Genomic DNA, 72,089 nt, shown 5'->3' on the forward strand with positions numbered 1-72,089 from the left:
CTTCACAGTAAAAACACACAATTTCATTTTTTTTTTTAAAGAAAAAGGAAGATACAGCAATTTAATTACATTTAACTTTAAAAGTCTTAATTTTCAGATAAAAGAAGCATATCATAAATGATTAATTAAAAAAGAATTAAACATTCTCTTTAAGCCTTTTGCTTCTAATACACCAGGCCCATGATAAAAATTTAGAAAGGGCACAGACATACAGTGGGCGAGAGTCCGACATTAGAATGCTTAGTGCCTCAATGTGGTGCCTAGTCCCTAACAAGCGGCACAATTGCTTAAGCCATCTTCTTCTTGGCCAGGCATACTCCTGGCACTCAAACAGAAAATGTGCCACTGACTCTTGTCTAGATATACAAGTGGGGCAAAACTCTGTGGTCTGTGCTGGCGGTTTCCACCGAGATGTAAAAGCATGCAGAGGAAGAGTCCCAGTCCTGAATTTAAAGTAAAGGGTTCTATCAAATGGTCTCTCAATGATATCTAAGTAGAGTTCCCGAATTGGCAAGTCCTTGAATTTCAAAATGTCCTCCGTAAGTCTACCCAATGTACGGTTAGTACTCCGCTGAGTCAAAATCCAATTCCAGTACAGACTCTTGAGTGTTGCCTTGAGTGTTGCCTGTTTGCCCAGGCTTCACTTAGGCCCAAGTTACACAGGAGGGCTTTCATATCTCTCAGCCAGTTTATTCTGTGCCACCCTGGTAATGACATTATTTCAGAGAGCCCTTTCGCATATTTGGCAAGTTCCGGGACTCGCCACAGCCGGGCCAATAAAAGTAAGGGCCGGAACTTTGCCAAATCTCCAATAGGTCGGCAACCTAAATCAAGTATTAATGGGGCCATAGGAGTACCTTGGGGAAGTGACATAATGGCCCTACAAAACTTCCTCTCAGATCTTGACAATTCACTGGTATTACATGAGCCCCATAGCTCTGCCCCATAAAGAGCAGAGCTAACTCCCCTTGCTGTATAAATTTCAATAACAGGGGCTATAGGTCTAATAGCACCGGAGCGCTGCTCCTTCAGGAGAGCCCCTGTTACCCTCTTGTGGGCTAGCAGCATTTTGTCTAAGTGAGGAGCCCACTGCATATTGTGCGACAAACGGATGCCTAGGTAATCAAATACATCTACCCTCCCCAAAGGTACAGCGTTCAACTTTGGGGGACGCACAGATTTTTTAGGGGGATTCATCACAAGATATTTCGTTTTGTCGGTATTGATTACCAGGCCCTGTTCTGCACAAAAAGACTGGAAGTTGTTGAGGAGTTTTTGAAGACCCATTGGGGATTTAGATAGCAAGAGCGTATCGTCCGCAAAGAGGAGGGTGGGGATGCGCTCCCCCGCCAGGGATGGTTCATCTGAGGGATCTTTCAGCAGATGCTCGACCACTCCATTGATATACAGAGAGAAAAGGGTGGGAGCTAAAACACATCCCTGGCGAACCCCTCTCTCTACCGGGATACTGCTGGTTTTCTCTCCCTCTGTAGCCCATCTTATCTGGGCAAAGCTATTCTCATGAAGCCTTACAAGTAACAATAGAATATAATGTGGTATCCCCATGTCGGTAAGGGCTCTCCAGAGAGTCTCCCTAGGTACAAGGTCAAAGGGCAGTCTTTAAATCGATAAATGCGAGATAAAGACTGCCTTTGCCTATGACCACCACCTTCCAGTACACTAACATCAATCTAAAAGCTTGTTCAATTGTGCCGGTACCTACTCTAAATCCTGCCTGGTGGTCAGAAAGGATGTTGTTTTTCTTAATCCATTCCAATATTCTAACCAGCAATACCTTGCCGACTACCTTTTGGGTTATGTCCAACAAGCTTATGGGTCTATAATTTGACGGGTCGTCCCTAGCACCTTTTTTAAAAATAGGGATGACCTCCGCCCCTTTCCAGGATGTGGGAATCGGTGCGCCCCTACAGATGGCATTGAGCAGGCAGTGAATACATTTTGCCCATTTCGGGATATCTGAACGCAGCCGGTCCCCGGGAATACCATCCGGACCGGCCGCCTTTTGGGGCATAATGGTACTAATGGCATACTCTACTTCTTTTATTGAGAAGTCAGGGTCTACTAGATCTGCCTCCCAATCCTTTTGGGACATAATAGTACCAGTAGCGTACTCAACTCTTTTTGTCGGAAGGTCAGGGTTTATTAGAGCCACCTCCCAGCCCTGTTCATCCTTGGGTATATCTATGATGTTATGTCCGGATTGGCGAGTGTATAATTTGGAAAAGTGGTTAACCCACACTTGACTACTGAAGTTACACGTTATGAGGTCACTATCTGGTCTGTTTCTGGCTCTGATTGTATCCCAGAAACGCCTTGAGTCTTTCCAAGTGCTTGCATCTTTTAAAGTGCGCCAATACTCTTCTTCCCACTCCTTTTTTGCACTTGCCAATATTCGCTTATGCTCTTTCCTAGCTCCCTGTATCAGGGCTTGTGATTTGCCTTTAACAGCCTCAATCAAAAGAGATTTTGCATGCCTGCATGCAGATGTGTACCAATCATGCTTGCCCCTTGAGTTCCGGGTTGCCATATTCCTGCCCACACGCACCTTTTTCAAAAATATGTCCCCTATAGACCTAAGTGTATCCTCAAAGATAGGTGCTACCCTTCCAGTTAGCAGGGCCGGATTGATAGTTTCCAACTCCATTTGTGAAGCCATAAGCATTTCATTAATAGTATTAAGTTTAGATTCATCAGCTGAAATTTTAATCCACTTCAAGCGTCTCCCACAAGAGGAAACAGAGATTTTGTGAGCTTGCTTAGGAGACATTTCAGCTGATTTGTTAGGCCAAGGATTTTTAAGAGATAAAGAAAGCGAATTATGATCGCTTTCTACAGTAAGTAGAACTACCATATCCTGCACTAATCCCCAAAGTGTAAAATCTAGCAGAATGTAATCAATCCTCGAAGTGTGGTTGGCTCTATTAAATGTGGCAGCACCCATGGGGTCTGAAGTTGTACGACCATTTGTGGCTCTTAGACCAAACTCCAATGTCAGAGCATTTAACTGAATCGCATTTTGGGACCATCTTTTGATCCGGGGAATAGTTAGGGCTGGAATACCCCTTTTAATATCGTCCTCAACCAGGTCCAAAATGTCATCGGTTGAAAGTGGCTCATAGGTGCAATTAAAATCTCCCGCAACTAAGATTTGGGCACCCCCAATGTTTTCTCTGAGTTTCGATTCAAGAGTGGGTACTATCGGGGACATAGACCCATGTTTAGTACCTCTGACATATATATTAAACAAATCGAGGGTTAACCCCCTACGGGGACCTCTCAAGGAAATTCCTAGAATATCTGGGCTATTGATCTGCTTAGATATTATGCGGCAATTAAGGGAAATGCTTACCCAGATGAGAAGGCCCCCCGAAGGGTGTCCCTTCCCATTTCTAGGTTGTACTGCGGGCACAAAATATGTGACATAGCCAACATGATGGAGTGGTTCTAAACTTTAAGTCTCCTGGAAGAAACAGATCTTATGCGCCTCCACCAAACCATTCCACTCTGGTGAGCCCAGTTTCCTGTGAATACCTGCTAGGTTCCAGCTAAGAATCATTATTAAACCCTTGGGATCATAACCATTACTATTTTGAGGGCCCAGACATTCAATTGAAGGCATAAAAACAGTTAAAGGTGTGGACTGACAATGCTAGACACTAGTACAGAAGTAGAGTGGGGGCATAAAGCTGAGATTTCCGTCATTATGGGCCCTTCCTCATCTAATCTCGTGTCGGATAGTAGTGTGGTTCCGTGGTTCCGAATTAGGTTCAATAGTTCCGAAACCCGTTTTATAAAGATCGTCGGAAATGGGCGATTTTAGTCTCAGCAGACCGCAAATGGCAAGTGTAACGTGTCTGAGTGTTTTTCGTATGAATCGATGTAGGAGAACACTCTGTATTCGAGGATTTAGTCCGAACCTCCGGGTTCCATTTTATATGTGGCAGCCATTTTGTGTGGTTGCCCTAACATAGGCCCGATGACTGCGGCCGAGAAAGTCCTTGAGACACGTACGCCTTAGCTGACTTCTGGTTGACCTGGCCGAACTGACTCCTTGCCTGGGGCGAATCCCGCTGAGCCAGTTCCTTGTTCAGCAGCTGGTCTGATAAAGATCAAAGGGCAGGACGTGTCCGAGTTTATGGTACACCGTTCCCACCTCTCTATCTCCTTTCCATCTGTTTCTGCTCTTCCTTTACGATATGTTCATCGATCTGGGTTGAAGGGTTTACGATGGGTTTGTCCGGCCTGATCGAACAGGAAACCAAGCATGTGTGCGATCGTTTTTGGTGGGCTGGACAACGGAAAATGGGATTGTCTTTGACTGTCATCATTTGCTACTTTTGAAATGCTACGTTGTCATTGGTCAGTTTGTATGCACCAAATGTAAATTGTAATGTTGCCTGAGGTATGATTTTCGGCATAAAAGACCGAGCTCCGTTTACCGGAGTGTGCCGTCTCTGACGAACTACCCGTGTGTACTTCGTAGATCTCTGTCCCTGGTTGCAACCAATAAACTTTGGTCTTTGACGTCATCAAGAAGTATCCCGTGTCTCTGTTTGCCAAGACAGGGGAACTCGAAGGTTTCAGGCGTTCTCCCTGACGCCGCTGGGTTCTAAAACCCGGTCCTTCAGTTGGCGCCCACGTGGGGCAACTTCAGCGGTACCGGTCCAAGCCAGAGTTTTGTGAGAAGCTTCGTGAGAAAATTCTGGAGGAAGGCCAGCCACTTCATCGACCCCTGTATGTCGTCGTGGTCCGAAAGTCTTTGCTGCGAGGTTTCCCGCTTTCCGACGGCTACGAAGGACTGCTGCCCTGACTGTCGCCCTGTTTTGGAGCCTTAGACGTTTGTAGAGCGAGACGATTGACGGGTCTTCTGGTGACGCCATCGACATTTCAGTTAAGTATGAACGGAGCGTCTCCTAGCCCTTAGTTTGTTTCATATCCTTTAGTGGATAGCTTTGATTTGGTACCTGCAGGCCCCAAAGCCAAGGCATTCGTGTATTCACAAGATTATCGTTTTCAGATTCCCCTTGTTGTTTGAAGCTAGACTAGTGTGCAGGATGCCTGGTTTTAGCCGTCTTAGAAACTTGTTTAGTTGTGGTACTCTGAGGGATTCCCGGTTAGAGGATTTGTGTTAACCCTGGGCGTAGTGTGCGGAGTGGGTCTACGCGGAGCTACGCGAAGTGGGCACAAAACTACGCCCACCCGCGCACTCCGCGTAGCCCCACTACGCGCCGCCCGCCTCCCTCCCGCCCTCCCTAAATACTTCAATAAAACAACAGAAAGCTTTTAAAAACACTTACCTTGTCCGCCGCGTCCCCGGGGCTCCCTCTCGCCGTCCCTGGATTCGCGCCGCCATTTCGAATACTAATGCGCATGCGCGGCCGCCCGCGCATGCGCATTAGTATTCGAAATGGCGGCACGAATCCAGGGACGGCGAGAGGGAGCCCCGGGGACGCGGCGGACAAGGTAAGTGTTTTTAAAAGCTTTCTATCTTTTTATTGAAGTATTTAGGGAGGGCGGGAGGGAGGCGGGTGGCAGCCGGCTACGCACCGTCTGCGGAGCGCGCGTAGTGCCGCCTGGCTACGCCCGCTACGCAAAATGCATAGGAGACGGCACTACGCGCACTCCGTGCACGGAGCGTAGCTAGCCGCCCACCCTTAATTTGTGTCCGGTTCCTCCGATCGGAACTCCTACATACAAACTGTATGTGAAGCATGGCGTGGGTCCTATTAGCTATAATGAGATTTGGGTAAAATACACGAAGAGTGACGGTGTCCTACAGTGGCCCCGTTACGGTAGTTTTGAGACAGAAATCTTAGATAACCTTGAAGTGCAGTTGTTTAAGAAGAAAGCCCGGCCGGCGATGTTTGACTCTTTCCGCATATGGCGCAAAGAAGCCAAACAGAAAGAAATAATGTTAGCAAAGAAAAATAAGAAGGGTATGTCAATGGTGCAAGCTGCCATTGCATACAGAGATAATGAAGAAGAGCAAGAAAGTGAGCAGATGCTTAGAGTGAAGAAGTTAGCGGTAGACCGATGCTACCCGGTATTGCCGTCTAAAGAGCAGAAAGTTAAGAAGGATCTTGCAAAAGATCCTTTAATGTCGCATCTGTTAAATTCACCACCGCCTTATGTGCAGAATGCTACGGCACCACCGCCACCGGTAGTGGCTGTGCAATTGCCGGTTGTTTTGCCTCCTGTTATTCCTCCACAGCCAGCTCCTTCGTTGGCTACTGTCCCTTTGGCGCAGCCTCCTCAGGGGCCGCCAACTTTGCCTTTTTCTGCTACTACTGTTTCTATGCCTGTTCCGACTATGGATTTTTCTACTACTGTTTCGTCTCCTCTTGTCCTTCCGACTACTCCTTCTCCTAGACAGCGGATGACTGCTGCCTTTTCTTGTTTTCTGACTCCTTGGTTGGGACAATTGGGTATGTCTTCCGTAAGTGAGCGTAGACAGCTGCGTAGTCAGCTGCCTGATACAGATGAGCGAGTGGTTTTGGATCATATGGTGCATAGATGGGTGACGTACAAGTCCCAGTACGATCTTGAGGGTATTATGGATGTTTTCCGGCAATGGGAAGCACCAAAGCAACGTTATGTTTTTGAGCTTATGTGTGCGTTTCTCCATGAACAATGGACGAACGAAGTGGGTAAAGCTCCTGCAGAATTGTTTCGATTGCGTTCCGAGTTTGCAAAAGGAACGATTGTGAGTTTACACGACATCGAGAAAGCGGTGTCGACGTTACTGTCGGTCCGAAGCGATGTCCCTACTGAACGACTATTAGAGCCAGATTCGTCAGTTAGGAGACATGCGCGTCAGTATCCGATGCGAGAGGTTCCTCCGGTTTGGAGACCTGCTGATGCTACTGCTGTTCCACCTGTTCTTGCACATTTTCAGCGAGTATGGGTACATGTTCCATGGAAACGTGCAGAAGTTTTAGCGCTTAAACAGACTTTACCTGATCCGTGGAAGAATCCAGCGGGATATTATAAAGAGCTTACGCAAACTGTGAGTTCGTGCGTCATGAATTTGGCAGACATAGACATGTTGTTCGGGAATGTAGTTCTACAGCCCATCTGGAATGTCATTCGACATACGGATCATGATAATGAATTGGGTGATTCGTGGGTGAATCTTGTTGCTGCAAATGATAGACAAGTTGGAGGTGCTAAACCTGAAAATATCATTACTGAACTTCCTGGTAGAATTATTACTTTCATGAAGACTTTGATGCCCGAGGTCCGTGTTAATTCGGATAAATTGTCTGCTTGTAAGCAGAAGAAAGATGAGACTGTGTCTGATTTTTTCTCGTGTTTCGAAGAAATTTTTGTTGATCATAGTGGTCAGGATATGGCTACCGAGGGTGGCCAGAGATTATTTGTTGATAAATTTGTGCACAATCTTCTTCCTGAATTATGTACTAAGTTGAAGGATTCCGAGAGTGCTTGGCCCGTTTCTACATTGGCGCAGATTCTTGCTACGGCTCAGTACTATGAGAATAGGCATAAGGATGAGTTAGAGAAAGCGGATAAGAAGACTAAGGAATTGAAGACTAGAGTTCTTCTACAACAAGCTTATCCACCACGTGTTAATAATCAGCGCGATTACCAACAGCCTCAACAGTATTCGAGGAACTCGCAAAGAGACAAGATTCCTCAACAGCATATTCCGTATGGGCCTAATCAGTGTGCGTATTGTAGAGAAGAGGGCCATTATAAGAATAGTTGTCCGGTTCTGTTGCAACGTGCAAATAGTGCTCCTGGTGTGAGAGGTAGAGGTGCTCAGCAAGCATCTAGAGGTAGAGGTCGCGGGCAGAATGCGCGCCCTTTGCCTCCGCAAAATTCAATGAATAGCTTCGACCAACAGCAGAATTCGTCTGGTAGGACAGCACAGTACTATGTGGATGATTATTATGTTGAAGGCGACGAAGCGCAAGGTACTGATTGTTAGGACCGCCATAGACAAAGAGAGGGAGTTGTTTCGATTCCAGTAGATCAGAGTGGACCCTACGTTGAAGTGATTGCATCAGGTGTGTCAGAGCCTTTTCTGCTAGACACTGGTGCTACGAAGAGTTCTATTATGCATTCTAAACTCCCTGGCGCACCTTTGTCTGGCTTTAATAATGTTTCTATAGGTTTTTCTGGCGCCCCCGTTACGAATCCGATTTCCGATCCATTGCCTCTTTCTGTTGGTCCTCGTAGGTTTGAAGCACCCCTTCTTTTGACTACAGGTTGTAATGAGAACTTGCTAGGCCTGGACTTGTTGAAGAGATTGTATGCGACTTTGTACTGTTCTCCGTTAGGAGTACACCTTACCTTGGGTGAGAGTGTGATCTCTCCGATATATGTATCGAAGGATTGTCTCCCATCTGAATTGTCTTCGTTACCAGATTCATTGTGGGCTACGGGTCCGAATGATGTGGGCCTGTTAGACATTCCCCCATATGTTGTGACACCGAAGGCGAATGCTAAGTTACCGCGCATTCCACAATATCGTATTTCAAGTGATGGTGAGCGTGCACTTTAAGCGTTCATTTATGACCTGATTGACAAAGGTGTTATTGAAGAGACGTGAGGTAATGTGTGTAATAGTCCTGTTTTGCCTGTCTTAAAGCGAACTGATCCTCCACAGCCTCCTGCATATAGATTTGTTATCGACCTCCGTGAAGTGAACAAAATTGTTGTTCCACAATTTCCTGTTGTGCCTGACATTACTGCATTATTGACATTGATTCCAGCTTCTGCCACTTGGTTTTCAGTGATCGACTTGAAGAATGCTTTCTTCAGCATTCCGATTGCCATGGAGAGTAGAGATATCTTTGGATTCTCTTTAGGAGGACGAAGTTTCCGCTTTAAACGCGCTCCTCAAGGCTATTGCGAGAGTCCATCGATTTACAGTCAAGCTCTGAAGACTCAACTTGACTCGTTAGTTTTTCCTGACGGTGCAGCCCTTATCCAGTATGTCGACGATTTGTTGGTCGCTGCTGATACCGAAGACATCTGTAAGGATGCCACTGTGTCCTTGTTGTCTCATTTATCTGATTGCCATCATAAAGTTTCTCTCTCAAAATTGCAATTCTGTCGCCAAGAAGTTACCTATTTAGGTCACCTCTTATCAAAGGAGGGAAGGAAACTGACCCCAGAAAGAATTCAGGCTATTGCGAGAATGAGTGTCCCTACGACACAGAGAGAAGTACGTGGGTTTTTGGGTATTACGTCGTACTGTAGACAGTGGATCCCTAATTTTTCCCTGCTAGCGAAGCCTTTGATAGCCCTTACGGTTAAGGATACTCCAAATCCTATTCCTTGGACTGACGAATATCAAAAGAGCTTCTCTGAATTACGCAATGCGTTGTGTTCGGCTCCTGTGTTGGGCACTCCCGACTACAGTAAGCCTTTCACATTGTATGTCCATGAGAGAGAGGGATGTGCATTATCGGTTTTGACTCAGCAGTTTGGCGGGAAGCAACGCCCATGTGCGTACTTTTCGTCGACATTAGATCCTGTAGCCAGAGCTTTGCCGAGTTGCTTGAGAGCCACAGCGGCAGCGGCTGTTTCGATTCGACAATCTGCGGGTTTGGTTATGGACAATACGTTAGTGGTTATGGTTCCACTTGCAGTGGATACCTTGTTGAATCGTACAAAGACACAGCACTTAACTAGTGCTCGGTTGTCAGGGTATGACTTTATGTTGTTAGCGAGCCATGTGCACATCAAGAGGTGCAATACTTTGAACCCGGCTACATTGTTGCTGATTTCGCTTGAGACAGATGATGATAGTGAAGAGCAACACAATTGTTTTCTAAGAACCGAAGAAGAGACGAAGGTCGAAGCTCCACGTATCACACATAGCTCCGCACAAGCGGCTGAATTGATTGCACTTACGAGAGCATGTGTCTTGGCGAAGGGGAAACGAGTGAATGTGTATACGGATAGTCAGTATGCGTTTGGTGTGGCTCATATTTTTAGGGCGTTTGAGGTGTGAACGTGGATTTTTGACATCGCATGGGACGAAGATCCAGCACGGACAATTGGTGAATGAACTTCTTGAATCTCTTACGTTACCTTTGCAAGTAGCGATCGTGAAATGCAATGCCCACAAAAAGGTTACGGATGACGTTGGCCGTGGTAATGCATTTGCGGATGAAGTTGCGAAAGAAACTGCTAGAAACGTGATGAGTCAAATCTATGTTGCGGGTCCGGCGAGATGGGTTCCAGAGAAGAGTATGTGTGAAGACACCATTGAAAGCGTGAAAGTTATTCAGAGTGAGGCCACAGAGAAAGAGTTGGATGAATGGAGAGAAAGTAAGGGTAGGTTGGACTCGAATGGGTGTTGGACTGACTTGTCTGAGCATCAGAGATGGTTGTTGCCTAACGCGTATGTGCTTCCAGTTGTTACAATGGCGCATGGTATGGCACACATCAGTGTGAAAGGGATTTGCAAGTTGTTGGCTCCGGTTTGGCAGAATGTAGGAATCCCAAGATGCGCAGAGAATTTAGTCAAGAACTGTATGGTGTGTTTGATGCATAATCCTGGAAAAGGGAACTCCAACGCCAGCTGGTCATTTTGCTCCTCCTACGTATCCGTTCGAGGCTTTGCAGCTAGATTTTATCCATATGGAGAGATGCAACAATTTGAAGTATGTGTTAGTGGTTGTTTGCTCTTTTTCTAGATGGGTAGAAGCTTACCCCCTTAAGGACAACACTGCTTTGTCCACAGCAAAAGTTTTGATAAAGGAATTTTTCCAGAGGTTTGGAATGCCGAGAATCATCTGGAGTGATAACGGAAGTGAATTTGGGGGTCAAGTTATGAAGAGAGTGTGTGAGGGCCTCTGGATTAGGCAGAAATTCCACGCTGCAAATCATCCCCAATCAGCTGGTTTAGTCGAGTGCTATAATGGCACCCTTAAGTTGAACTTAGCCAAAATTCAGGAAAGCACTGGTTTCCAATGGCCAGATTCCCTGCCATTAGCACTTTTGTCCACCCGAATGACTGTGCATTCACAAATGGGTTTGAGTCCATGTGAGGTTGTGTTTGGTCGCCCGGCGAATGTTTGGGGCGTACCAAGACCGACGAGATTCAGTGACCTCGAATACCCTGTTTTGCTTGACTATTTGCGTGAACTGACAACTAAGTGTTTTACACCAACAGGTACATGACAGTCTTCCTCAAGCTACAGAGGATCCAGGGCACTCCATCGAGCCTGGCGCGTGGGTTTTTGTTCGAAATTTCCAGCGAACGAAGAACGAGCAGCCCCGCTGGACTGGGCCCTATCAGGTGCTTTTGTCTACGAGATCTGCGGTTCGAGTGAGAGGGAAACGAAACTGGATCCACGGCTCGCACACTAAAAAGGCACCTTTGCCTTTGCCCTACGACAAGTGGGTCCAGGAGGGTCTTGCGGACTCTGAGACAGAAGCAATCCCACGGTTCATACCATTCAGAGATGCCCGTTTCATTGGAACTAGCTCAGAAAAAGAGAGCGATCAAATTTTACAAGCATCAGTACCTCCTGCAGAGCGATTGGACACTACAGAGCCTCTTCTTTTGTTCATTGATCAAGAACTACCTGGAAAAGATCGATACAATCTGAGATCGAGAATTATGGACAAATAAAATATTAATAAAGTTGATTTGTTTTACTGTTTGCAGGTTAACTCTCCACCAAGGATCTACTTATTTTTGTTTTTCTTGAACTGCAATCCGGTTCTCGCTGCTAGGGTCGCAGTTGCTACCAGTCTTGGGAGTGTAAGCCTGAGACACTAGGTCGAGGGTTCTGTTGGCCCGAGGCAGCCTTCCTGGGTGCAGCAGAGGCACTCTCAAGCAAACTCAACCAACCACCGCGGGCAGCACATTTAGTTTAGGATGGATTTCTTTGAGTTGGAGAGACCTGTACAGACATTGACTTTTAGAAAACATATATGCAAAATAATGTCGAAGAAATGCTTTTTGATACCACGTTTATTTTTGTTATTGAATTTTGTAATATTCATAGCTGGTTATGTAGCATTTGTTTTTAAAACGAAGTCTAATCCCACTGTGCAACCTATACCTTCACCTACTATTTCTTCTCATTCTTTCCATCCTTTGCCCGAACATGAGGTAATCAGACGTTTGGAATTTTCTAACAATTCTTTCATTCAACTTTTGCACCAGCACCAGTTAGTGATTAATACAACGAACTGCTGGATTTGTGGTTTGATGCCTCATACAACTGATAAGGGTATTCCTTATTTGGTTTTGCCCTTCAGTTTAAATGGTTCGATTTGAGCTTACAGAACCATGTTCATCTATGCCCATAGTGTCCACCCCCTACGTTCACCGAAAGACAATCCGAAGAATCGTGCTTTAGCTAAAGGCATAGTCGACATTATTAAAGGGACTAATGCAGTAGAGACTATTCCGAAAGATGGGAGGCAACCATATAGTGGTTGGAACGTCACTGGATATGGAGTTAGTCTGAGTATTAACCAGCGAGCGAAAAGTCCTCCACCGATCTGGATAGTGCCCCATAAGGGCTACTATTGTCTGCAGGGCAATGGTAAGAATCCGAAGGCTCAGTTAGGGAAGAGTGTTTGCGCTGAGACCTACGTGTTTCCGTCTCAGTCTTCCCCAGCGTTCTTAGCTGCTAAGGGTACCTACTTTGTTTGCTATGACAAAGCGTACACATGGTTGCCCCCCGACTTCTCGGGCACATGTTTTGTTTCCTTTTTGTTACCTCCCACTTTTACAGCTGCGGCAGATTACCACAAGACGAGAATTGCTAGAGGTGTCTTTAGCCAAGAAGATACTGCAGGACAAGAATTGGGAGATTTCTTTAAGGGTTTTCTGCCGTTCTGGGGACCTATGGCTAACAGTAGGAATATTCATCAGCTAACGAGAGTGGTCGAGTCCACTATAGTTGAAACTGCCGGTGCCCTTGGTAACTTGACTGCTGAGCTCCAGTCGGATAGACTTATGACACTTCAGAATAGAGTTGCCCTTGATGTTATCCTGGCAGATCGAGGTGGAGTTTGTAGATTGGTTCAATCAAGCTGCAGTGTTTTTATTCCAGAAAACGCTCCATCAGTCTTCGAGGCCATTTCCAAATTGCACAAAATCTCCGATTCTGTCCATTTGGACAAAGGAGATTGGTCTTTGATGGGATGGTTATGGGGATTGATATCCACTTGGGGTTGGAAGATTTTGATGGTCATTGGGATGGTCTTAGCAATCCTGTTCATGTTCTGTCTCTGTGTACAGTGTGCTCCTGCTATTTGTGGCCTTTGTGCTACCTTGTGTGTACGGAAACCTGTCCAGAGAGAGATGCTTAGTAATAGTATGATGCTACAGCAGCATATCGATGACCTGATGAATATAGATCCGGATTCAGATTAAAATGGGTCTGGGTTTATTGCCTATGATAGGGCAAAAGGAGGGCCTGTGGTTCCGTGGTTCCGAATTAGGTTCAATAGTTCTGAAACCCGTTTTATAAAGATCGTCGGAATTGGACGATTTTAGTCTCAGCAGACCGCAAATGGCGAGTGTAACGTGTCTGAGTGTTTTTCGTATGAATCGATATAGGAGAACACTCTGTATTCGAGGATTTAGTCCGAACCTCCGGGTTCCATTTTATATGCGGCAGCCATTTTGTGTGGTTGCCCTAACATAGGCCCGATGACTGCGGCCGAGAAAGTCCTTGAGACACGTACGCCATAGCTGACTTCTGGTTGACCTGGCCGAACTGACTCCTTGCCTGGGGCGAATCCCGCTGAGCCAGTTCCTTGTTCAGCAGCTGGCCTGATAAAGATCAAAGGGCAAGACGTGTCGGAGTTTATGGTACACCGTTCCCACCTCTCTATCTCCTTTCCATCTGTTTCTGCTCTTCCTTTACGATATGTTCATCGATCTGGGTTGAAGGGTTTACGATGGGTTTGTCCGGCCTGATCGAACAGGAAACCAAGCATGTGTGCGATCGTTTTTGGTGGGCTGGACAACGGAAAATGGGATTGTCTTTGACTGTCGTCATTTGCTACTTTTGAAATGCTACGTTGTCATTGGTCAGTTTGTGTGCACCAAATGTAAATTGTAATGTTGCCTGAGGTATGAATTTCGGCATAAAAGACCGAGATCCGTTTACCGAAGTGTGCAGTCTCTGACGAACTACCCGTGTGTACTTCGTAGATCTCTGTCCATGGTTGCAACCAATAAAATTTGGTCTTTGACGTCATCAAGAAGTATCCCGTGTCTCTGTTTGCCAAGACAGGGGAACTCGAAGGTTTCAGGCGTTCTCCCTGACGCCGCTGGGTTCTAAAACCCGGTCCTTCAGTAGAGTGCTGGTTTCCTCAGGTGTAAGTCAGTCCACATCGTCCAGTGCACAGAACCTATTCCAGTGCACATACTGGGGTAGAAAAGGATCATAATCTGGGGTACCTTGCCAGGGAGTTTGCCATTGGTGAAATCTTTGCTGTGGTGCTAGCTGGTAAGCCCTGCTCATAGGTATTCTATTTCTCTGCATTTGTCTTTGGGGTATGGTCGGGTAGAAATATGAGAGATGTAAAGGGTGGATTTGTGTATTAGTTCCACTAGGGGGTGCGTTACATATATAATTCACTGCAGCCGTGTCTCTAAAATTGATAGTTATAATGTCCCCTGCTATTGTTTTTATACTTCTGCGTATCCATTCCCCTCTTCTGACCGTAAGTATTTCCCCAAAAATATTTGGAGGTAGGGGTCTATTTACCTTTAACCATTGCACACATTTATTTTTTAGTTCGATTTGTGTTTCCTTTTTTCCCTCTTTCAGGGGTGGCACTCCTGTCAGTACAACCACAAAAGGCAAAGCTTCAGGCGGAAGATTAATTGTCTGGAAGCGAGCCAACCTTACCTTTTCCGCTTGATTTTTTAGTAGGGGAGTATCTATGCTTATACTTTCTTTAGGTTTTTGGCCGGTTTTGTCGTTTGAGGCTAAGAGATTTCCATTTCCTTGCTTCGATTGGACCTGTGGGATGGTACTGGATGCACTGGGGTTCAGGGATACAGGGGCTTTCTTCACAGTCGGGATATTATTTTGCGTAACTTCCTTAGGTCTAATAGCTGTGGATTGGTTGACTGGTGTTACCTTATCTTTTAATGTATTGTTAGGAGTACCCTTTTTTGACCCCCCTTTATTAATGTGCCATAGTTTCCCACTTGCCTAGTGGAGCCCATCCCTTTGTTATTTATTAGGGATGTTAGTCTGTCGATTTTTGACATAAGCGGGTTAATGTGGGCAATGATCGTATCTTCAAGGTCTGCCTTGAGATCGGCTACCATATTTGTCACCCAGCAAGGTATTCCTGATGTAGAATTGGTGATTGGAACCACTAAGTTGTGGTTTAGCGTGTTATTTTGCCCCTTTTTTTTCTTGTGTACGCGAGCTTCACTGGCTCTTTTTGACTCTATATTGCTTGAGTTCACCTTCTCTCTACCCCGCGAAGTGCTTAAATTGTGCTGAGTATTTTCTATAACCCCTATTGTCTCAGTGGGGGCCTGAGCACATGGAAGCTCGGCGAAAGAGGAGGTAACACCGAGACTTAAGTCTAGATCATCAGTTACATCAATGGTGCTACTAGAGGATCATCTACTACATCTTGTGGGTCTTGAACAATTGTCATCGGTGGTAAGGACATCCTCCTTTCTGTGTTTGCTATTGCGGTAGATACTCCCCTATAGTCTGTTTCAACATTATGTCAATCGCTTTAAGTGTGGGAACTGGTTGAGGGGTGACCACCTTCTGTTTAGTATTGGACCTTAGGGTGGGCATCCTGGTGGTTTTAGTTACCTTCCTCGTGCTGCTCAGGTGCAAAAAATGTATAAATGACACTTGATGATTATCTATTCTAGATTGTACTGGGGATAATCCACTCAGTTAGGGTAAGGGGGAATCGGGGCATAAGATGTTTATAAGATTATATAAGTACCTTCTACAGTGCAGGAGGGAAGTTAGGGAGGTGGCCCAGCCCAGCCTTCTCTGGCCTCGGAGGGCCGTAGAGGGCCCGCCCTTTGCCCGGGCTTAGCCCGGCGCTCCCGCGATGCGGGTGTGGAGCCTTGGTTTTAAGCGCCGCCTGGCGCGCTGTTTCAGGATCTCCCTTCCTGTCCCGGGGCAAGGGCAGCTGGGAAAGGTAGTCTTTTGCCCTCTCACTCTCCCTTACACGGCAGCTGCTGTTGGTCTGCAGCGGCGGAGGGGGAGCGGAATGCCCACACAGGTCCGAGGTCCGAGGTCCAATTCAAAGAAAAACGGTGAGCCAGCAAGGGTTGTAGGAAAGATGTGACCCCCGCTCCACCGATGTGGAGCCTTGGTTTTAAGCGCCGCCTGGCGCGCTGTTTCAGGATCTCCCTTCCGGTCCCGGGGCAAGGGCAGCTGGGAAAGGTAGTCTTTTGCCCTCTCGCTCTCCCTTACACAGCGGCTGCTGTTGGTCTGCAGCGGCGGAGGGGGAGCGGAATGCCCACACAGGTCCGAGGTCCAATTAAAAAAAAAACGGTGAGCCAGCAAGGGTTGCAGGATGCATAAGACCCCCGCTCCACCGATGTGGAGCCTTGGTTTTAAGCGCCGCCTGGTGCGCTGTTTCAGGATCTCCCTTCCGGCCCCGGGGCAAGGGCAGCTGGGAAAGGTAGTCTTTTGCCCTCTCGCTCTCCCTTACAAGGCGGCTGCTGTTGGTCTGCAGCGGCGGAGGGGGAGCGGAATGCCCACACAGGTCCAAGGTCCGAGTCCAATTCAAAGAAAAACGGTAAGCCAGCAAGGGTTGCAGGATGGATGTGACCCCTGCTTCACCGATGTGGAGCCTTGGTTTTAAGCGCCGCCTGGCGCGCTGTTTCAGGATCTCCCTTCCGGTCCCGGGGCAAGGGCAGCTGGGAAAGGTAGTCTTTTGCCCTCTCGCTCTCCCTTACACGGCGGCTGCTGTTGGTCTGCAGCGGCGGAGGGGGAGCGGAATGCCCACACAGGTCCGAGGTCCAATTCAAAGAAAAACAGTGAGCCAGCAAGGGTTGCAGGATGGATGTGACCCCCGCTCCACCGATGTGGAGCCTTGGTTTTAAGCGCTGCCTGGTGCGCTGTTTCAGGATCTCCCTTCCGGTCCCGGGGCAAGGGCAGCTGGGAAAGGTAGTCTTTTGCCCTCTCGCTCTCCCTTACATGGCGGCTGCTGTTGGCCTGCAGCGGCGGAGGGGGAGCGGAATGCCCACACAGGTCCGAGGTCCGAGGTCCGATGTCCAATTCAAAGAAAAAAGGTGAGCCAGCAAGGGTTGCAGGATAGATGTGACCCCCGCTCCACCGATGTGGAGCCTTGGTTTTAAGCGCCGCCTGGCGCGCAGTTTCAGGATCTCCCTTCCGGTCCCGGGGCAAGGGTAGCTGGGAAAGGTAGTCTTTTGCCCTCTCGCTCTCCCTTACACGGCGGCTGCTGTTGGTCTGCAGCGGCGGAGGGGGAGCGGAATGCCCACACAGGTCCGAGGTCCGAGGTCCATTTCAAAGAAAAACGGTGAGCCACCAAGGGTTGCAGGATAGATGTGACTTGCAGCTCCCCCGACCCCTGCAGCCAGGAAAAGAGAAAATCATGCGACCCAAGACCTCACTCAATGGGGCGGGGGAGCACAAAAGGCATCCTGAAAGAAGCCAGGGAGGACCTACCAATGCTTGTGTACCGTTTCCAGGCTTCGGGTGTGCCAAAACATTACTCATTAGGATGGAAGCTCACACTTACACCCCCCACCCGATCGCAACACAAGCCCACTCCAGCGGAAGGGGGGACCACACAACAGGGGCCTCGCCCTCTCCCCTCCATCCAAGCCCCACAGGACACAGTACCATAATAATTGGCGGGCAGTAGAGTATCAATAACCGCGGTGCCTGCGGCACTGGTCATTGCCAGAAACCTCCAGCCCACTTGTGGCCTAGCCAACCCTACAGGCCACTGCCCTTACCGTACTCATGGCCCCAGACAACCGCAAAAGGAACCACTGCCCTGCTTCAGAAACGCGGTGATCGTCACCAATTAAAAATAGCACCACAATCAACATATCCAATGTGGGTTGTATGGTACGGTAACCCTACTACGCAGCGGCTACCGTAAACCCTTTGAAGCTTACACTCATAAATAGCCATCCTGCAGCCATACCCTTATACCGCCCCACTCCTGGGGGCTGTTAGAAGCCTGCAGGGGTAACATCACCCGTAACTCTACAGCATTACCATAACGCGCAACGGGCCAGTAGGAGACGCGATCCTCCACCTGAGGTCTGAGGTGCAACAGCGTGGTAAGCGGGCAATAATTCAGCTGCAATTAAGCGATGACTTCTGCCCACTTAGCATTCGCTTACACAAACCCATCCAGTACTTCAAGCTAGTATTCCATCAGGCCAGACCTGCACCACATGCCCCCGGGGCGCATCCCAGTCCAGGGCAAAGCATGCATGACATCCCAAAGCCTCCTGCCCTGGACAGCCCTTTGGTCGGATCAGAATAATAGCCCGCACCCCCCGAAGCAGACCGGGCGCTCTCACATCTCCGAACCATGCGACAACCACCCCTGAGGCAACTCTGAACCGGGCGCAGCAACACACCTCTTCTGAGGGGAGGCAGGAGTTATAGATTGCACAAAGGGGCCCCCACTGGTTTCAGCCCCACGACCCAGATGGCAAGCAGGGGAGAGGGGTTATAACCCACACAAGCCGGCATGGCCATCCTTACCACTGTAGTAGTGCCTGTAGGAAAGACGCACTCAGCGCGCACTGCGATGCAACTCCCACCCACCACCAGCAGCGTGGAATGGCCCTGAAGTCCTAAATACCCCCCCCCCCAGGCCCGCTCGCAACATGCTCCATGCCCCAAGTGTCCACCCGAGCAACACACCTGGTGCGCATTCCGCGCAAGACCTCCCACATGGGTACAGTTTGGGTTTTAATTACTCCGATGTGGGTATCATGGGGACCGGGCAGGGACCGGGCAGGGGTTATAGCACCCCCACACCTTCTTGCCACGCTCCTCTAGCAACCCGTCGACCTCAGCACTCGAAGTCCCCGCAGGGAGGCGGCGTAACTATTGCAGGCCGGTTCTAAAAATAATCGTCCCACCTGGGAAGCAGAGTAAACTTTGAATGATGTAAAAACATGGGGGCGGAAGATATCACTGGAATGGGGGTTGACCCATACATGGCACTATCAACAGCCCTCCTGGTACAACCATCAAAGCCCACTTAATACCAGAATACACTTTCAGTCTTTTATTTTAATGATGAGTAATTCTGGTCAATCCGGGGACCGAACCCAAAATCTTGATGCTATTAGCAGGAAGCTCTAACCAAATTAACTAAACGGCCGACTCAAAATTGAAGGGAACAAAATGCACACCACGGGCTACGGCTCCCTCTATGCATGAAGCCCGACACACGAAGCACTTAATAAATTGTGGCATCTTGTTGGTGCGAAATACCTCTGGGGCTGGGCAGGCAAATGCCCTCTATTCTCACACCCACGGCCTTTTGAACCTCGTGGCAGCCCCCAGAAGAGCACCACAGCATGTTGAACCGGGAGAGTGACAAATGGCCTGCCTGATAAGCCTCGGCGCCATCTAGTCACAGAAACTCCCACAACTAATGGCGCTAACCGAAATCGAAACTCCTTGAATGCCTGCCACCCAGACTATGAGCCTCGGAGTCCAGCTGAAAGGAGCCACGGAAGGCGGCTGTGCGCTACGCTGCAGCACCTCAGCCCAACACGGATGCCCAACCCCCCCTCCATAGTCCCCACTGTAATATCCCCAGTGGTCTAGTGGTCGCACGCACACATGCATCCACACATCCGCATGCCAGGCGTGGCCTGCGGGGTTGAACAAAAGGAGGACGCCCGCTCTAGGACGTCACTTCCGACTGAGGCACTGTGTCGGCGTGATTTGCCTGCTGCTGCATGACCTGCCCCCGCGCTGCCTCGCGAGCTACAGCGAGGCCCTGTGTCACCCCAAGAGCAGCCCACAACATTGGCGACGAGCGGAGGGGCCCAACCCCCGCCCGTGCACCTGAGAGTGAGGTGGAGCACCCCGCCTCCCTACGCGACCATACCGCGTGTCTGCCCACGACACAGACCCAGCCTGTCCTCACCTGGCCACCCCTACCACATCGCCGTGGGGATCGCTAGAGGCCCCAGTGATCTGCCCCAGGAGTCTGCGCATCGTGAAGCAGATCCAGGCCGGCGGTGCGAACAGGTGCCGTACCTCACGCTTCTCGCGTGAGCCGTGGGTACGCGGAGTGCCCTGTCAATACTCACGCATCTCGCATGAGATGCTGAAAACGACTCCTGGTGTCTCCCTCTCTGCGCCTGGGAGGGAGTGTGAGCAGCAAGTCTGGCCTGGGGAAGAACTCCGACGTCTCTGCACACCCAGACGCCCGCAGAACACTCAACGGAGCTGAGGTAGACCGACCAGCGGCCATGTGGTGTTGTGGATTCAGCGGGAAGGCGGGAACGCTCAGTGAACGCACACCACCCCGATAAGGCGGCAGAAAAGGGGGAAGAAGGGATAATCACCCCAATGAACTACCAGCATAGGAGACGGAGACGGGCCAGCAGCCTCCATCACCATTCCATTCCAGCATGCCGCATCTGGGGTTCTGCCACCATTCAGCGAAATGGAAGATCCGTCTACAGCGTCCCGACGTTGGAAGGTATGGCTCGAGAGACTGGAAAACTACTTTGTGGTCACGAGAGAGATGGACAAGGCAGTGAAGGGGTCTCTATTACCACATTACGCAGGGGACGAGATATTCAGATTATTCAAACATTTGCCTAATACGGGGGCGGCGGATGATTATGACTCTGCAGTAACCGCCCTCAACGGTCACTTTGACCCACAATTGAACCTAAACTTTGATGTTTTTAAACTGGGACAGGCATGTCAGAGGGAGGGTGAGACCATGGACCGCTTCTATGTGTAAGGGAGCTAGCAAGTTCCTGCACTGCTGAGGATCAACCAAAAGCCAAACGGAGGCAAATCATCCAGGGGTGCCGAGACAAGGCACTGAGAGGATCAATACTACGCTAACCGGGGATCTCCCTTGAGGACATTCTAGTGCTGGCCAGGTCCCATGACCTCTCGAATGTCAGGGCCACCGCCATGGAACAAGCCCTCCACAAACCCCAAAACAAACCAGAGGCCATCAAGAGTGAACGGGCAGACGCGGTGAGGGCCCAGCCACGTGGGCCACCCCAGAAAGACTATCTGAAAGACCAATCCCGGGCACGAGCCACACGCGACCAAGGACTGCCGAGCCCAGGGAAAAACTTGCTCAAATTGTGGGATTCCAAACCATTTCGCAATGGTGTGCCGAAGAAGGAACACATCAAAAACATTCAGAAGAACGCGCACACCCACCAAAGCCATTTGGCACCTGTCGTTAGTTGAGCCACCATCACCGAAAACAGAGAAACACCTACCCACAATGGACGAAGACTCGGAGTCCGAGGATGAAGAGGCCTACGTCGTCTCTTTTGCGCGGGAACTAAAACAGTGGCGGCGGCCACAGCCGACATGTATTGTGCAGATGGCCGGAAACGAAGTTAAGGCAATATTCGACACAGGGGCCACTGTGAATGTCATGGGCCTGCAGCAGTTCAAGAAACTACGCCCACACCCTCAGGTGCTACCGTCCAAAACGAGGATATTTGCATATGGAGCAGGCACACCACTACCCCTCAAAGGTAAAATTACAATACCCATCAAGGCTGATGAATCGGAAGTAGTGGCGACAATTCACATAATCAACAGAGAGGCTAACACCCTGTTAAGCAGCCACACGGCCGAAGACCTGAAGTTAATAGCATTTGCCAACCGCATTAGAGCACACCAGGTGGACGAGCTACTGGGACGGTTCCCCGAACTCTTCAGGGGACTAGGATGCATAAAGTGTGAACCAATCAAACTACACATCGATAAGTCTGTCACCCCCACCGCCCTGCGACACCGTCGGATTCCGTTCCACTTACGTCCACTGGTGGAAAAAGAGCTCGAGAAGCTGGACATCTTAGGCGTCATCGAAAAAGTCATGGGACCCACCCAATGGTCATTGTGGAAAAACCTAAGCAACCGGGTGAAATCCGGTTGTGCATTGACATGCGACTACCGAACACGGCAATCGGGAGGGAGAGACACCTGACCCCTACCATGGACGATATTATTGCGGACGTAAATGGGTCAAAGTGGTTTTCGAAGATTGATCTAAACGCTGGATACCATCATTTACCATTAGCGGAGGAGAGTCGTTTTATCACCACCTTCAGTACCCATCTGGGGCTACGACGATATAAGCGATTGAACTTTGGCATCTCCTCAGCAGCCGAGGTGTTCCAAAACACCGTTAGAGAACTCCTGTCCGGGCTGCCTGGGGTAATCAATGTCAGCGATGACATCCTGATCCCCTCTGCCACCGCTTCAGACCATCACAAACATCTCCGGGATGTATTGAAGAGACTGAGTGCCCATGGAGCAACACTCCACAAGGAAAAGTGTCAGTTTTTCCAGCCCTCCATAGAATTCTTCGGGTACGTTTTCAATCAGGAAGGGATCCAGGTAGACCCGAGGAAGTCCAAGGCCATCAAGGACGCCCTAGCGCCAAAATCCCCAACTGAAATAAGAAGCTTCCTCGGGATGGCTACTTACTGTGGCCGATTCATACCAGGCCTAGCCACCTGGAGTGAACCACTAAGGGCACTGACCAAAGCGGATGCCGTCTGGCAGTGGGGTCCGAAAGAAGACGAAGCGTTCCGAGGGATCAAGGACGCTCTCCTGGAGAAAGCCACCCTATCATACTTTGACCCCAAGAAGCGCACAGAGGTGTTAGTGGACGCCAGCCCAGTGGGCCTTGGCGCGATGCTGACCCAGGAACATGAACCAATGGACAGCGTTAGCATTCGCCAGCAAAGCTCTTACCCCAACCGAGACCAGGTATGCCCAGGTTGAAAGAGAGGCCCTAGCCATTAAGTGGGCCTGTGGCCACTTCCATCTATTCCTGCGAGGGCACCCTTTCGTCATGGTCACCGACCACCAACACCTGGTGTCCCTCTTCAAGGGGACTGCTCCACATCCACCACCCCGCATAGAACGATGGGTGATCCAACTACAACCATACGAGATGGAAGTCATATACAGACCGGGAGCCAAAAACACTGCAGATTTTCTTTCAGGCCATCCATCCCTGCCTGACCCGTAGTCGGTGGACGACGACTGCGAGGAGTATGCCCAGTGGGTGGCACTTACCTCATTTCCTCAGAGCATGACGATAGAAGAAATTAAAGAAGCAGCTGCCACCGACAATATTTACCTGAGGTCATTGAAAGCGGTTCAAGAAGGCTCATGGGCTGAATACCTCCGTCCCTCCAACTCCTGGTCAGCTGAGGACCGAGAATCCCTCACGAAGATGTGGAGAGTCAGACATGATCTGAGCGCGACAGAAGAAGGGGTGCTAATGAGAGGGTCACGCCTGGTCATCCCCCAGGGCCTGAGGGACATAGCGGTGCAACTTGCCTACGGGGGGCACCAAGGCACCACGAAGATGAAGGCGCGCATGAGGGAAAAAGTATGGTTCCGAAGCTAGAGAGCATGGTAGAGCAATACATGCGGAAATGCATGGCCTGTCAGCTGATGAGTGACCCTGAAAGGCCCACACCTGTGATTACTGAAGAAGCCTGTACATCTCCCTAGACCGGGGTGAGCATAGACTTCGGGAGTTTTCCGGGAGAAGGACACACCCTAGTGGTCATCGACTCCTACTTGAAATACCCACTGGTAGACAAAGTAGCTTCTACCACATTCACCCATGTGGGGCCGGCCTTAGAGAAAATGTTCTCCATGTTTGGATACCCGTCAGAGATACGAAGTGATAACAGACCACCGTTCCAAGGAGCTGAGTTCGCCACCTTTCTCCGAACAAGGGGAATTCAACACTGCCGCATCACACCCCAATGGCCCCAGGCAAATGGAGAGGTTGAACGATGTATGCGAACCCTAAATAAAGTATTCCGGATAGCAATGGTAGAACAGGCCGACCCGGAGCAGAGGCTACATGAATTCCTGCGGGAGTACCGGGGCACCCCTCATTGCACCACCCAGAGCAGTCCGTGGACCCTCATGTTTCAGGGACCACAAAGAGATCTTCTCCCTAATGCCTAGGGGTGGACGCTGCCCCCAGCTGACATCAGTGAGGCCCAGGAACGGAGGCGCTAGGGGAACCAACGAGCTAGTCGCCGCAGAAAGGCCACCCCCAGAAGAATGTGCCCAGGGACCCGGGTGATCATACGAAACAGACGCCCAGGGGGAAAATTCCAAACTCGGTATGAGCCCGGTACCTGGACGGTTACGTCCACGAGAGGCACCATGATCACGGCCCAGAAAGGAGAAGAGGAAGTGTCGAGGAATGTCTCCTGGTTCAAGGACATATCGTCAGAAAACAGACAAGGCCCCGAGCCAGAAGGAGGGAGCCCCGACTCGAGTGCGTTGACAGCCCCTGAAGGAGCGGAAGAGAATACGTTGATGTAAGGGCAAGCAGAGGGACCCGAGAATGCATCAGTGTCTCTGACACCATCCATCACGTCCAGCGGCATTTGTCAAGATGCCGGAAATGGTAGGGCCAACTCACAGCAGTACAACCTGCGGCCCAACCCACCACCAAGCCAGAGACTGAGAGATTACGCATGTCTGCTGAGACCCTGAAGTTGTCACCAAGGGACACGCAAGTACTCAGGCGTTTGTTTGTACACATTGTAATTCAGGACTGCTGTGTTTTGTTTTGTAAGCAAAAGAAAAAAACAATATGTAGTTGGATAGGGATGTAATATCCCCAGCGGTCTAGTGGTCGCACGCACACACGCATCCACACATCCGCAGGCCAGGCGTGGCCTGCGGGGTTGAATAAAACGCCCGCTCGAGGACGTCACTTCCGACTGAGGGACTGTGTCAGCGTGATTTGCCTGCTGCTGCGTGACCTGCCCCCGCGCTGCCTCGCAAGCTACAGCGAGGCCCTGTGTCACTTCAAGAGCAGCCCACAACACCCACCCCGAGGCATATAGCTGCCCGCAAGGTGGCCCTGTGCCAAGGTTGTATATGTGGCCGGGATGACGATAGGATCGGTCTGCCATGAAGCAGGGGACTACAGATGGGGGAGGGATAGGAGGCACAGGCCGACTCACTGCTCTTCCCCTTCACTCAACCAACTTGCGGCTCAGCTATTCGCGACACGACTGGGACAACGACTGCAGACGGCGTGCCAGGCGTGCAAAAGAGGGTGCCAAAATGGTGGTGAAGGGATCTTTACCCTCCCCAAGTCCTGGGGCCCAAAAAGTGACAGCCAAGCGCGCTGCAACCAGGCTAGGGGGACTCCACCCAGAGTCCCTGCCCTTGAAGGGGCGGAGAGTGTAGGGTGCCCAGGCGACACTAGAGTGCTGACCTCTCTAGTGGCCCCCTACTGGGGCTCGGCCAGCCGCATTTGCTGCCTTTCAGCAGTGGGGCGATACTCACCCCCATAAAGGAAGAGCTGCCCCAGAGGGGCCCTGGGGCCCCTGAAGATAGTGCCCCACCGCTTCTGTTACGCCCCTGCTGTGCATTTAGCAAGATATAAACGGCAACATAAAGTCTGGAAATAAATGTATGTGTTTCCGGTCCTCGCAGGACTGTACTCAGATTAACAAGATCACCATATTCCTACAGGCTCGCTGCTCTCAGCACATGAATTGCCTTACTTCGATAAAGCAAAACTGAGCAGGAGAACATTCTCTTCATTGCTGCAGACGTGAAGACAGTCAAGAAGCGCACCTGTCCTGTAAAGGCCAAACATTTATTGGCCGACGGTGATTTCGACAGGTGTTCCTTTCGACCGAGGCGAAAACGGTGTGATTAAAAAGGAAGGGAAAAGCAATGAAAATAGAGTGCTTCAGAGAGAAACATTCGAAGCTCTTACTGAAGCAATCTGGAAGGGTCTGGCTTAAAAACAAACGGTGGCACGAAGGCTCGAAAGCATTAAAATGGTGAGGCTGAGAAGATTTGGAGCAATTTCATGAGTCATAATGGGAATCAATTTAGCCAGTTTAATTTCATGATTTTTAAATAGAGAGGGAGTCGCTCTGAAGTCATAAATGGACTTTAAGACTGTTTCTAATTGAAATTGTAAAGTAGCAGCTGTTGTGTGGGATGAGATATTCCCGGGAATAAAAACTGAAAATAATTGCATTTGGTATCCCAAATCCATGGGCCAGGAAAATCACACCCTGTGCATATTTTTCAAAAAACCCTGCCTTGTCGAAGCGCTTTGCCAGTAGTTATGGCCTGAGAGATAGCAGTCAGGGCATTGGGTTACCTCAGCGAGCATATTTCCAGCCTGGCCCTGTACAGGGCGCACTGCACTTCACATCCAATCAAATACTTGAGAGATTCACACCCAGCAATCAACAACAAGCTCCATCACCAGGGCGTTGTCACCAGCAGGATATGTTGTCCTCCCTTCCTGTGCCTTGTTAATCAATATGAGGAAGCTGATTGTATGCACCTTCTGTTTGAGAAAGGCAAATATTCCCAGTTCCACTGCCAAAGGGTTGTAACTACGGCTCACAAAACAAAAGCAAAACCTAAGGCATCCCAACAAGCAGCTTTTGTACAAACAGAGGCACATTTTACCGACCTCACCGAAACAGTAAAGTTCTAAGAACTACTCTACACACACAAAAATGCACAGGCATGCACAGGGAAATAAATGGGGCCGATAAGTCAAGTTATTTAGAGCATTTGTATTAATAAATGCACATTCCCATATTTATTACTGCAATGAAGATATTAAGATCCATTTTATTCCCATAGTAGCATGGAATTCACATGAGGAAATGAATATTTACTGCCTCAAACATAACATATTACGATTTCTCTACACGTAGAAACAACTCTTCTAATAGATACGAGCCCTCTTCAGATGGATTTTTCTTAGTGCAGACATTTATTGAAATATTTGAGGATATTTATATGAGTGGGAAATGTGAGAAGTGCACGCAAATGCAACATGGAAAGAAGGTAGAACATGAAGTGCAGGAGGGGAGGAGGAGCAATAGACAAGGGGACGACAGGACAGAGAGAGAGGATGAGAGATGGCAGCATCGAGCTGCTAGTGCAGAACTACTTGCTCACATCACCAATACCTACTGGGAACTCAAATCAGACACTGTAACCATCCATGAAATAACACAGGCTTGAACGTGTTGAAGAAAATTCTATATCGCTGTTCAGTTGAGTTGCTAAAATATTTATTGCAAAACGAATAGTCCGTGAATCATATAAATAATCAATTAGGGGATATACAATACATCAGCTAGGGAGCCTGGCTCCCTGAAGTCAAAAATAAGCTCCTATACACAGTGCTTCATTTGTAAATATTAAGCTCCGATGCCCACAGTTTTTCTTAGGAGGCCACCGCCACTTCTTTTGTTGTCCTTCCAGCTACATTGCACCGTGGGCAATGCAAAAGCAGCAAACATCAAAACATACTACTGCTTGTGAATTATGCCATGGATTATAGCAGTCCACTTATTTGACAACGACCATATCCATTAAAACAAAAGGTGTTTAAACGAGGTAAAAGGTATTATACCTACCAAAAATGACAATTCCCTGAACAGAAACTTAACGCCTGCACTATGGATTAAGGTCTGGTGCTCTATTGACTTCCCTAACGAGCTCCACAAAACTGAATACATTCCAGAGTCCCAACTACCACGTAGAAGCACATGAAAACTAATAGATGTACATAAAGTGAACGCAGAGCGCTGACAAAGCCCGTTCTACAATCTGAAAGACTCCAGGAGCAGTGCACGGCAAATCAGCTGGGGTGGGGTGGGGGGGAGGGGTCATTGCACAATGATACCTTATAACACTGCAACTTAATTACAACTTAATTTTGCGAAGCTTATACTATGCTGGAAAATAGTAAAGGACCTAGCGGAGTGCTTATCCTGGTTTGGACATCAGTGTTACTTTTCCTTGACACATCTGATGCAGGGGTGACACTAATGCTTTGGCTGTCTTGAATGTCTGTGATGATTGGTTGTTTACACACTCTATTGCCGAGGGACTACTAGACTCTGGGAAGCTCAGAAAGGTGAATTGGGCCCGTACGATCTTCTGTTTGTTTTGCGCTTTGGTTACTCTGTGCTACAGCTCTATGCAGTAACTCGTGGTGATGGTGAGTCACAGACGGTCCCCAGGAGGTTGGTGTTGAGACCAGATGTCCTTCTTATCTTGCCCTGCCTGCTGCACAATATTGGTCCCTGTAATGCTCCTACACAATAAGTCCAAACCTTATTTATCTTAGTAAGAGATATGTCCAACCCAGACTGCGCACAGATTAAGGGCCAGATGTATCAAAGGTTTTTACCCATTCTGTTTCTATGGGAAAATGTGTTCATACATATGGCCCTAAGATTCCAGCATCACAAGAACTTTGCGATGATCTGGCAGTTTAATTTGAGGAAAAAATCAACAAAATCCTAACTGGGCTAAAATCTTCTAGGGATGATGAGTCGGACAAAGAAGATGATATGCATTTACCACCTCGTAGCAGAACTCCTTATGTAGCTTCCTCCAGGGAACTTGCGCTGCCTCTGGAACTTTTCCAGGCCCCCTCACAAGACGAGTTCAATATAATCGCAGCCGGCATCTCTTCAGGCTCTCCCCTAGACCAGCTCCCACATATTATGTGGAAAGTCTTTGGTATTGAGTTTTTTCCGTATCTTTAACAAATTTACTGCCAGTCCCTAATTAATTGCTCAGTGCCTAACTGCTGGAAAAAGTCATTTGTTTCTCCCTTATTAAAGAAAGCTACGCTGAACCCCCAGTGCCCCTTTAATTATAGACCTGTCTCCCTTTTATCCTACACAATTTAGATCTTAGAAAGAGTAGTGAGTAAATCTCTTTAAAAATTTGAGAAAGATAATAAACTTCTGGACGAAGTTCAATTTGGGTTTCGGCCAGAGCATGGCACCTAAACTGCTCTGGTGGCAGTCCTGGTTGACCTAATAATGCGGTCTGACAGTGGTCAAACAGTCATTTTAGTGCTGTTGGACATGTCAGCCGCATTCAACATGGTCAACTATAAGATCTTGATCTGGAAACTTGAGGAGATTGGCATTGTGGGCAAGGCACTGGACTGGCTGAAGTCCTATCTCCTAAATAGACAGCAGGCAGTGACCTTGACTTCTTTTCTCTCTCAGAATAGGCCCATTAAACACAGGGTTCTGCAGGGCTTGGTGCCCACTTATTTCCCTCATAAAATTTTTTGGCATTGATGTTATAAACTACGCGAACGACACTCAACTCGTCTTCTCCTTCGAGTGCAAGAATGCAGTCCCCTGGAGAAATTCCATAGCTGCATGTGATAAACAGCAGGCTGGCTCAGAGGTAACTCACTACAATTTAATGAGGATAAGACGGAAGTACTTTGTTGTGCTGCAAGTAAAGTCCCTAGGCCCCCTACCAGCAGATTTCTGGCCAGTCTCTGCTAACAATCCTCCACTACCTGTTAAGGCAGCGCGTAATCAAGGAGTACAGCTAGACAGTAATCTAAAATTGGACTCTCAAGTAAATAAAATGGTGAGCACTTGTCTATCTCTGCTCAGAGCTCTTAAAAAAATACTCCCTTTTCTACCTACTTCAGTTAGACCTTAAGTGGTAAGGAAGATTAATATGAACACATTGGATTACTGCAATGCCTTACTCCTAGGAGCTCCAGCATCTTTGATAAAAAAAACTGTAAAGAATACAGATTATTGCAGCTAAGCTTGCGTTAAACAGAGAAAGCAGAGCTTCAGCCTCGCTAGACCTAAACGATCTTCGTTGGCTGCCCTTTGTGCAAAGAGTCCAGTTTAAGGCACTCTATATCATTTATAGGGCTGCACATAACATGGGGCCTAAGCCTTTACAGAGGAAATTTGTACGGTATTCTCCAGCTAGAAGCCAGTGCTCCTCTTCAGCCAGTCTGATATGAAGCCCCGATGTCAACAAAGTCCGACTGGGTGGCAAATCATTCAGTTTTGCAGATTCCAGACTCTGGAATGCACTGCTAGTTGAGCTTAGACAAATAAACACTCTGTCACGTTCCAGGAAGGAATTGAAAACTAGACTCTTTCCTAGAGATTAATCTCCAGCCCTGTTCCTTCAGTTACACACAGTGTTTTTTGGTAATCTTAAAATCCAGGATACCCGTTGGGTGGCAGCCGTGCTATAAAAGTGTCCCTTACATTAATAGCAGACACAGTACTTAGGAGGAGTGATTCTAAAGGGCAGTTTTATTTCCACTATTGTCTTTATTCCTTATGTGTCCTACCTGTCAAGTCTGTCCTGCATCTGTGCTTTCACAGCATGCCTTGCATCATTCAGAGGTGAGCCGACTCCCTGCTGCATTTATCTACTGGAAAACACACTCACACAATGCATCAAGCAGGCGCAGTGATGAATGGATTAGAGATCACAGCACAGTTAATTTAGTGATTGGCCAGGGTTGTGACAACAAGGTATGATGACATCACTAATGTGATAAACAATACACATTTATCATGCCTGAAACAATGTGAGCCAGCATGGGAGAAATACTAGGCAGTCAACCAAGTACTTTTATTGTTTTGAACAGTTATCAGGACTTCCTACGGCTCGTGAACAAATTCATAGTCCCAGCCCTGTGAAATATCTGCTTGTGCTGAGCACTGGAAACCACCTGCACATATTAGGCATTACCTATATATGACCACAACACCCATAATTCTTAGTACTGATCAGCCAACCAAATCCTCACTATAAGGTACTTAGCTGAGTTCATGAGAATTGGTAGATTTGCTTCCTGAGTCAAAAAATGTAAACAGTGGTTGGAATGGGTGAATACGATCTCAATAAATACCATAATCTGTGCAGGCCCAAAAACGGAAATACCAATAAATGTAATGTCAGTTTATGCCATAACCTGTGCTTTCATAACAATGTCAATACCCTTGAATGCAATGTCAATGTATGCCATAGTTTACGCCCACACAAAAGTGTTTATACCAGCAGCAACAATCCATGCATACATAACAAAATTGTTACCATTAGAAACTATGCAGATGAACGCCATGATCTAGACATGCATAACTATATCAAATATCATTAAAGACAATTTCGATGTACAACCTGACAACTGTGCACACAATGTTGAGCATGTCGGTAAAAATGATAGCAGTGACTGCCATATTATTTTCAGGAGTTCTAATGAACTTGTATCATTGCTGTCGGATTCACCCAAGTTGACCTACCCATCAACCCTGAGTCAGAGATACGTGGTCAGGCAGGTCCTGCGACCCACACCTACACCTATCGAATGACAGGTCACATGTGGGGTCCCATATAGCCCAAAGACAAACGCGAACACAGGGATAATCCTGATCGATCTCACAGATAGATAGTTGTACCACAAATACGTCCGAGGAAATTCACCCCAATAAAACATGTTTGGCCAAAGGCTCCTCAAAAATACAACACAGCTGGATACCACATGTAGATAGGAACTCACAGGCAATCAGAACATGATACCAACACCACACGTAGTGCTCACTTAGGACTTACAGGAGGTACCAAGAGGGCTTCTTGGCCCCCATGGTCCCTCAGGAGTAAAATTAACTTAATTCCCCAACTAGCAGTGCACCACAAGCTGCGTTTGCGGAGTGTTGGAGATAGGGGATGTGCCTCTAAAGGCCTCCTAGCAATCCCACAGTGTGGGACTTTTTAGAGATAACAGGAGGGGTAGTCGGGGTGCCAACTACCCTTCCTATTACCTCCAGCAAGTTCCACACAGGAGGATTGCTGAGGCCTGATAGGAGGCCATGCCCCCTTTCTCAACCACTCTGCAAACATGCCTTTTGGTGCACTACTAGTAGGGGGATGAAGTCCCCTTGGCTATTGCAGGTCCCTGGGGGTCAACTACCTATCCTGTTACATCCAGCAAGTCCCACACAGTGGGAATTCTAGGAGGTTTTCGGGGGCCATGTCCCCCTTTCTCCACCACTTTGTAAACATGCCTCCTGGCGCACTACTAGTTGGGAGATGAATTCCCCTTGGCTCTTGAGGGTCCTTGGGGGCCAACTAGTCCTACTATTACCTCCAGTAGGACCCACACATGTAAATTACTGAGGGGTCGTCAGAGTTCATGCCCCCTTTCTCCACCATTCCGCAAACGTGCCTCCTGGTGCACTACTCATTGGGTGAAGAAGTCCACTCTAGTCCAGAGACCCTCATGAGGCAGGGAAACCTCATCCTCCCCACCAGCAGTGTGCAGTGATCGGCCACCCTCCCAGGCCAATTTCGCTGCCGGGGACCCCATATCCCGGGGCTTGCCCACTTTTTAATTTTCTTTTTTAAAAGGGAAGGGATCACGCTGTCCCCCTCCCGAGGCCAAGTTCAACGCCAGGAACATCATTCCCCGGGGACAGGTGTTTATATAAATATATATCTCTATGTATACATATATATATTTTAAAGGGGGTGGGGGCCACGCAGCCCCACTCCCTTGGCCAGTATTGGCTCTGTGGACCTTATTCCCTAGGGCCAGGAATTTACTTTTTTATATATTTTCTTGAAAGGGAGGGGGTCCGAACACGCTCCTCCTGGGCCATTTTCTGCCATGGGGAACCCCCATCCCCAAGGCCAGACTGCTGACATGCAGCTCCCTGTGTGCAAAAGCAGAGTGCTCTGCTTTGAGTAAGCAAGATCAAAATGCTGTAACTTGCTCAAAGCAGAGCAATGTTTTCTATGGCATGGTGGGAGTAGTGCTCCCACCAAGCCATATTAAACTGCAATTTCCCAGGATTGGGCATTCCGGGACATTGCTAGAGCTGGCCCTGGGGGTTGGAGGTCCCCAGGGCCAGGTAGGGCTCCTGGAGGGTCCCACATGGCACACCTCCATTGCTTAAATTTGCCCTGGGGAGGTGGTGGTCCCTTATGCCGGGGGTCTGCAATGGAACCCCTTAATTTCTGCATTTGTGCCTGGGAAGGTGGTAGTCCACTGGGATGTGGGGGAGGCCAAAGAGCCTCCCTGGTTTAAAAAAATAAAAGTAGGCGCCCCGGGGAGGTGGCGTCTGCAGGGGAGAGGGGGAGGCCCTATGGGCTTCCCGCATCTTTTAAAATACAGAACTGTGTACCACAGGAAGGTGGCAGTCCCCAGGCCAGGGTAGGTCCACAAGACCCATTATAATTTTAATTAGCCCCAGGGAGTTCGAGGTCACCAGGACAAGGGAGTCCACAAGACCTCCCCACATAGTTGCAATTAGCCCCAGGGAGGTGGCAGTCCCTGGGGCAGTGGCTAGCCCATGGAGGGAAGCTGTGCGCCCCCCTGCTATATTTATCAGATGCGCCCAGGATCTGGTCAACCTGGGAGTTATTCTAAAACAAGCACAGGAGCCCACGCTTGCTTTTCTTATACATTTTGCCATGGATTTTACAATCCATCCGCGAGTCAATGGCAACATTTAAACATTTAAACAAAAATAATTTTGCCCTCGGGGAGGTCCCTGAGGTACCCCCCACCATATTATTCAGTTCAATTTTGGCAAATAATAAAAGAGCATGAAAGCTGTTATTGTGCAGTAGCAGCATGTATACAATTGGTTATTGGTAGTTTGTGCAACTCCATGTATTCCGAGACAATAAAAATCAATATTTTGTTTGGGTTTTTAGGTATGCCCCGGAGTAAAGGACTTAATTGTCCCGAAATGCATTGGGCATGAAAGAACCAGGATGTGCATCTATGTGTTATGAATATAATTTTGATGCAAAATATGTTTGATGTAAATTCATGTTAGAGAATGAATTGTTTAGATAATATATGAGGCATTGTAAGTAATCCAAATACAGAAAACTAAGGTTAAAAACTAAAAAAAATTAAAAGAGGAAATATAACAAAGTATTTTGTATACTGTGATTTATAAGAATGGTAAATTGTTTATTAATGAACAGTGCACACTGCATTCAAGTCGATTGACTTGTTATATCATTTTCTAATTCTAATCCCACACACATTGGGGAAGTGCATGCATTTGAGGGTGTTAGATGTACTACTCTCCAAGTCCATTGCAACATTGCATATATTAGGCAGAGGATATTTTTAACAATTCTAACCCCAGTCCTACAAAATTCAGAATGTTCATAGAATGTGGGTGAATTGTACTGATTAATCTAACTTAAATCCTACAAATAGAAAATTGGTGTGGGAGCACACTGCTTCACCTCCCAGCAGGGTCGCCCCTAAGCATCATGGTAGATGGGTGGTGCAGATAAGTGCTGGCCATCTCTGGACACGTGTTTTTAGATTATTATCTGTCATCAGCAGAGATTTGGCATTATTTGGGGTTGCTGAGCAGGCTGCCGTATCCTTGGAACGTAGTAACGTAGTATCTCTCCAGGTGCGCAGGTGCCTCTCCACGAGCTCGTCAGCCCACAGCGGCTTGAGGGAGCCTTCAAGTAGAAAATTGGTGTGGGAGCACACTGCTTCACCTCCCAGCAGGGTCGCCCCTAAGCATCATGGTAGATGCAGTCCGACAAGCGAGTATACTTGCAAAGTCTTTAGAGTGTTTCACCAGGTGGGTGCAGATTAGTGCTGGCCATCTCTGGAGACGTGTTTCTAGATAATTATCTGTCATCAGCAGAGATTAGGCATTATTTGGGGTTGCTGAGCAGGCTGCCGTATCCTTGGAACGTAGTATCTCTCCAGGCGCGCAGGTGCCTCTCCATGAGCTCGTCAGCCCACAGCGGCTCGAGGGAGCCTTCAAGTAGAAAATTGGTGTGGGAGCACACTGCTTCACCTCCCAGCAGGGTCGCCCCTAAGCATCATGGTAGATGTAGTCCGACAAGCGAGTACACTTGCAAAGTCTTTAGAGTGTTTCACCAGGTGGGTGCATATTAGTGCTGGCCATCTCTGGACACATGTTTATAGATTATTATCTGTCATCAGCAGAGATTAGGCATTATTTGGGGTTGCTGAGCAGGCTGCCGTAACCTTGGAACGTAGTATCTCTCCAGGCGCGCAGGTGCCTCTCCACGAGCTCGTCAGCCCACAGTGGCTCGAGGGAGCCTTCAAGTAGAAAATTGGTGTGGGAGCACACTGATTCACCTCCCAGCAGGGTCGCCCCTAAGCATCATGGTAGATGCAGTCCGAAAACCGAGTACACTTGCAAAGTCTTTAGAGTGTTTCACCAGGTGGGTGCAGATTAGTGCTGGCCATTTCTGGACACGTGTTTCTAGATTATTATCTGTTATCAGCAGAGATTAGGCATTATTTGGGGTTGCTGAGCAGGCGGTTGTATCCTTGGAACGTAGTATCTCTCCAGGCGCGCAGGTGCCTCTCCACGAGCTCGTCATCCCAAAGCAGCTCAAGGGAGCCTTCAAGTAGAAAATTGGTGTGGGAGCACACTGCTTCACCTCCCAGCAGGGTCGCCCCTAAGCATCATGGTAGATGCAGTCCGACATGCGAGTACACTTGGAAAGTCTTTAGCGTGTTTCACCAGGTGGGTGCAGATTAGTGTTGGCCATCTCCGGACACGTGTTTTTAGATTATTATCTGTCATCAGCAGAGATTAGGCATTATTTGGGGTTGCTGAGCAGGCTGCCGTAACCTTGGAACGTAGTATCTCTCCAGGCGCGCAGGTGCCTCTCCACAAGCTCATCAGCCCACAGCGGCTAGAGGGAGCCTTCAAGTAGAAAATTGGTGTGGGAGCACACTGCTTCACCTCCCAGCAGGGTCGCCCCTAAGCATCATGGTAGATGCAGTCCAACAAGCGTGAACACTTGCAAAGTCTTTAGAATGTTTCACCAGGTGGGTGCAGATTAGTACAGGCCATCTCTGGACAGGTGTTTCTAGGTTATTATCTGTCATCGGCAGAGATTAGGCATTATTTGGGCTTGCTGAGCAGGCTGCCGTATGCTTAGAACGAAGTATCTCTCCAGGCACGCAGGTGCCTCTCCACGAGCTTGTCAGCCCACAGCGGCTCGAGGGAGCCTTGAATTAGAAAAATGGTGTGGGAGCACACTGCTTCACCTCCCAGCAGGGTCGCCCCTAAGCATCATGGTAGATGCAGTCCGACAAGCGAGTACACTTGCAAAGTCTTTAGAGTGTTTCACCAGGTGGGTGCAGATTAGTGCTGGCCATCTCTGGACACGTCTTTCTAGATTATTATCTGTCATCAGCAGAGATTAAGCATTATTTGGGGTTGCTAAGCAGGCGGCCGTATCCTTGGAACGTAGTATCTCTCCAGGCCCGCAGGTGCCTCTCCACGAGCTCGTCAGCCCACAGCGGCTCGAGGGAGCCTTCAAGTAGAAAATTGGTGTGGGAGCACACTGCTTCACCTTCCAGCAGGGTCGCCCCTAAGCATCATGGTAGATGCAGTCCGACAAGCGAGTACACTTGGAAAGTCTTTAGAGTGTTTCACCAGGTGGGTGCAGATTAGTGCTGGCCATCTCCAGACACGTGTTTCTAGATTATTATCTGTCATCAGCAGAGATTAGGCATTATTTGGGGTTGCTGAGCAGGCTGCCGTATCCTTGGAATGTAGTATCTCTCCAGGCGCGCAGGTGCCTCTCCACGAGCTCGTAAGCCCACAGCGGTTCAAGGGAGCCTTCAAGTAGAAAATTGGTGTGGGAGCACACTGCTTCACCTCCGAGCAGGGTCGCTCCTAAGCATCATGGTAGATGCAGTCTGACAAGCGAGTACACTTGCAAAGTCTTCAGAGTGTTTCACCAGGTGGGTGCAGATTAGTGCTGGCCATCTCTGGACACGTGTTTCTAGATTATTATCTGTCATCAGCAGAGATAAGGCATTATTTGGGGTTGCTGAGCAGGCTGCCGTATCCTTGGAATGTAGTATCTATCCAGGCGTGCAGGTGCCTCTCCACGAGCTCGTCAGCCCACAGCGGCTCGAGGGCGCCTTCAAGTAGAAAATTTGTGTGGGAGCACACTGCTTCACCTCCCAGCAGGGTCGCCCCTAAGCATCATGGAAGATGCAGTCCGACAAGCGAGTAAACTTGCAAAGTCTTTAGAGTTTTTCACCAGGTGGGTGCAGATTAGTACTGGCAATCTCTGGACACATGTTTCTAGGTTATTAGATGTCGTCGGCAGAGATTAGGCATTATTTGGGCTTGCTGAACAGGCTGCCGTATCCTTGGAACGTAGTATCTCTCCAGGCAAGCAAGTGCCTCTCCACAAGCTCGTCAGCCCACAGCGGCTCGAGGGAGCCTTCAAGTAGAAAATTGGTGTGGGAGCACACTGCTTCACCTCCTTGCAGGGTCGCCCTAAGCATCATGGTAGATGCAGTCCGACAAGCGAGTACACTTGGAAAGTCTTTAGAGTGTTTCACCAGGTGGGTGCAGATTAGTGCTGGCTATCTCTGGACACGTGTTTCTAGATTATTATCTGTCATCAGCAGAGATTAGGCATTATTTGGGGTTGCTGAGCAGGCTGCCGTATCCTTGGAATGTAGTATCTCTCCATGCGCGCAGGGGCCTCTCCACTGGCTCCTAAGCCCACAGCGGTTCAAGGGAGCCTTCAAGTAGAAAATTGGTGTGGGAGCACACTGCTTCACCTCCCAGCAGGGTCGCCCCTAAGCATCATGGTAGATGCAGTCTGACAAGCGAGCACACTTGCAAAGTCTTCAGAGTGTTTCACCAGGTGGGTGCAGATTAGTGCTGGCCATCTCTGGACACGTGTTTTTAGATTATTATCTGTTATCAGCAGAGATTACGCATTATTTGGGGTTGCTGAGCAGGCTGCCGTATATTTGGAATGTAGTATCTCTCCAGGCGTGCAGGTGCCTCTCCACGAGCTTGTCAGCCCACAGCGGCTCGAGGAAGCCTTCAAGTATAAAATTGGTGTGGGAGCACACTGCTTCACCTCCCAGCAGGGTCGCCCCTAAGCATCATGGTAGATGCAGTCTCACAAGCGAGTAAACTTGAAAAGTCTTTAGAGTGTTTCACCAGGTGGGTGCAGATTAGTACTGGCAATATCTGGACACGTGTTTCTAGGTTATTCTCTGTCATCAGCAGAGAATAGGCATTATTTGGGCTTGCTGAGCAGGCTGCCGTATCCTTGGAACGTAGTATCTCTCCAGGCACGCAAGTGCCTGTCCACAAGCTCGTCAGCCCACAGCGGCTCGAGGGAGCCTTCAAGTAGAAAATTGGTGTAGGAGCACACTGCTTCACCTCCCAGCAGGGTCGCCCCTAAGCATCATGGTAGATGCAGTCCGACAAGCGAGTAAACTTGGAAAGTCTTTAGAGTGTTTCACCAGGTGGGTGCAGATTAGTGCTGGCCATCTCTGGACACGTGTTTTTAGATTATTATCTGTTATCAGCAGAGATTACGCATTATTTGGGGTTGCTGAGCAGGCTGCCGTATCCTTGGAATGTAGTATCTCTCCAGGCGCGCAGGTGCCTCTCCACGAGCTTGTCAGCCCACAGCGGCTAGAGGAAGCCTTCAAGTAGAAAATTGGTGTGGAGCACACTGCTTCACCTCCCAGCAGGGTCGCCCCTAAGCATCATGGTAGATGCAGTCCGACAAGCAAGTAAATTTGCAAAGTCTTTAGAGTGTTTCACCAGGTGGGTGCAGAGTAGTACTGGCAATATCTGGACACGTGTTTCTAGGTTGTTCTCTGTCATCAGCAGAGATTAGGCATTATTTGGGCTTGCTGAGCAGGCTGCCGTATCCTTGGAACGTAGTATCTCTCCAGGCACGCAAGTGCCTGTCCACAAGCTCGTCAGCCCACAGCGGCTCGAGGGAGCCTTCAAGTAGAAAATTGGTGTGGGAGCACACTGCTTCACCTCCCAGCAGGGTCGCCACTAAGCATCATGGTAGATGCAGTCCGACAAGCGAGTACACTTGGAAAGTCTTTAGAGTGTTTCACCAGGTGGGTGCAGATTAGTGCTGGCCATCTCTGGACACATGTTTCTAGATTATTATCTGTCATCAGCAGAGATTAGGCATTATTTGGGGTTGCTGAGCAGGCTGCCGTATCCTTGGAATGTAGTATCTCTCCAGGTGCACAGGTGCCTCTCCACTGGCTCGTAAGCCCACAGCGGTTCAAGGGAGCCTTCAAGTAGAAAATTGGTGTGGGAGCACACTGCTTCACCTCCCAGCAGGGTCGCCCCTAAGCATCATGGTAGATGCAGTCTGACAAGCGAGTACACTTGCAAAGTCTTCAGAGTGTTTCACCAGGTGGGTGCAGATTAGTGCTGGCCATCTCTGGACATGTGTTTTTAGATTATTATCTGTTATCAGCAGAGATTACGCATTATTTGGGGTTGCTGAGCAGGCTGCCGTATCCTTGGAATGTAGTATCTCTCCAGGTGCCCAGGTGCCTCTCCACTGGCTCGTAAGCCCACAGCGGTTCAAGGGAGCCTTCAAGTAGAAAATTGGTGTGGGAGCACACTGCCTCACCTCCGAGCAGGGTCGCCCCTAAGCATCATGGTAGATGCAGTCTGACAAGCGAGTACACTTGCAAAGTCTTCAGAGTGTTTCACCAGGTGGGTGCAGATTAGTGCTGGCCATCTCTGGACACGTGTTTCTAAATTATTATCTGTCATCAGCAGAGATAAGGCATTATTTGGGGTTGCTGAGCAGGCTGCCATATCCTTGGAACGTAGTATCTATCCAGGCGTGCAGGTGCCTCTCCACGGGCTCGTCAGCCCACAGCGGCTGGAGGGCGCCTTCAAGTAGAAAATTTGTGTGGGAGCACACTGCTTCACCTCCCAGCAGGGTCGCCCCTAAGCATCATGGTAGATGCAGTCCGAAAAGCGAGTGCACTTGGAAAGTCTTTAGAGTGTTTCACCAGGTGGGTGCAGATTAGTGCTGGCCATCTCTGGACCCGTGTTTCTAGATTATTATCTGTCATCAGCAGAGATTAGGCATTATTTGGGGTTGCTGAGCAGGCTGCCGTATCCTTGGAACGTAGTATCTCTCCAGGCGCCTCTCCACTGGCTCGTAAACCCACAGCGGTTCAAGGGAGCCTTCAAGTAGAAAATTGGTGTGGGAGCACACTGCTTCACCTCCCAGCAGGGTCGCCCCTAAGCGTCATGGTAGATGCAGTCTGACAAGTGAGCACACTTGCAAAGTCTTCAGAGTGTTTCACCAGGTGGGTGCAGATTAGTGCTGGCCATCTCTGGACACGTGTTTTTAGATTATTATCTGTTATCAGCAGAGATTACACATTATTTGGGGTTGCTGAGCAGGCTGCCGTATATTTGGATTGTAGTATCTCTCCAGGCGCGCAGGTGCCTCTCCACAAGCTTGTCAGCCCACAGCGGCTCGAGGAAGCCTTCAAGTAGAAAATTGGTGTGGGAGCACACTGCTTCACCTCCCAGCAGGGTCGCCCCTAAGCATCATGGTAGATGCAGTCCGACAAGCGAGTAAACTTGCAAAGTCTTTAGAGTGTTTCACCAGGTGGGTGCAGATTAGTACTGGCAATATCTGGACATGTGTTTCTAGGTTATTCTCTGTCATCAGCAGAGATTAGGCATTATTTGGGCTTGCTGAGCAGGCTGCCGTATCCTTGGAACGTAGTATCTCTCCAGGCACGCAAGTGCCTGTCCACAAGCTCGTCAGCCCACAGCAGCTCGAGGGAGCCTTCAAGTAGAAAATTGGTGTGGGAGCACACTGCTTCACCTCCCAGCAGGGTCGCCCCTAAGCATCATGGTAGATGCAGTCCGACAAGGAGTACACTTGGAAAGTCTTTAGAGTGTTTCACCAGGTGGGTGCAGATTAGTGCTGGCCATCTCTGGACACGTGTTTCTAGATTATTATCTGTCATCAGCAGAGATTAGGCATTATTTGGGGTTGCTGAGCAGGCTGCCGTATCCTTGGAATGTAGTATCTCTCCAGGTGCCCAGGTGCCTCTCCACTGGCTCGTAAGCCCACAGCGGTTCAAGGGAGCCTTCAAGTAGAAAATTGGTGTGGGAGCACACTGCCTCACCTCCGAGCAGGGTCGCCCCTAAGCATCATGGTAGATGCAGTCTGACAAGCGAGTACACTTGCAAAGTCTTCAGAGTGTTTCACCAGGTGGGTGCAGATTAGTGCTGGCCATCTCTGGACACGTGTTTCTAAATTATTATCTGTCATCAGCAGAGATAAGGCATTATTTGGGGTTGCTGAGCAGGCTGCCATATCCTTGGAACGTAGTATCTATCCAGGCGTGCAGGTGCCTCTCCACGGGCTCGTCAGCCCACAGCGGCTGGAGGGCGCCTTCAAGTAGAAAATTTGTGTGGGAGCACACTGCTTCACCTCCCAGCAGGGTCGCCCCTAAGCATCATGGTAGATGCAGTCCGAAAAGCGAGTGCACTTGGAAAGTCTTTAGAGTGTTTCACCAGGTGGGTGCAGATTAGTGCTGGCCATCTCTGGACCCGTGTTTCTAGATTATTATCTGTCATCAGCAGAGATTAGGCATTATTTGGGGTTGCTGAGCAGGCTGCCGTATCCTTGGAACGTAGTATCTCTCCAGGCGCCTCTCCACTGGCTCGTAAGCCCACAGCGGTTCAAGGGAGCCTTCAAGTAGAAAATTGGTGTGGGAGCACACTGCTTCACCTCCCAGCAGGGTCGCCCCTAAGCGTCATGGTAGATGCAGTCTGACAAGTTAGCACACTTGCAAAGTCTTCAGAGTGTTTCACCAGGTGGGTGCAGATTATTGCTGGCCATCTCTGGACACGTGTTTTTAGATTATTATCTGTTATCAGCAGAGATTACACATTATTTGGGCTTGCTGAGCAGGCTGCCATATATTTGGATTGTAGTATCTCTCCAGGCGCGCAGGTGCCTCTCCACAAGCTTGTCAGCCCACAGCGGCTCGAGGAAGCCTTCAAGTAGAAAATTGGTGTGGGAGCACACTGCTTCACCTCCCAGCAGGGTCGCCCCTAAGCATCATGGTAGATGCAGTCCGACAAGCGAGTAAACTTGCAAAGTCTTTAGAGTGTTTCACCAGGTGGGTGCAGATTAGTACTGGCAATATCTGGACATGTGTTTCTAGGTTATTCTCTGTCATCAGCAGAGATTAGGCATTATTTGGGCTTGCTGAGCAGGCTGCCGTATCCTTGGAACGTAGTATCTCTCCAGGCACGCAAGTGCCTGTCCACAAGCTCGTCAGCCCACAGCAGCTCGAGGGAGCCTTCAAGTAGAAAATTGGTGTGGGAGCACACTGCTTCACCTCCCAGCAGGGTCGCCCCTAAGCATCATGGTAGATGCAGTCCGACAAGGAGTACACTTGGAAAGTCTTTAGAGTGTTTCACCAGGTGGGTGCAGATTAGTGCTGGCCATCTCTGGACACGTGTTTCTAGATTATTATCTGTCATCAGCAGAGATTAGGCATTATTTGGGGTTGCTGAGCAGGCTGCCGTATCCTTGGAATGTAGTATCTCTCCAGGTGCAAAGGTGCCTCTCCACTGGCTCGTAAGCCCACAGCGGTTCAAGGGAGCTTTCAAGTAGAAAATTGGTGTGGGAGTACACTGCTTCACCTCCCAGCAGGGTCGCCCCTAAGCATCATGGTAGATGCAGTCTGACAAGCGAGTACACTTGCAAAGTCTTCAGAGTGTTTCACCAGGTGGGTGCAGAATAGTGCTGGCCATCTCTGGACACGTGATTCTAGATTATTATCTGTCATCAGCAGAGATTAGGCATTATTTGGGGTTGCTGAGCAGGCTGCCCTATCCTTGGAACGTAGTATCTATCCAGGCGTGCAGGTGCCTCTCCACGAGCTCGTCAGCCCACAGCGGCTCGAGGGCGCCTTCAAGTAGAAAATTTGTGTGGGAGAACACTGCTTCACCTCCCAGCAGGGTCGCCCCTAAGCATCATGGTAGATGCAGTCCGAAAAGCGAGTACACTTGGAAATTCTTTAGAGTGTTTCACCAGGTGGGTGCAGATTAGTGCTGGCCATCTCTGGACCCGTGTTTCTAGATTATTATCTGTCATCAGCAGAGATTAGGCATTATTTGGGGTTGCTGAGCAGGCTGCCATATCCTTGGAACGTAGTATCTCTCCAGGCGCGCAGGTTGCTCTCCACGAGCTCGTCAGCCCACAGCGGCTCGAGGAAGCCTTCAAGTAGAAAATTGGTGTGGGAGCACACTGCTTCACCTCCCAGCAGGGTCGCCCCTAAGCATCATGGTAGATGCAGTCCGACAAGCGAGTAAACTTGCAAAGTCTTTCGAGTGTTTCACCAGGTGGGTGCAGATTAGTACTGGCAATCTCTGGACACGTGTTTCTAGGTTATTAGACGTCGTCGGCAGAGATTAGGCATTATTTGGGCTTGCTGAGCAGGCTGCCGTATCCTTGGAACGTAGTATCTCTCCAGGCACGCAAGTGCCTCTCCACAAGCTCGTCAGCCCACAGCGGCTCGAGGGAGCCTTCAAGTAGAAAATTGGTGTGGGAGTACACTGCTTCACCTCCCAGCAGGGTCGCCCCTAAGCATCATGGTAGATGCAGTCCGACAAGCGAGTACACTTGGAAAGTCTTTAGAGTGTTTCACCAGGTGGGTGCAGATTAGTGCTGGCTATCTCTGGACACGTGTTTCTAGATTATTATCTTTCATCAGCAGAGATTAGGCATTATTTGGGGTTGCTGAGCAGGCTGCCATATCCTTGAAATGTAGTATCTCTCCAGGCGCGCAGGTGCCTCTCCACTGGCTCGTAAGCCCACAGCGGTTCAAGGGAGCCTTCAAGTAGAAAATTGGTGTGGGAGCACACTGCTTCACCTCCCAGCAGGGTCGCCCCTAAGCGTCATGGTAGATGCAGTCTGACAAGTGAGCACACTTGCAAAGTCTTCAGAGTGTTTCACCAGGTGGGTGCAGATTAGTGCTGGCCATCTCTGGACACGTGTTTTTAGATTATTATCTGTTATCAGCAGAGATTACACATTATTTGGGGTTGCTGAGCAGGCTGCCGTATATTTGGATTGTAGTATCTCTCCAGGCGCGCAGGTGCCTCTCCACGAGCTTGTCAGCCCACAGCGGCTCGAGGAAGCCTTCAAGTAGAAAATTGGTGTGGGAGCACACTGCTTCACCTCCCAGCAGGGTCGCCCCTAAGCATCATGGTAGATGCAGTCCGACAAGGAGTACACTTGGAAAGTCTTTAGAGTGTTTCACCAGGTGGGTGCATATTAGTGCTGGCCATCTCTGGACACGTGTTTCTAGATTATTATCTGTCATCAGCAGAGATTAGGCATTATTTGGGGTTGCTGAGCAGGCTGCCGTATCCTTGGAATGTAGTATCTCTCCAGGTGCAAAGGTGCCTCTCCACTGGCTCGTAAACCCACAGCGGTTCAAGGGAGCTTTCAAGTAGAAAATTGGTGTGGGAGTACACTGCTTCACCTCCCAGCAGGGTCGCCCCTAAGCATCATGGTAGATGCAGTCTGACAAGCGAGTACACTTGCAAAATCTTCAGAGTGTTTCACCAGGTGGGTGCAGATTAGTGCTGGCCATCTCTGGACACCTGTTTTTAGATTATTATCTGTTATCAGCAGAGATTACGCATTATTTGGGGTCGCTGAACAGGCTGCCGGATCCTTGGAATGTAGTATTTCTCCAGGCACGCAGGTGCCTCTCCACGAGCTTGTCAGCCCACAGCGGCTCGAGGAAGCCTTCAAGTAGAAAATTGGTGTGGGAGCACACTGCTTCACCTCCCAGCAGGGTCGCCCCTAAGCATCATGGTAGATGCAGTCCGACAAGCGAGTAAACTTGCAAAGTCTCTAGAGTGTTTCACCAGGTGGGTGCAGAGTAGTACTGGCAATATCTGAACACGTGTTTCTAGGTTATTGTCTGTCATCAGCAGAGATTAGGCATTATTTGGGCTTGCTGAGCAGGCTGCCGTATTCTTGGAACGTAGTATCTCTCCAGGCACGCAAGTGCCTGTCCACAAGCTCGTCAGCCCACAGCGGCTCGAGGGAGCCTTCAAGTAGAAAATTGGTGTGGGAGCACACTGCTTCCTCTCCCAGCAGGGTCGCCCCTAAGCATCATGGTAGATGCAGTCCGACAAGCGAGTACACTCGGAAAGTCTTTAGAGTGTTTCACCAGGTGGGTGCAGATTAGTGCTGGCCATCTCTGGACACGTGTTTCTAGATTATTATCTTTCATCAGCAGAGATTAGGCATTATTTGGGGTTGCTGAGCAGGCTGCCGTATCCTTGGAATGTAGTATCTCTCCAGGTGCGCAGGTGCCTCTCCACTGGCTCGTAAGCCCACAGCGGTTCAAGGGAGCCTTCAAGTAGAAAATTGGTGTGGGAGCACACTGCTTCCTCTCCCAGCAGGGTCGCCCCTAAGCATCATGGTAGATGCAGTCCGACAAGCGAGTACACTCGGAAAGTCTTTAGAGTGTTTCACCAGGTGGGTGCAGATTAGTGCTGGCTATCTCTGGACACGTGTTTCTAGATTATTATCTTTCATCAGCAGAGATTAGGCATTATTTGGGGTTGCTGAGCAGGCTGCCGTATCCTTGGAATGTAGTATCTCTCCAGGTGCGCAGGTGCCTCTCCACTGGCTCGTAAGCCCACAGCGGTTCAAGGGAGCCTTCAAGTAGAAAATTGGTGTGGGAGCACACTGCTTCACCTCCCAGCAGGGTCGCCCCTAAGCATCATGGTAGATGCAGTCTGACAAGTGAGCACACTTGCAAAGTCTTCAGAGTGTTTCACCAGGTGGGTGCAGATTAGTGCTGCCCATCTCTGGACACGTGATTTTAGATTATTATCTGTTATCAGCAGAGATTACACATTATTTGGGGTTGCTGAGCAGGCTGCCGTATCCTTGGAATGTAGTATCTCTCCAGGCGCGCAGGTGCCTCTCCACGAGCTTGTCAGCCCACAGCGGCTCGAAGAAGCCTTCAAGTAGAAAATTGGTGTGGGAGCACACTGCTTCACCTCCCAGCAGGGTCGCCCCTAAGCATCATGGTAGATGCAGTCCGACAAGCGAGTAAACTTGCAAAGTCTTTAGAGTGTTTCACCAGGTGGGTGCAGATTAGTACTGGCAATATCTGGACACGTGTTTCTAGGTTATTCTCTGTCATCAGCAGAAATTAGGCATTATTTGGGCTTGCTGAGCAGGCTGCCGTATCCTTGGAACGTAGTATCTCTCCAGGCACGCAAGTGCCTGTCCACAAGCTCGTCAGCCCACAGCGGCTCGAGGGAGCCGTCAAGTAGAAAATTGGTGTGGGAGCACACTGCTTCACCTCCCAGCAGGGTCTCCCCTAAGCATCATGGTAGATGCAGTCCGACAAGCGAGTACACTTGGAAAGTCTTTAGAGTGTTTCACCAGGTGGGTGCAGATTAGTGCAGGCCATCTCTGGACACATGTTTCTAGATTATTATCTGTCATCAGCAGAGATTAGGCATTATTTGGGGTTGCTGAGCAGGCTGCCGTATCCTTGGAATGTAGTATCTCTCCAGGGGCACAGGTGCCTCTCCACTGGCTCGTAAGCCCACAGCGGTTCAAGGGAGCCTTCAAGTAGAAAATTGGTGTGGGAGCACACTGCTTCACCTCCCAGCAGGGTCGACCCTAAGCATCATGGTAGATGCAGTCTGACAAACGAATACACTTGCAAAGTCTTCAGAGTGTTTCACCAGGTGGTTGCAGATTAGTGCTGGCCATCTCTGGACACGTGTTTTTAGATTATTATCTGTTATCAGCAGAGATTACGCATTATGTGGGGTTGCTGAGCAGGCTGCCGTATCCTTGGAATGTAGTATCTCTCCAGGCTCGCAGGTGCCTCTCCACGAGCTTGTCAGCCCACAGCGGCTCGAGGAAGCCTTCAAGTAGAAAATTGGTGTGGGAGCACACTGCTTCACCTCCCAGCAGGGTCGCCCCTAAGCATCATGGTAGATGCAGTCCGACAAGCGAGTAAACTGCAAAGTCTTTAGAGTGTTTCACCAGGTGGGTGCAGATTAGTACTGGCAATATCTGGACACATGTTTCTAGGTTATTCTCTGTCATCAGCAGAGATTAGGCATTATTTGGGCTTGCTGAGCAGGCTGCCATATCCTTGGAACGTAGTATCTCTCCAGGCACGCAAGTGCCTGTCAACAAGCTCGTCAGCCCGCAGCGGCTCGAGGGAGCCTTCAAGTAGAAAATTGGTGTGGGAGCACACTGCATCACCTCCAAGCAGGGTCGCCCCTAAGCATCATGGTAGATGCAGTCCGACAAGCGAGTACACTTGGAAAGTCTTTAGAGTGTTTCACCAGGTGGGTGCAGATTAGTGCTGGCCATCTCTGGACACATGTTTCTAGATTATTACCTGTCATCAGCAGAGATTAGGCATTATTTGGGGTTGCTGAGCAGGCTGCCGTATCCTTGGAATGTAGTATCTCTCCAGGTGCACAGGTGCCTCTCCACTGGCTCGTAAGCCCACAGCGGTTCAAGGGAGCCTTCAAGTAGAAAATTGGTGTGGGAGCACACTGCTTCACCTCCCAGCAGGGTCGCCCCTAAGCATCATGGTAGATGCAGTCTGACAAGCGAGTACACTTGCAAAGTCTTCAGAGGGTTTCACCAGGTGGGTGCAGATTAGTGCTGGCCATCTCTGGACACGTGTTTTTAGATTATTATCTGTTATCAGCAGAGATTACGCATTATTTGGGGTTGCTGAGCAGGCTTCCGTATCCTTGGAATGTAGTATCTCTCCAGGCGCGCAGGTGCCTCTCCACGAGCTTGTCAGCCCACAGCGGCTCGAAGAAGCCTTCAAGTAGAAAATTGGTGTGGAAGCACACTGCTTCACCTCCCAGCAGGGTCGCCCCTAAGCATCATGGTAGATGCAGTCCGACAAGCGAGTAAACTTGCAAAGTCTTTAGAGTGTTTCAACAGGTGGGTGCAGATTAGTACTGGCAATATCTGGACACGTGTTTCTAGGTTATTCTCTGTCATCAGCAGAGATTAGGCATTATTTGGGCTTGCTGAGCAGGCTGCCGTATTCTTGGAACGTAGTATCTCTCCAGGCACGCAAGTGCCTGTCCACAAGCTCGTCAGCCCACAGCGGCTCGAGGGAGCCTTCTAGTAGAAAATTGGTGTGGGAGCACACTGCTTCACCTCCCAGCAGGGTCGCCCCTAAGCATCATGGTAGATGCAGTCCGACAAGCGAGTACACTTGGAAAGTCTTTAGAGTGTTTCACCATGTGGGTGCAGATTAGTGCTGGCCATCTCTGGACACGTGTTTCTAGATTATTATCTGTCATCAGCAGAGATTAGGCATTATTTGGGGTTGCTGAGCAGGCTGCCGTATCCTTGGAATGTAGTCTCTCTCCAGGTGCACAGGTGCCTCTCCACTGGCTCGTAAGCCCACAGCGGTTCAAGGGAGCCTTCAAGTAGAAAATTGGTGTGGGAGCACACTGCTTCACCTCCGAGCAGGGTCGCCCCTAAGCATCATGGTAGATGCAGTCTGACAAGCGAGTACACTTGCAAAGTCTTCAGAGTGTTTCACCAGGTGGGTGCAGAATAGTGCTGGCCATCTCTGGACACGTGATTCTAGATTATTATCTGTCATCAGCAGAGATTAGGCATTATTTGGGGTTGCTGAGCAGGCTGCCCTATCCTTGGAACGTAGTATCTATCCAGGCGTGCAGGTGCCTCTGCACGAGCTCGTCAGCCCACAGCGGCTCGAGGGCGCCTTCAAGTAGAAAATTTGTGTGGGAGAACACTGCTTCACCTCCCAGCAGGGTCGCCCCTAAGCATCATGGTAGATGCAGTCCGAAAAGCGTGTACACTTGGAAATTCTTTAGAGTGTTTCACCAGGTGGGTGCAGATTAGTGCTGGCCATCTCTGGACCCGTGTTTCTAGATTATTATCTGTCATCAGCAGAGATTAGGCATTATTTGGGGTTGCTGAGCAGGCTGCCGTATCCTTGGAACGTAGTATCTCTCCAGGCGCGCAGGTTGCTCTCCACGAGCTCGTCAGCCCACAGCGGCTCGAGGAAGCCTTCAAGTAGAAAATTGGTGTGGGAGCACACTGCTTCACCTCCCAGCTGGGTCGCCCCTAAGCATCATGGTAGATGCAGTCCGACAAGCGAGTAAACTTGCAAAGTCTTTAGAGTGTTTCACCAGGTGGGTGCAGATTAGTACTGGCAACCTCTGGACACGTGTTTCTAGGTTATTAGATGTCGTCGGCAGAGATTAGGCATTATTTGGGCTTGCTGAGCAGGCTGCCGTATCCTTGGAACGTAGTATCTCTCCAGGCACGCAAGTGCCTCTCCACAAGCTCGTCAGCCCACAGCGGCTCGAGGGAGCCTTCAAGTAGAAAATTGGTGTGGGAGTACACTGCTTCACCTCCCAGCAGGGTCGCCCCTAAGCATCATGGTAAATGCAGTCCGACAAGCGAGTACACTTGGAAAGTCTTTAGAGTGTTTCACCAGGTGGGTGCAGATTAGTGCTGGCTATCTCTGGACACGTGTTTCTAGATTATTATCTTTCATCAGCAGAGATTAGGCATTATTTGGGGTTGCTGAGCAGGCTGCCGTATCCTTGGAATGTAGTATCTCTCCAGGTGCGCAGGTGCCTCTCCACTGGCTCGTAAGCCCACAGCGGTTCAAGGGAGCCTTCAAGTAGAAAATTGGTGTGGGAGCACACTGCTTCACCTCCCAGCAGGGTCGCCCCTAAGCATCATGGTAGATGCAGTCTGACAAGTGAGCACACTTGCAAAGTCTTCAGAGTGTTTCACCAGGTGGGTGCAGATTAGTGCTGGCCATCTCTGGACACGTGATTTTAGATTATTATCTGTTATCAGCAGAGATTACACATTATTTGGGGTTGCTGAGCAGGCTGCCGTATCCTTGGAATGTAGTATCTCTCCAGGCGCGCAGGTGCCTCTCCACGAGCTTGTCAGCCCACAGCGGCTCGAAGAAGCCTTCAAGTAGAAAATTGGTGTGGGAGCACACTGCTTCACCTCCCAGCAGGGTCGCCCCTAAGCATCATGGTAGATGCAGTCCGACAAGCGAGTAAACTTGCAAAGTCTTTAGAGTGTTTCACCAGGTGGGTGCAGATTAGTACTGGCAATATCTGGACACGTGTTTCTAGGTTATTCTCTGTCATCAGCAGAGATTAGGCATTATTTGGGCTTGCTTAGCAGGCTGCCGTATCCTTGGAACGTAGTATCTCTCCAGGCACGCAAGTGCCTGTCCACAAGCTCGTCAGCCCACAGCGGCTCGATGGAGCCTTCAAGTAGAAAATTGGTGTGGGAGCACACTGCTTCACCTCCCAGCAGGGTCGCCCCTAAGCATCATGGTAGATGCAGTCCGACAAGCGAGTACACTTGGAAAGTCTTTAGAGTGTTTCACCAGGTGGGTGCAGATTAGTGCTGGCCATCTCTGGACACGTGTTTCTAGATTATTATCTGTCATCAGCAGAGATTAGGCATTATTTGGGTTTGCACAGCAGGCTGCCGTATCCTTGGAATGTAGTATCTCTCCAGGTGCACAGGTGCCTCTCCACTGGCTCGTAAGCCCACAGCAGTTCAAGGGAGCCTTCAAGTAGAAAATTGGTGTGGGAGCACACTGCTTCACCTCCGAGCAGGGTCGCCCCTAAGCATCATGGTAGATGCAGTCTGACAAGCGAGTACACTTGCAAAGTCTTCAGAGTGTTTCACCAGGTGGGTGCAGAATAGTGCTGGCCATCTCTGGACACGTGATTTTAGATTATTATCTGTCATCAGCAGAGATTAGGCATTATTTGGGGTTGCTGAGCAGGCTGCCCTATCCTTGGAAAGTAGTATCTATCCAGGCACGCAAGTGCCTGTCCACAAGCTCGTCAGCCCACAGCAGCTCGAGGGAGCCTTCATGTAGAAAATTGGTGTGGGAGCACACTGCTTCACCTCCCAGCAGAGTCGCCCCTAAGCATCATGGTAGATGCAGTCCGACAAGGAGTACACTTGGAAATTCTTTAGAGTGTTTCACCAGGTGGGTGCAGATTAGTGCTGGCCATCTCTGGACACGTGTTTCTAGATTATTATCTGTCATCAGCAGAGATTAGGCATTATTTGGGGTTGCTGAGCAGGCTGCCGTATCCTTGGAATGTAGTATCTCTCCAGGTGCAAAGGTGCCTCTCCACTGGCTCGTAAGCCCACAGCGGTTCAAGGGAGCTTTCAAGTAGAAAATTGGTGTGGGAGTACACTGCTTCACCTCCCAGCAGGGTCGCCCCTAAGCATCATGGTAGATGCAGTCTTAAAAGCGAGTACACTTGCAAAATCTTCAGAGTGTTTCACCAGGTGGGTGCAGATTAGTGCTGGCCATCTCTGGACACGTGTTTTTAGATTATTATCTGTTATCAGCAGAGATTACGCATTATTTGGGGTCGCTGAACAGGCTGCCGTATCCTTGGAATGTAGTATCTCTCCAGGCGCGCAGGTGCCTCTCCACGAGCTTGTCAGCCCACAGCGGCTCGAGGAAGCCTTCAAGTAGAAAATTGGTGTGGGAGCACACTGCTTCACCTCCCAGCAGGGTCGCCCCTAAGCATCATGGTAGATGCAGTCCGACAAGCGAGTAAACTTGCAAAGTCTTTAGAGTGTTTCACCAGGTGGGTGCAGAGTAGTACTGGCAATATCTGAACACGTGTTTCTAGGTTATTCTCTGTCATCAGCAGAGATTAGGCATTATTTGGGCTTGCTGAGCAGGCTTCCGTATTCTTGGAACGTAGTATCTCTCCAGGCACGCAAGTGCCTGTCCACAAGCTCGTCAGCCCACAGCGGCTCGAGGGAGCCTTCAAGTAGAAAATTGGTGTGGGAGCACACTGCTTCCTCTCCCAGCAGGGTCGCCCCTAAGCATCATGGTAGATGCAGTCCGACAAGCGAGTACACTTGGAAAGTCTTTAGAGTGTTTCACCAGGTGGGTGCAGATTAGTGCTGGCCATCTCTGGACACGTGTTTCTAGATTATTATCTGTCATCAGCAGAGATTAGGCATTATTTGGGGTTGCTGAGCAGGCTGCCGTATCCTTGGAATGTAGTATCTCTCCAGGTGCACAGGTGCCTCTCCACTGGCTCGTAAGCCCACAGCGGTTCAAGGGAGCCTTCAAGTAGAAAATTGGTGTGGGAGCACACTGCTTCACCTCCGAGCAGGGTCGCCCCTAAGCATCATGGTAGATGCAGTCTGACAAGCGAGTACACTTGCAAAGTCTTCAGAGTGTTTCATCAGGTGGGTGCAGATTAGTGCTGGCCATCTCTTGACACGTGATTCTAGATTATTATCTGTCATCAGCAGAGATTAGGCATTATTTGGGGTTGCTGAGCAGGCTGCCCTATCCTTGGAACGTAGTATCTATCCAGGCGTGCAGGTGCCTCTGCACGAGCTCGTCAGCCCACAGCGGCTCGAGGGTGCCTTCAAGTAGAAAATTTGTGTGGGAGAACACTGCTTCACCTCCCAGCAGGGTCGCCCCTAAGCATCATGGTAGATGCAGTCCGAAAAGCGTGTACACTTGGAAATTCTTTAGAGTGTTTCACCAGGTGGGTGCAGATTAGTGCTGGCCATCTCTGGACCCGTGTTTCTAGATTATTATCTGTCATCAGCAGAGATTAGGCATTATTTGGGGTTGCTGAGCAGGCTGCCGTATCCTTGGAACGTAGTATCTCTCCAGGCGCGCAGGTTGCTCTCCACGAGCTCGTCAGCCCACAGCGGCTCGAGGAAGCCTTCAAGTAGAAAATTGGTGTGGGAGCACACTGCTTCACCTCCCAGCTGGGTCGCCCCTAAGCATCATGGTAGATGCAGTCCGACAAGCGAGTAAACTTGCAAAGTCTTTAGAGTGTTTCACCAGGTGGGTGCAGATTAGTACTGGCAATCTCTGGACACGTGTTTCTAGGTTATTAGATGTCGTCGGCAGAGATTAGGCATTATTTGGGCTTGCTGAGCAGGCTGCCGTATCCTTGGAACGTAGTATCTCTCCAGGCACGCAAGTGCCTCTCCACAAGCTCGTCAGCCCACAGCGGCTCGAGGGAGCCTTCAAGTAGAAAATTGGTGTGGGAGTACACTGCTTCACCTCCCAGCAGGGTCGCCCCTAAGCATCATGGTAAATGCAGTCCGACAAGCGAGTACACTTGGAAAGTCTTTAGAGTGTTTCACCAGGTGGGTGCAGATTAGTGCTGGCTATCTCTGGACACGTGTTTCTAGATTATTATCTTTCATCAGCAGAGATTAGGCATTATTTGGGGTTGCTGAGCAGGCTGCCGTATCCTTGGAATGTAGTATCTCTCCAGGTGCGCAGGTGCCTCTCCACTGGCTCGTAAGCCCACAGCGGTTCAAGGGAGCCTTCAAGTAGAAAATTGGTGTGGGAGCACACTGCTTCACCTCCCAGCAGGGTCGCCCCTAAGCATCATGGTAGATGCAGTCTGACAAGTGAGCACACTTGCAAAGTCTTCAGAGTGTTTCACCAGGTGGGTGCAGATTAGTGCTGGCCATCTCTGGACACGTGATTTTAGATTATTATCTGTTATCAGCAGAGATTACACATTATTTGGGGTTGCTGAGCAGGCTGCCGTATCCTTGGAATGTAGTATCTCTCCAGGCGCGCAGGTGCCTCTCCACGAGCTTGTCAGCCCACAGCGGCTCGAAGAAGCCTTCAAGTAGAAAATTGGTGTGGGAGCACACTGCTTCACCTCCCAGCAGGGTCGCCCCTAAGCATCATGGTAGATGCAGTCCGACAAGCGAGTAAACTTGCAAAGTCTTTAGAGTGTTTCACCAGGTGGGTGCAGATTAGTACTGGCAATATCTGGACACGTGTTTCTAGGTTATTCTCTGTCATCAGCAGAGATTAGGCATTATTTGGGCTTGCTGAGCAGGCTGCCGTATCCTTGGAACGTAGTATCTCTCCAGGCACGCAAGTGCCTGTCCACAAGCTCGTCAGCCCACAGCGGCTCGATGGAGCCTTCAAGTAGAAAATTGGTGTGGGAGCACACTGCTTCACCTCCCAGCAGGGTCGCCCCTAAGCATCATGGTAGATGCAGTCCGACAAGCGAGTACACTTGGAAAGTCTTTAGAGTGTTTCACCAGGTGGGTGCAGATTAGTGCTGGCCATCTCTGGACACGTGTTTCTAGATTATTATCTGTCATCAGCAGAGATTAGGCATTATTTGGGGTTGCACAGCAGGCTGCCGTATCCTTGGAATGTAGTATCTCTCCAGGTGCACAGGTGCCTCTCCACTGGCTCGTAAGCCCACAGCGGTTCAAGGGAGCCTTCAAGTAGAAAATTGGTGTGGGAGCACACTGCTTCACCTCCGAGCAGGGTCGCCCCTAAGCATCATGGTAGATGCAGTCTGACAAGTGAGTACACTTGCAAAGTCTTCAGAGTGTTTCACCAGGTGGGTGCAGAATAGTGCTGGCCATCTCTGGACACGTGATTCTAGATTATTATCTGTCATCAGCAGAGATTAGGCATTATTTGGGGTTGCTGAGCAGGCTGCCCTATCCTTGGAACGTAGTATCTATCCAGGCACGCAAGTGCCTGTCCACAAGCTCGTCAGCCCACAGCAGCTCGAGGGAGCCTTCATGTAGAAAATTGGTGTGGGAGCACACTGCTTCACCTCCCAGCAGGGTCGCCCCTAAGCATCATGGTAGATGCAGTCCGACAAGGAGTACACTTGGAAATTCTTTAGAGTGTTTCACCAGGTGGGTGCAGATTAGTGCTGGCCATCTCTGGACACGTGTTTCTAGATTATTATCTGTCATCAGCAGAGATTAGGCATTATTTGGGGTTGCTGAGCAGGCTGCCGTATCCTTGGAATGTAGTATCTCTCCAGGTGCAAAGGTGCCTCTCCACTGGCTCGTAAGCCCACAGCGGTTCAAGGGAGCTTTCAAGTAGAAAATTGGTGTGGGAGTACACTGCTTCACCTCCCAGCAGGGTCGCCCCTAAGCATCATGGTAGATGCAGTCTTAAAAGCGAGTACACTTGCAAAATCTTCAGAGTGTTTCACCAGGTGGGTGCAGATTAGTGCTGGCCATCTCTGGACACGTGTTTTTAGATTATTATCTGTTATCAGCAGAGATTACGCATTATTTGGGGTCGCTGAACAGGCTGCCGTATCCTTGGAATGTAGTATCTCTCCAGGCGCGCAGGTGCCTCTCCACGAGCTTGTCAGCCCACAGCGGCTCGAGGAAGCCTTCAAGTAGAAAATTGGTGTGGGAGCACACTGCTTCCCCCCCCCCAGCAGGGTCGCCCCTAAGCATCATGGTAGATGCAGTCCGACAAGCGAGTAAACTTGCAAAGTCTTTAGAGTGTTTCACCAGGTGGGTGCAGAGTAGTACTGGCAATATCTGAACACGTGTTTCTAGGTTATTCTCTGTCATCAGCAGAGATTAGGCATTATTTGGGCTTGCTGAGCAGGCTTCCGTATTCTTGGAACGTAGTATCTCTCCAGGCACGCAAGTGCCTGTCCACAAGCTCGTCAGCCCACAGCGGCTCGAGGGAGCCTTCAAGTAGAAAATTGGTGTGGGAGCACACTGCTTCCTCTCCCAGCAGGGTCGCCCCTAAGCATCATGGTAGATGCAGTCCGACAAGCGAGTACACTTGGAAAGTCTTTAGAGTGTTTCACCAGGTGGGTGCAGATTAGTGCTGGCCATCTCTGGACACGTGTTTCTAGATTATTATCTGTCATCAGCAGAGATTAGGCATTATTTGGGGTTGCTGAGCAGGCTGCCGTATCCTTGGAATGTAGTATCTCTCCAGATGCACAGGTGCCTCTCCACTGGCTCGTAAGCCCACAGCGGTTCAAGGGAGCCTTCAAGTAGAAAATTGGTGTGGGAGCACACTGCTTCACCTCCGAGCAGGGTCGCCCCTAAGCATCATGGTAGATGCAGTCTGACAAGCGAGTACACTTGCAAAGTCTTCAGAGTGTTTCATCAGGTGGGTGCAGATTAGTGCTGGCCATCTCTTGACACGTGTTTCTAGATTATTATCTGTCATCAGCAGAGATTAGCCATTTTTTGGGGTTGCTGAGCAGGCTGCCGTATCCTTGGAACGTAGTATCTATCCAGGCGAGCAGGTGCCTCTCCACGAGCTCGTCAGCCCACAGCGGCTCGATGGCGCCTTCAAGTAGAAAATTTGTGCGGGAGCACACTGCTTCACCTCCCAGCAGGGTCGCCCCTAAGCATCATGGTAGATGCAGTCCGAAAAGCGAGTACACTTGGAAAGTCTTTAGAGTGTTTCACCAGGTGGGTGCAGATTAGTCCTGTCAACCTAACTTGAGTGAATGAACCACTCAACCCCTGCGCACTGTTGCAACTAGTGGAAGGATCCCACTAGATATATCATCATTCTAAATTTTTATCCTGATTACAACACTTTAAATTTTCACATATACTAATTTCACCATTCTTATTCGGAAATATGATTTTTAATCATCAGTTCATTTTAAATAAATTTCAACATGTATTGAAAAATCAAAACATTTCAAAACATTTCACTGCATCAACAAAATCTTTCTTGACTGTGTATAGTTGATGTAGCCCGATGCATTTCGAGTCCTCTGTGGACTCTTCCTCAGGGGCCTGTGAATATGAACATTTTGTATCAACAATTTCATAATATTGTCTTCTAGTATCAGATTCAAGTTTCAAAAATATACGGATGTACAAAACAACAAAATCACTTTACATTTCATCTTAAAGTATAATGACAAAATCATGCACTTATACAACTCAAAACTCCACCACCACACCTCAAAAGTGAATGTGTGAACCAGTACGCTATACTCACAACAGAACCAAGAAACTGGTGTTCCTGCAAACACAAAATGCTTAACTTTAAACAACTGCTGAGTTCATATACCAATATCCTGAAACCAACAAAGCGCCAAACTAAGCATTCTCTTACCTCGATTCTTTTAAATGGAAACCACCGCGTTTCCGTATCTATACGAGTATACCACCTACAAAAATACAAAACCATCCTTAGCTTCGTTTTACTAGTTAGATGAATTAATAACGCTATCTCTCCAAAACGCCACTTCTTACCGTGAGGCTAATCACCAGCACCTTCATCTACTTCCTACCGATTACAAAGTAAACACCGGACTTTCCGGGTTAAGAAGCGTCATACTCAGGGTTGAGCTCACAACAGTGAAAACGGACTCAACAAAATCAATGGGTAACGCCATTTTAGAGCGGTCACTGAACGAAACAGAAATAGACCTCCGGACCGGTAAACCACAACGCTCACAAAATAACAAAAGAGAAATGAAGAGTGAAGATAAAACAAACTGAAAACCAAGTGACGATCAAGTGCTCAAAATTATCAAAATAAAAATACTTAGAATGGGTTTCAATACAAATTTAAAAAATAATAACAGTGCATTATTTCATTTCACTCGACTCTCAGAAACACATATAAAGTGAATTTTTTGGATATACTCATGCTAAAGAGAGGCTTGCCAAAACCTCTACATGCCTCTGGCCTGGCTTACAGTGTACAAATTAAAGAAAACATGTATAGTCTATTTTTTCATTTAAACCTTTTGGTTCCTGTGTCCCTAGGAACCTGATCCAGAATATCTCTCTTTGTAGGAGGGATCTGGTAAGATCCACTCCTTCTTGGAATTCGGTTTTCTCCAAAACCGAAAACTGTAGCTGGGAGATGTTATGCCTATTTTCTGACCAATGTCTAGCTAAATTGCTTTTGATATTGACGTTCCTAATAGTACTCTTATGTTCAGATATTCTTGTTTTTAGTTTTCTTTCCGTCTTCCCCACGTACAATTTGCCACATGGGCATTTGATGTAGTAAATCACGCTTTTAGAGTTACAATCACTGTCATGGTGTAGATCAATAGTCTTTCCTGTCTGGGGGTGATGTAACGTAGTCCCAACTATCACATTATGACAGTGCACACAGTTACTGCATCTTTTCATCCCTTTGTGTGTTTGTCTCTTTTTAATTGTGGGTGTCTTCAGTAACTCTTTCAAGTTTTTTGATCTTTTATACGCAAACATTGGTTTTTGCGAAAAAATACCCCCAAAGTCTGGTTCATGTTGAAGAAGTTCCCAGTGTCTTGTTATTATATTTTTGATTTTAGATGAACTTGTAGAGTATTTTGAAACAAATACCTGTCTGTCAAAAATCTTCTTGGGTTTCTTTTCCAGGAGATTCTCTCTACTAAACGTGACAATCTTATCTTTTGTTTTCTTCAACACACTCTCTGGGTAACCTCTGGATACATATTTTTCTTCTTGTATATCCAAATGTTTTTCCAGAGTCGCGGACTCTGAACAAATTCGTTTTATCCTCATATATTGTGACAAAGGCAAGTTCATTTTTAGATTCTGAGGGTGAAAACTCTGAAACAATAGAGAATTGTTGACATCTGTCTCCTTCCGAAACACTTCAGTTTGTAATGTTCCTTGTTTTAATGTCAATAATACATCCAAAAATGCAATTTCGTGATCACTAATGGTGTGAGTGAACTTAATTTGATCCACATGGGTATTTAAAGTCAAGATTTGTTGTTCCAACATTTCTCTGTTGCCTGACCACAATACAAAAATGTCATCTATAAATCTTTGATATATCAGGCTATGGTCTCGCCATTCTTTGTCCGAGTAAATGTAGTCTGCTTCAAATTTAGCCATGTACGTATTGGCATATGCGGGGGCCCCCGCAAATCCCATTGATGTACCATTCTGTTGCAAGAAAAATTTTGAGTCCCATTGAAAATAGCTATGGTACAAGCAGAAGTGCAACAATTCTAAGATGAAAGATTTTTCTGCTCTAATGGTTTCAAGCCCCAACAGCGCTCATTCCACAGCTTCCAGTCCTGCTTGGTGAGGTATCGAAGTATAAAGAGATTTGACATCTATAGTACAGAGTAATAGATCTTGTGTTATAGTGGTGTTCTTCAATTTTTGTAAAAAATGATTAGTGTCTTTTGTGTAGGATGGCCACTCTTGAACAAATTGCTGTAAAAAAGTATCTATGTACTGCCCCAATGGTTCAAAAATCGTGCCACAACCTGTGACAATAGGTCTCATGGGAGGGTTCAATTTGTCTTTATGAACTTTAGGCAACATATAGAGGCGGGGTCGCCTGGGATGCTGCACCGAGAGGAATTGTTTTGTAGCCATTGAGATGTGACCAAGTTCACAAGCTTTATCCAAGATGATTTTTAGGGTTACTTCCAATTCATAGATGGGGTCTTTATCTAATTCCAGATATGTTAACTCATCAGACACATGTTCATTGACTTTTGCCACATAAAATTCCTTATCCATCACAATTATTGCTCCTCCCTTGTCCGCCTTTTGAATATGAATATTCTCATTCATTTGAAGTTTTTTCAAAATGTTCCTTTCAAAAACAGATAAATTCTTCGTTTTAGATCTGTGAAAACTCAGTTTCTCTAGGTCATTCCTTACTGATTTTTCGAATGCATCCAAAATTTTGTGCGAAACCGGTGATTGGTATTTGGATTTGACTTTGAATTCCTTTAGTTCAGTGGGCTCTTTAACTTCTTGTGTGGGGACCACATTGGTGAAGAAATGCCTGAGTCTTAACACCCTCATAAATTTGAACAATGCTATTTCACATTCTAAAATATTTGTGTCATAGGTCGGAACAAAACCTAGTCCTCTATTTAGCACTTGAAGTTCATCTGATGTTAACTCTGTTTTTGAAATATTCATCACCAAGTTTACCTGGTGCTTCTTGTTCTTGCTCCTTCTCTGACTTCTCCTTGTTTTGGTTTTGGTTTTCCTGGCGGTTGAGTTAAATCCCCTGCCTGGGGAAAAGAAGACGGCTTAGATGTAGTTGCTGTTTGATCAGGTTCTGTTTGTTCATTAGAACCTGCTGCCTCTCCAATTTGTGGTCTGGAAGCACTTAAATCTGTATCTGAGACTAAGCTTTCCTCTGAAGTTGTGTTGGGTTTTTTCCTTGGTTGATAAGCTCTCCTCTGGGCATATACTTCAGCCCAAGAGTATACTTCATTAAGCTTGTAATCAAGCGTGTCCCTTTTGAATTTTCTTAATTTACCTTCTTGAATTTCCTTGGTGTATTTTTCCAACGTGATGTTTATGTCATTTAATGATTTATCCCAATCTTCCACTTTATATGTGTTTCTGAGAGTCGAGTGAAATGAAATAATGCACTGTTATTATTTTTTAAATTTGTATTGAAACCCATTCTAAGTATTTTTATTTTGAGAATTTTGAGCACTTGATCGTCACTTGGTTTTCAGTTTGTTTTATCTTCACTCTTCATTTCTCTTTTGTTATTTTGTGAGCGTTGTGGTTTACCGGTCCGGAGGTCTATTTCTGTTTCGTTCAGTGACCGCTCTAAAATGGCGTTACCCATTGATTTTGTTGAGTCCGTTTTCACTGTTGTGAGCTCAACCCTGAGTATGACGCTTCTTAACCCGGAAAGTCCGGTGTTTACTTTGTAATCGGTAGGAAGTAGATGAAGGTGCTGGTGATTAGCCTCACGGTAAGAAGTGGCGTTTTGGAGAGATAGCGTTATGAATTCATTTAACTAGTAAAACGAAGCTAAGGATGGTTTTGTATTTTTGTAGGTGGTATACTCGTATATATACGGAAACGCGGTGGTTTCCATTTAAAAGAATCGAGGTAAGAGAATGCTTAGTTTGGCGCTTTGTTGGTTTCAGGATATTGGTATATGAACTCAGCAGTTGTTTAAAGTTAAGCATTTTGTGTTTGCAGGAACACCAATTTCTTGGTTCTGTTGTGAGTATAGCGTACTGGTTCACACATTCACTTTTGAGGTGTGGTGGTGGAGTTTTGAGTTGTATAAGTGCATGATTTTGTCATTATACTTTAAGATGAAATGTAAAGTGATTTTGTTGTTTTGTACATCCGTATATTTTTGAAACTTGAATCTGATACTAGAAGACAATATTATGAAATTGTTGATACAAGATGTTCATATTCACAGGCCCCTGAGGAAGAGTCCACAGAGGACTCGAAATGCATCGGGCTACATCAACTATACACAGTCAAGAAAGATTTTGTTGATGCAGTGAAATGTTTTGAAATGTTTTGATTTTTCAATACATGTTGAAATTTATTTAAAATGAACTGATGATTAAAAATCATATTTCCGAATAAGAATGGTGAAATTAGTATATGTGAAAATTTAAAGTGTTGTAATCAGGATAAAAATTTAGAATGATGATATATCTAGTGGGATCCTTCCACTAGTTGCAACAGTGCGCAGGGGTTGAGTGGTTCATTCACTCAAGTTAGGTTGATAGTATTGTAGGCACGGAGTGTGGACAAACGTGCCACCTCTGCAGCACGCATGTGTTAAAGAAGGAGTACTAAAATAATATTTTTCTTACAAAAAAATAGGAGTGCCATCCACCTTATCATTTCATTTTGCAGATTAGTCCTGGCCATCTCTGGACCCGTGTTTCTAGATTATTATCTGTCATCAGCAGAGATTAGGCATTATTTGGGCTTGCTGAGCAGGCTGCCGTATCCTTGGAACGTAGTATCTCTCCAGGCACGCAAGTGCCTGTCCACAAGCTCGTCAGCCCACAGCGGCTCGAGGGAGCCTTCAAGTAGAAAATTGGTGTGGGAGCACACTGCTTCACCTCCCAGCAGGGTCGCCCCTAAGCATCATGGTAGATGCAGTCCGACAAGCGAGTACACTTGGAAAGTCTTTAGAGTGTTTCACCAGGTGGGTGCAGATTAGTGCTGGCCATCTCTGGACATGTGTTTTTAGATTATTATCTGTTATCAGCAGAGATTACGCATTATTTGGGGTTGCTGAGCAGGCTGCCGTATCCTTGGAATGTAGTATCTCTCCAGGTGCACAGGTGCCTCTCCACTGGCTCGTAAGCCCACAGCGGTTCAAGGGAGCCTTCAAGTAGAAAATTGGTGTGGGAGCACACTGCTTCACCCCCGAGCAGGGTCGCCCCTAAGCATCCTGGTAGATGCAGTCCGATAAGCGAGTAAACTTGCAAAGTCTTTAGAGTGTTTCACCAGGTGGGTGCAGATTAGTGCTGGCTATCTCTGGACACGTGTTTCTAGATCATTATCTGTCATCAGCAGAGATTAGGCATTATTTGGGGTTGCTGAGCAGACTGCCGTATCCTTGGAACGTAGTATCTCTCCAGGCGTGCAGGTTGCTCTCCACGAGCTCGTCAGCCCACAGCGGCTCGAGGAAGCCTTCAAGTAGAAAATTGGTGTGGGAGCACACTGCTTCACCTCCCAGCAGGGTCGCCCCTAAGCATCATGGTAGATGCAGTCCGACAAGCGAGTAAACTTGCAAAGTCTTTAGAGTGTTTCACCAGGTGGGTGCAGATTAGTACTGGCAATCTCTGGACCCGTGTTACTAGGTTATTAGATGTCGTCGGCAGAGATTAGGCATTATTTGGGCTTGCTGAGCAGGCTGCCATATCCTTGGAACGTAGTATCTCTCCAGGCACGCAAGTGCCTCTCCACAAGCTCGTCAGCCCACAGCGGCTCGAGGGAGCCTTCAAGTAGAAAATTGGTGTGGGAGCACACTGCTTCACCTCCCAGCAGGGTCGCCCCTAAGCATCATGGTAGATGCAGTCCGACAAGCGAGTACACTTGGAAAGTCTTTAGAGTGTTTCACCAGGTGGGTGCAGATTAGTGCTGGCTATCTCTGGACACGTGTTTCTAGATTATTATCTGTCAGCAGCAGAGATTAGGCATTATTTGGGGTTGCTGAGCAGGCTGCCGTATCCTTGGAATGCAGTATCTCTCCAGGCGCGCAGGTGCCTCTCCACTGGCTCGTAAGCCCACAGCGGTTCAATGGAGCCTTCAAGTAGAAAATTGGTGTGGGAGCACACTGCTTCACCTCCCAGCAGGGTCGCCCCTAAGCATCATGGTAGATGCAGTCCGACAAGCGAGTAAACTTGCAAAGTCTTTAGAGTGTTTCACCAGGTGGGTGCAGATTAGTACTGGCAATCTCTGGACACGTGTTACTAGGTTATTAGATGTCGTCGGCAGAGATTAGGCATTATTTGGGCTTGCTGAGCAGGCTGCCATATCCTTGGAACGTAGTATCTCTCCAGGCACGCAAGTGCCTCTCCACAAGCTCGTCAGCCCACAGCGGCTCGAGGGAGCCTTCAAGTAGAAAATTGGTGTGGGAGCACACTGCTTCACCTCCCAGCAGGGTCGCCCCTAAGCATCATGGTAGATGCAGTCCGACAAGCGAGTACACTTGGAAAGTCTTTAGAGTGTTTCACCAGGTGGGTGCAGATTAGTGCTGGCTATCTCTGGACACGTGTTTCTAGATTATTATCTGTCAGCAGCAGAGATTAGGCATTATTTGGGGTTGCTGAGCAGGCTGCCGTATCCTTGGAATGCAGTATCTCTCCAGGCGCGCAGGTGCCTCTCCACTGGCTCGTAAGCCCACAGCGGTTCAATGGAGCCTTCAAGTAGAAAATTGGTGTGGGAGCACACTGCTTCACCTCCCAGCAGGGTCGCCCCTAAGCATCATGGTAGATGCAGTCCGACAAGCGAGTAAACTTGCAAAGTCTTTAGAGTGTTTCACCAGGTGGGTGCAGAGTAGTACTGGCAATATCTGAACACGTGTTTCTAGGTTATTCTCTGTCATCAGCAGAGATTAGGCATTATTTGGGCTTGCTGAGCAGGCTGCCGTATCCTTGGAATGTAGTATCTCTCCAGGTGCAAAGGTGCCTCTCCACTGGGTCGTAAGCCCACAGCGGTTCAAGGGAGCCTTCAAGTAGACAATTGGTGTGGGGGCACACTGCTTCACCTCCCAGCAGGGTCGCCCCTAAGCATCATGGTAGATGCAGTCTGACAAGCGAGTACACTTGCAAAGTCTTCAGAGTGTTTCACCAGGTGGGTGCAGATTAGTGCTGGCCATCTCTGGCCACGTGTTTTTAGATTATTATCTGTTATCAGCAGAGATTACGCATTATTTGGGGTTGCTGAGCAGGCTGCCGTATCCTTGGAATGTAGTATCTCTCCAGGCGCGCAGGTGCCTCTTCACGAGCTTGTCAGCCCACAGCGGCTCGAGGAAGCCTTCAAATAGAAAATTGGTGTGGGAGCACACTGCTTCACCTCCCAGCAGGGTCGCCCCTCAGCATCATGGTAGATGCAGTCCGACAAGCGAGTAAACTTGCAAAGTCTTTAGAGTGTTTAACCAGGTGGGTGCAGAGTAGTACTGGCAATATCTGAACACGTGTTTCTAGGTTATTCTCTGTCATCAGCAGAGATTAGGCATTATTTGGGCTTGCTGAGCAGGCTGCCGTATCCTTGGAACGTAGTATCTCTCCAGGCACGCAAGTGCCTGTCCACAAGCTCGTCAGCCCGCAGCGGCTCGAGGGAGCCTTCAAGTAGAAAATTGGTGTGGGAGCACACTGCTTCACCTTCCAGCAGGGTCGCCCCTAAGCATCATGGTAGATGCAGTCCGACAAGCGAGTACACTTGGAAAGTCTTTAGAGTGTTTCACCAGGTGGGTGCAGATTAGTGCTGGCCATCTCTGGACACGTGTTTCTAGATTATTATCTGTCATCAGCAGAGATTAGGCATTATTTGGGGTTGCTGAGCAGGCTGCCGTATCCTTGGAATGTAGTTTCTCTCCAGGTGCACAGGTGCCTCTCCACTGGCTCGTAAGCCCACAGCGGTTCAAGGGAGCCTTCAAGTAGAAAATTGGTGTGGGAGTACACTGCTTCACCTCCGAGCAGGGTCGCCCCTAAGCATCATGGTAGATGCAGTCTGACAAGCGAGTACAATTGCAAAGTCTTCAGAGTGTTTCACCAGGTGGGTGCAGATTAGTGCTGGCCATCTCTGGACACGTGTTTCTAGATTATTATCTGTCATCAGCAGACATTAGCCATTTTTTGGGGTTGCTGAGCAGGCTGCCATATCCTTGGAACGTAGTATCTATCCAGGCGTGCAGGTGCCTCTCCACGAGCTCGTCAGCCGACAGCGGCTCGATGGCGCCTTCAAGTAGAAAATTTGTGTGGGAGCACACTGCTTCACCTCCCAGCAGGGTCACCCCTAAGCATCATGGTAGATGCAGTCCGAAAAGCGAGTACACTTGGAAAGTCTTTAGAGTGTTTCACCAGGTGGGTGCAGATTAGTCCTGGCCATCTCTGGACCCGTGTTTCTAGATTATTATCTGTCATCAGCAGAGATTAGGCATTATTTGGGCTTGCTGAGCAGGCTGCCGTATCCTTGGAACGTAGTATCTCTCCAGGCACGCAAGTGCCTGTCCACAAGCTCGTCAGCCCACAGCGGCTCGAGGGAGCCTTCAAGTAGAAAATTGGTGTGGGAGCACACTGCTTCACCTCCCAGCAGGGTCGCCCCTAAGCATCATGGTAGATGCAGTCCGACAAGCGAGTACACTTGGAAAGTCTTTAGAGTGTTTCACCAGGTGGGTGCAGATTAGTGCTGGCCATCTCTGGACACGTGTTTCTAGAATATTATCTGTCATCAGCAGAGATTAGGCATTATTTGGGGTTGCTGAGCAGGCTGCCGTATCCTTGGAATGTAGTATCTCTCCAGGTGCACAGGTGCCTCTCCACTGGCTCGTAAGCCCACAGCGGTTCAAGGGAGCCTTCAAGTAGAAAATTGGTGTGGGAGAACACTGCTTCACCTCCGAGCAGGGTCGCCCCTAAGCATCATGGTAGATGCAGTCCGACAAGCGAGTAAACTTGCAAAGTCTTTAGAGTGTTTCACCAGGTGGGTGCAGATTAGTACTGGCAATCTCTGGACACGTGTTTCTAGGTTATTAGATGTCGTCTGCAGAGATTAGGCATTATTTGGGCTTGCTGAGCACGCTGCCGTATCCTTGGAACGTAGTATCTCTCCATGCACGCAAGTGCCTCTCCACAAGCTCGTCAGCCCACAGCGGCTCGAGGGAGCCTTCAAGTAGAAAATTGGTGTGGGAGCACACTGCTTCACCTCCCAGCAGGGTCGCCCCTAAGCATCATGGTAGATGCAGTCCGACAAGCGAGTACACTTGGAAAGTCTTTAGAGTGTTTCACCAGGTGGGTGCAGATTAGTGCTGGCTATCTCTGGACACGTGTTTCTAGATTATTATCTGTCATCAGCAGAGATTAGGCATTATTTGGGGTTGCTGAGCAGGCTGCCGTATCCTTGGAACGTAGTATCTCTCCAGGCGCGCAGGTTGCTCTCCATGAGCTCATCAGCCCACAGCGGCTCGAGGAAGCCTTCAAGTAGAAAATTGGTGTGGGAGCACACTGCTTCACCTCCCAGCAGGGTCGCCCCTAAGCATCATGGTAGATGCAGTCCGACAAGCGAGTAAACTTGCAAAGTCTTTAGAGTGTTTCACCAGGTGGGTGCAGATTAGTACTGGCAATATCTGGACACGTGTTTCTAGGTTATTCTCTGTCATCAGCAGAAATTAGGCATTATTTGGGCTTGCTGAGCAGGCTGCCGTATCCTTGGAACGTAGTATCTCTCCAGGCACGCAAGTGCCTGTCCACAAGCTCGTCAGCCCACAGCGGCTCGAGGGAGCCTTCAAGTAGAAAATTGGTGTGGGAGCACACTGCTTCACCTCCCAGCAGGGTCTCCCCTAAGCATCATGGTAGATGCAGTCCGACAAGCGAGTACACTTGGAAAGTCTTTAGAGTGTTTCACCAGGTGGGTGCAGATTAGTGCAGGCCATCTCTGGACACATGTTTCTAGATTATTATCTGTCATCAGCAGAGATTAGGCATTATTTGGGGTTGCTGAGCAGGCTGCCGTATCCTTGGAATGTAGTATCTCTCCAGGGGCACAGGTGCCTCTCCACTGGCTCGTAAGCCCACAGCGGTTCAAGGGAGCCTTCAAGTAGAAAATTGGTGTGGGAGCACACTGCTTCACCTCCCAGCAGGGTCGACCCTAAGCATCATGGTAGATGCAGTCTGACAAACGAATACACTTGCAAAGTCTTCAGAGTGTTTCACCAGGTGGTTGCAGATTAGTGCTGGCCATCTCTGGACACGTGTTTTTAGATTATTATCTGTTATCAGCAGAGATTACGCATTATGTGGGGTTGCTGAGCAGGCTGCCGTATCCTTGGAATGTAGTATCTCTCCAGGCTCGCAGGTGCCTCTCCACGAGCTAGTCAGCCCACAGCGGCTCGAGGAAGCCTTCAAGTAGAAAATTGGTGTGGGAGCACACTGCTTCACCTCCCAGCAGGGTCGCCCCTAAGCATCATGGTAGATGCAGTCCGACAAGCGAGTAAACTGCAAAGTCTTTAGAGTGTTTAACCAGGTGGGTGCAGAGTAGTACTGGCAATATCTGAACACGTGTTTCTAGGTTATTCTCTGTCATCAGCAGAGATTAGGCATTATTTGGGCTTGCTGAGCAGGCTGCCGTATCCTTGGAACGTAGTATCTCTCCAGGCACGCAAGTGCCTGTCCACAAGCTCGTCAGCCCGCAGCGGCTCGAGGGAGCCTTCAAGTAGAAAATTGGTGTGGGAGCACACTGCTTCACCTTCCAGCAGGGTCGCCCCTAAGCATCATGGTAGATGCAGTCCGACAAGCGAGTACACTTGGAAAGTCTTTAGAGTGTTTCACCAGGTGGGTGCAGATTAGTGCTGGCCATCTCTGGACACGTGTTTCTAGATTATTATCTGTCATCAGCAGAGATTAGGCATTATTTGGGGTTGCTGAGCAGGCTGCCGTATCCTTGGAATGTAGTTTCTCTCCAGGTGCACAGGTGCCTCTCCACTGGCTCGTAAGCCCACAGCGGTTCAAGGGAGCCTTCAAGTAGAAAATTGGTGTGGGAGTACACTGCTTCACCTCCGAGCAGGGTCGCCCCTAAGCATCATGGTAGATGCAGTCTGACAAGCGAGTACACTTGCAAAGTCTTCAGAGTGTTTCACCAGGTGGGTGCAGATTAGTGCTGGCCATCTCTGGACACGTGTTTCTAGATTATTATCTGTCATCAGCAGACATTAGCCATTTTTTGGGGTTGCTGAGCAGGCTGCCATATCCTTGGAACGTAGTATCTATCCAGGCGTGCAGGTGCCTCTCCACGAGCTCGTCAGCCGACAGCGGCTCGATGGCGCCTTCAAGTAGAAAATTTGTGTGGGAGCACACTGCTTCACCTCCCAGCAGGGTCACCCCTAAGCATCATGGTAGATGCAGTCCGAAAAGCGAGTACACTTGGAAAGTCTTTAGAGTGTTTCACCAGGTGGGTGCAGATTAGTCCTGGCCATCTCTGGACCCGTGTTTCTAGATTATTATCTGTCATCAGCAGAGATTAGGCATTATTTGGGCTTGCTGAGCAGGCTGCCGTATCCTTGGAACGTAGTATCTCTCCAGGCACGCAAGTGCCTGTCCACAAGCTCGTCAGCCCACAGCGGCTCGAGGGAGCCTTCAAGTAGAAAATTGGTGTGGGAGCACACTGCTTCACCTCCCAGCAGGGTCGCCCCTAAGCATCATGGTAGATGCAGTCCGACAAGCGAGTACACTTGGAAAGTCTTTAGAGTGTTTCACCAGGTGGGTGCAGATTAGTGCTGGCCATCTCTGGACACGTGTTTCTAGAATATTATCTGTCATCAGCAGAGATTAGGCATTATTTGGGGTTGCTGAGCAGGCTGCCGTATCCTTGGAATGTAGTATCTCTCCAGGTGCACAGGTGCCTCTCCACTGGCTCGTAAGCCCACAGCGGTTCAAGGGAGCCTTCAAGTAGAAAATTGGTGTGGGAGAACACTGCTTCACCTCCGAGCAGGGTCGCCCCTAAGCATCATGGTAGATGCAGTCCGACAAGCGAGTAAACTTGCAAAGTCTTTAGAGTGTTTCACCAGGTGGGTGCAGATTAGTACTGGCAATCTCTGGACACGTGTTTCTAGGTTATTAGATGTCGTCTGCAGAGATTAGGCATTATTTGGGCTTGCTGAGCACGCTGCCGTATCCTTGGAACGTAGTATCTCTCCATGCACGCAAGTGCCTCTCCACAAGCTCGTCAGCCCACAGCGGCTCGAGGGAGCCTTCAAGTAGAAAATTGGTGTGGGAGCACACTGCTTCACCTCCCAGCAGGGTCGCCCCTAAGCATCATGGTAGATGCAGTCCGACAAGCGAGTACACTTGGAAAGTCTTTAGAGTGTTTCACCAGGTGGGTGCAGATTAGTGCTGGCTATCTCTGGACACGTGTTTCTAGATTATTATCTGTCATCAGCAGAGATTAGGCATTATTTGGGGTTGCTGAGCAGGCTGCCGTATCCTTGGAACGTAGTATCTCTCCAGGCGCGCAGGTTGCTCTCCATGAGCTCATCAGCCCACAGCGGCTCGAGGAAGCCTTCAAGTAGAAAATTGGTGTGGGAGCACACTGCTTCACCTCCCAGCAGGGTCGCCCCTAAGCATCATGGTAGATGCAGTCCGACAAGCGAGTAAACTTGCAAAGTCTTTAGAGTGTTTCACCAGGTGGGTGCAGATTAGTACTGGCAATATCTGGACACGTGTTTCTAGGTTATTCTCTGTCATCAGCAGAAATTAGGCATTATTTGGGCTTGCTGAGCAGGCTGCCGTATCCTTGGAACGTAGTATCTCTCCAGGCACGCAAGTGCCTGTCCACAAGCTCGTCAGCCCACAGCGGCTCGAGGGAGCCTTCAAGTAGAAAATTGGTGTGGGAGCACACTGCTTCACCTCCCAGCAGGGTCTCCCCTAAGCATCATGGTAGATGCAGTCCGACAAGCGAGTACACTTGGAAAGTCTTTAGAGTGTTTCACCAGGTGGGTGCAGATTAGTGCAGGCCATCTCTGGACACATGTTTCTAGATTATTATCTGTCATCAGCAGAGATTAGGCATTATTTGGGGTTGCTGAGCAGGCTGCCGTATCCTTGGAATGTAGTATCTCTCCAGGGGCACAGGTGCCTCTCCACTGGCTCGTAAGCCCACAGCGGTTCAAGGGAGCCTTCAAGTAGAAAATTGGTGTGGGAGCACACTGCTTCACCTCCCAGCAGGGTCGACCCTAAGCATCATGGTAGATGCAGTCTGACAAACGAATACACTTGCAAAGTCTTCAGAGTGTTTCACCAGGTGGTTGCAGATTAGTGCTGGCCATCTCTGGACACGTGTTTTTAGATTATTATCTGTTATCAGCAGAGATTACGCATTATGTGGGGTTGCTGAGCAGGCTGCCGTATCCTTGGAATGTAGTATCTCTCCAGGCTCGCAGGTGCCTCTCCACGAGCTAGTCAGCCCACAGCGGCTCGAGGAAGCCTTCAAGTAGAAAATTGGTGTGGGAGCACACTGCTTCACCTCCCAGCAGGGTCGCCCCTAAGCATCATGGTAGATGCAGTCCGACAAGCGAGTAAACTGCAAAGTCTTTAGAGTGTTTCACCAGGTGGGTGCAGATTAGTACTGGCAATATCTGGACACATGTTTCTAGGTTATTCTCTGTCATCAGCAGAGATTAGGCTTTATTTGGGCTTGCTGAGCAGGCTGCCATATCCTTGGAACGTAGTATCTCTCCAGGCACGCAAGTGCCTGTCAACAAGCTCGTCAGCCCGCAGCGGCTCGAGGGAGCCTTCAAGTAGAAAATTGGTTTGGGAGCACACTGCATCACCTCCCAGCAGGGTCGCCCCTAAGCATCATGGTAGATGCAGTCCGACAAGCGAGTACACTTGGAAAGTCTTTAGAGTGTTTCACCAGGTGGGTGCAGATTAGTGCTGGCCATCTCTGGACACATGTTTCTAGATTATTACCTGTCATCAGCAGAGATTAGGCATTATTTGGGGTTGCTGAGCAGGCTGCCGTATCCTTGGAATGTAGTATCTCTCCAGGTGCACAGGTGCCTCTCCACTGGCTCGTAAGCCCACAGCGGTTCAAGGGAGCCTTCAAGTAGAAAATTGGTGTGGGAGCACACTGCTTCACCTCCCAGCAGGGTCGCCCCTAAGCATCATGGTAGATGCAGTCTGACAAGCGAGTACACTTGCAAAGTCTTCAGAGGGTTTCACCAGGTGGGTGCAGATTAGTGCTGGCCATCTCTGGACACGTGTTTTTAGATTATTATCTGTTATCAGCAGAGATTACGCATTATTTGGGGTTGCTGAGCAGGCTTCCGTATCCTTGGAATGTAGTATCTCTCCAGGCGCGCAGGTGCCTCTCCACGAGCTTGTCAGCCCACAGCGGCTCGAAGAAGCCTTCAAGTAGAAAATTGGTGTGGAAGCACACTGCTTCACCTCCCAGCAGGGTCGCCCCTAAGCATCATGGTAGATGCAGTCCGACAAGCGAGTAAACTTGCAAAGTCTTTAGAGTGTTTCAACAGGTGGGTGCAGATTAGTACTGGCAATATCTGGACACGTGTTTCTAGGTTATTCTCTGTCATCAGCAGAGATTAGGCATTATTTGGGCTTGCTGAGCAGGCTGCCGTATCCTTGGAACGTAGTATCTCTCCAGGCACGCAAGTGCCTGTCCACAAGCTCGTCAGCCCACAGCGGCTCGAGGGAGCCTTCTAGTAGAAAATTGGTGTGGGAGCACACTGCTTCACCTCCCAGCAGGGTCGCCCCTAAGCATCATGGTAGATGCAGTCCGACAAGCGAGTACACTTGGAAAGTCTTTAGAGTGTTTCACCATGTGGGTGCAGATTAGTGCTGGCCATCTCTGGACACGTGTTTCTAGATTATTATCTGTCATCAGCAGAGATTAGGCATTATTTGGGGTTGCTGAGCAGGCTGCCGTATCCTTGGAATGTAGTATCTCTCCAGGTGCACAGGTGCCTCTCCACTGGCTCGTAAGCCCACAGCGGTTCAAGGGAGCCTTCAAGTAGAAAATTGGTGTGGGAGCACACTGCTTCACCTCCGAGCAGGGTCGCCCCTAAGCATCATGGTAGATGCAGTCTGACAAGCGAGTACACTTGCAAAGTCTTCAGAGTGTTTCACCAGGTGGGTGCAGAATAGTGCTGGCTATCTCTGGACACGTGATTCTAGATTATTATCTGTCATCAGCAGAGATTAGGCATTATTTGGGGTTGCTGAGCAGGCTGCCCTATCCTTGGAACGTAGTATCTATCCAGGCGTGCAGGTGCCTCTGCACGAGCTCGTCAGCCCACAGCGGCTCGAGGGCGCCTTCAAGTAGAAAATTTGTGTGGGAGAACACTGCTTCACCTCCCAGCAGGGTCGCCCCTAAGCATCATGGTAGATGCAGTCCGACAAGCGA

This window comes from Lissotriton vulgaris, chromosome 3_1 (assembly GCF_964263255.1).
Source record: "Lissotriton vulgaris chromosome 3_1, aLisVul1.2, whole genome shotgun sequence".
Lineage (NCBI taxonomy): Eukaryota > Metazoa > Chordata > Amphibia > Caudata > Salamandridae > Lissotriton > Lissotriton vulgaris.